Genomic DNA, 72,089 nt, shown 5'->3' with positions numbered 1-72,089 from the left:
TGAGCTTCAATAATGTTGGAAAAGATTCGCAAGTTTGCAATGCAACAAGTAGACCAAGCAATATAAGGTACACGGGAACACACACGCAAAGATGTAAGTGGGGTCGTGCAACCAAGGATGAGCCAAAATGTGGAATCCATGAAAATACTCTTGTTGCACAACAATAGAGAGACGCTAGCACGATTGCATAATAGGCAGATACGAAGACTTGTGCACAACCTACTAAGCAAAAATGCAACGACTTCTATCCCAAGTATGCTCTATGTATGGTGTTTCGATGATATGATCCAAGATGATCTAGTATGACAATCTTAATGTTGTATGATGCTATGGTTCTTGCTTAAAAGCTCTTTGCTTATCTTTCCCCTTTGCTTAAAAGCTTGTTTGGCTCTTTTCTCATGCAATGCTTCATGAACCAAGATAGCAATTGTGTATGCGATGACAACCTTGTGACACAAGAGATGATACCAAGATATGCACCAATGATGTATGTATGCTATGGGAAGTATGATCACTAATGTGCACAAGTCACGTTGCCGGCAATACTCAAAGGCTAGTCTCAATGTGTAAGTGACGCAAAGGAGTAAGGATATGATGGCTATCAATGTAATGGCAACAATGATATGTCCAATACCAAGATGAGGTTACCATTTCTTGGTTCCTTGTCCGTAAGAAAGAACCAATGACGGTGATCAAATGAGTGGTGCGAATAACAATATGATGTTGTCGAGATGGTCGTTGTTGATGACGCGTCCGTGGCAAAGATGAGCGGCGGTGATGTTGATGTCGAACCGTACCTAAATAGCCGAAGCACACTAGGACAGGGAACCACAACTCAAATTCTCAAAGCACAATGTGGAAAAAAATGTGTCGGAGTGCGAAACGGGTAAGCAATGGTGGTGGTATGCAGAAATGGTGACCGTGTAGAGGTGGTGGGAATGCGTATGCGGAGGTGTGGCGCTGGTGGAGACCAAACTGAACAAGATTCAGTTTTGTCAGGGAATGCCGGACGTCCGAGGGTTTACAGTTGTCTAGTCGTCGGACGTCCGGAGGCGGTCGGACAATCGGTGCCTGGCTGAAATTCGGGCACTTGAAGAACAACTATGGTTCGTCATTGGGATGGCGAAATTCGTCGAATCCGGGCAATTTCGTGGATGCGAAAGGTGGAGACGAAGGGGAAAAACTAGACCCACTCACGGCAAAGCAAATCCACGGATCAAATACAACAAAATTTCATCACACCAACAAATCACAAAAAAAAAATTGGGTCTATTTTTTGTGCAGAATCTTCGAATTAGGAACAAAATCAACAAAAAAAAGGCTAGAAACACAACGTGGAGGCTCCAAAATCATGATCAACGTGGCTCTAGATACCAAGATGATGTAGGGTAGGAACCCTAGGGGTCGATCTTTCACGAAAGGAGCGGATCCCACGAAGAACATGAGGGAAAACACGAGGTGAAACACAAGGGGAAACACGAGAGAATCACTAAACCAATAAGAAATAGTCACACATAAGCTAGATCCTCGAGTACATAAGAGATCACATGATGCACGGTCAACTAAGGACGATACAAAAGGTAACGGGTCTTCTCCGTGAGGAGGTCTTGATGGTCTTCTCTGCAAGGAGGTATTGAATCCAAAGGGATCTTCTCCGAAGAGGGGCCGCGGTCTCTCTCGTGGAGTAGATCCGATGTGGATGAGCAAAGCTCTATCTCAACTATGAGCTAAACCAATGCTGACCCTAGAAAACAGGAGGAGTAGGTCTATATATAGTCTTAGGAGTCGAAGGGGTACATGGGCTGCGGCCCAACACACAAACAACACACAGGCGTCGAACGTCCAGGAGTAACCTGTCGTCCGGAGTCTCGTGAGGGTCCGGACGTCCGGAGGCTCGCGAGGGTCCGGACATCCGGTGCTCGTCAAACGTCCGTAGATTCGGCTCGGGTGGGCTTCGGTCGGACGTCCGGTTGGGATCGGTCGTCCAGGGCGTCGTTCGTCCGAAGGGCCTCGAAAATCCATAGACTTGTGTCGGGTGTGGGTGTGCCGGTCGTCCGGAGAGGCCCGGTCTTCCGGAGCCTGGAGGTCGTCGGACGTCCGTAGCATGCCGGTCGTCCAGAGCCAGGGAGTTCCGAGTAGTCCTTCTCCTTGTCCATTGAGCTTGGCGTCCTCACCGTCTTGTCCGTTGAGTGTAGTTGGTCCGTGGCTTTCCTCCAAGCACCTGATCACACATAGGGTTTCCACTTGAGGTAGTAGCCAAGTCTCATGCATAGAAAGTGGAAGTTCAGAGAGGAGTGAGTTCACCTTATCTTCGATAGCCTTCGCTCGGGCTCTTGTCATTGGTCCAAGTGGTGTTGTTGGAGGTGAAGATGCGTCCATGGGGATGATCGTGGGATGCTCTGCATCAGAAGGGGATGACGCGGAGTCGGGGAAGACGCGGCAGTGGATGCCCACGCGGAAAGGAGTATGAGGGTTTGCTGGTTCGGCTGCGGTGTGAGGCTGCTGTCACCACAGAATAATAGGGGTTGTGGGTGAGTAGAGGGATGGCCTGGCTAGCGGTGGGAGTAGTAGGGGGCGGTGAGGCCTCCGCGGCAGCACAACCGGCCACAGGAGGAAGGAGCAGGCGGCATGATCGGCGCTGGTTTGGGCGGCTAGAGCAAGAAGACCAGAGGTGCAAGAAGCACTACGACCGTTGGATGGACATCCTACGGTCACTGGAGCTTGTATCTTCATATTTCCTAAGTTGACAAAGCCCTCCGTCCGCGTCAACTTAGTAGGCCCACAAGTCAGCCTCCCACTATGGTGGGTACTAGCTAGCAGGCTGAGTATTCATTTTTTTGTGTTGACCATGCCGCGCCGAGCGCATCCAAGGTGGTGGACGATGGCAAGGCCCTGGACAGCAATGGGACGGAGATGGGAAGATGCGGGAGTGGAGTCATAGATGGAGAGGTGTATCAGGGTTAACTGGTTCTGGTGTAGTGTGGTTCGGCAGTCGGTGGAGAAGAACATGAGGTGTGGAGGGGTGGAGGGATGGCTTGGCCGATGGTGGGGTAGCGCTTCACAGCGAAGCATGCTAAGCAGAGCTGCTAGCAGCAGGAGGCGGGAGCAGGTGGTCCTAGAGGCGCTGGAGGAAGAAGACGAGAGATTGAAGATGGATGTCGGTCGTTGGATGTAAATCCAATGGCTAGTGATGTCAGAATCATTTGTTGACTAAGTTGACAACGACTTGTGTGGCTTCGACCTATTGCCCACATTTCGGACTCCAAAAATGTGGCACATATTCAACCCATTTTTTCAGAATTCAGAGTCCATTTGATCTTTTTTTGAGAATTACGGTCCATTTGCTGGGTTGGATGAACAAATAATGTAGCGTCCATGCGACCCATTGTTGAAAAACTACAACCCATTTTCGCTTTCTCGAAATACACGAATTTGCTTGGCTGGCTGAACAAATAATGTTGCGTCCATGCGGCCCATTTATTTTTTTCCTAAAAAATTACAGCCCACTTGCACTTTCTCGAAATACATGATTTTGTTGGGCTGGTTCTAATTATAATGTTGGGTTGGGCGCATCAATGTTATCAAAAAAATAAACAGGGGCTTAGCATTTTTATAAATATATTTAAATAATAAGTGATTTATTATTACATTGGCCCTTAAATCTTACCAAGCTTTTGTACACAATCACCAGGATTTTCGTTGCCTTGATGTAAAAAATCTAGGATTTTATTGTTAAAAAATTGTTTTTGTTAGTTAATAAGACGTGGGATATTGTTTTCTTATATATGTAAGTATCTGTTAAATAATATATAATAATATATAAAATAATATAAATATGTATAATATAGTTAGAAGGGAAACATAAGTTGGACCTGGCGTTCCTATTCTTATATAGAAAAATAGAACAGACCTCTGCGTTTTCTTCGAAAAAATAGATAAGTTGGGTTGTGGATGTTTCAGGAAAAATAAAACCTAGGATGGGAGGTCCATAGGCCGGTCGATACCTGACGGCCCTCAAGAAAATACAAATCGGCATGTCGTGGGTTGCGCATGCTAAAAAAGAAAGCCTAGACGGGGCATCCCACAACCCAGCTAATACTTGCTGGCCCACTGATAATAAATGATACTTGCCAGCTCCCCGACTTCATTGTAAATTTATCTCTTTCTGTAACTACGTTGGAGCACCTGAAAAAAAATGTAACTATGTTGACAAACCCGTGGGCCCCAACATCAGTATAGCATTAGGAGGAAGTATTTTTTCAATGAGGCACTTGCTTGTGTACGTCCATAGACCTGGTGGGTCCCGATTGTCTGCCTCTCCTTGTATGGTCCTCTCCAGATTCCTCTCGTTTGTTCAGCATGTTCACAACGGCTGACAGCGGCGCCACGGCGAGCACACAAAGGCGGTGGACGAGAACAAACCACCGAAGCCGGCGAAGGCATACAAGGTGCAGTGCCTTATTTCTACCGAAACTACTGAACTAGCCCAGTGGCCAAGTGACACTACCCGGCCGCTGTTCCGCCCAGGTTCGATTCCACCTGATGCAGTGAAAATATCTCCAATTTTTTTGCCTCTGCCATTATTGAGATGTGGGTCCCCATTGTCATCTACGCACACCACGTCCAACACTTGCCAAAACTTCGTCCCTCGTTTTCACTGTTATTCGCACACTCAACATTATGTGAGCATTTTGAAAATAGCATATCTTTTTTACTGTGTATGATATGAAGACGTGCTATGCATGAATGTTGATCAGCATGATGTTAACTAGCTGGTAGTAACATTTTCGACCATGAATAAAACATCCAACATGATGTTATCCCTTTTTGAAAAGGGCGTGTTAATATAAATGCTCTGCCTCTGAAACTTGCAGTTTCTTCTCTAAGAATCACATTGTCTACACTTTTATATGAAACTACATTTTAAGTGCTAAAAATAGATCTCTAGAATTCATAAAATACTTCATATGCGCAATACTGCAAATCTGAAATTCAAAAGACATTCATATATGAAAGTACTCTCAAAATACACAACACAAAACACAAAACACAACCTGAAATACTGACAACCCTAAGCTCCTCCTGACAATACACAACCTGCCCGACTATTGGGTTGGGGCGGCAGTCCCGTCCTATTCCTCAGCGGCAGACAACCGCCCCGTGAGACGAGGTGAACAGCGAGGGAGAGGATGGCGGGGAAGCGTCGTCGAGCCACCCTGCTTTTCTCCTCTTGCAGTTGGGTTCGGTCGACGAAGACTCCACTGGCTCGCTCTGGCACAGCCCCCTCACAAACGGCACCCTATAGATGCTCGATCCTTCAATCTCTGGTGGATGCTCCATCTTGGATCGATACTCCCACCACCGCTACCTCACGATCAGATTTGGTGAATCTGTTTGCTCCATGGCCCAGAGGAGGAACTCTATGTACTCCCACGCGACTCCCTTCGGGAGTATCGCCGCCTTTTCGCTCTGTTGTAGATATTTGGCCATGGATGTCACTGTCGCCGCTAATTGGTCGACGTATGTGATCCTCACGTATCGGTTGTACTCCTCCATCGATCTACTTATCCACAACACCTTCACTCGCCGGCGGTGGTTTTTGAATGGAAGAGGAGTGGAGCGGCTCTGTTTTTGGATTAGAATGGGAGAGGAGCGGCGCTAATTCTGGATTGGAACAGGAGAGGAGGGGCGGTGGTTTTGAAATGGAAGAGGAGAGGATCGGTGCTGGATTTGGATTGGAACAGGAGAGGAGCAGTGGTGGTTTAAGATGAGAGGAGCGGCGCTGGTCTTGAAAGTATTTTTTTTGTTTTGCATATTTTGGGTCAAAGTTTGACCACGTACTGTATTTGACAAGAAAAATGTGAATGCATGCCACCAAAAATTGTATCATTTGGTTCGTACCTGAATGTACTTTCAAATTATATTATTTTTGCAACATATAACATATATTTTATTTGTGAAAATCATGGTCAAATATGACCCAGAATAAAAGGGAGACTAGTTAATGTGGGGTCGCTTTCTTAATTGAAGGGTAAATTGATTTTGATTTTGATCCAGTCACAGCGCACCGGCCATCTCGTCAAATCCTAAATCGCTGCCACACACTCCTCTCCCTCTTCTCCATTGCAAAACCACCTCCCCTCCTCTCCATCATCTCCATTCGAAAACCACCGTCTCACCTCTCCCTCTTCTCCATTGAAAAACCACCCCTCCCATCTCCTTCTTCTCCATCGCAAAACCACCGTCTCGCCTCTCCCTCTTCTCCATTGCAAGACCACCGTCTCTCCTCCCATCTTCCAAAGCTAGCACCGGAGCTCTTAGAAGGACATCCATGGAGAGGATGCAGCAGCGAATTGGGCAGATTGCCGACGGCGACCAAGCGAAGTTAGCCAGGTTGAAGGAGATCCTTACTTGGTTTGACAACGAGTGGGAGATTTCGAGGATGGTGACGGCCATGTGGCAATGTACGCGAAAGAACGAGACAATGGCGATGAGGGCGGCGATGTACTCCTTGGCGGCAGTCACGCCGCAGTCCTTAGAGTTCATCAAGTATCTCCTCTGGGTGATGGAGCAGACAGATTCGCCCGAGGCAAAAGTCAGGCGAAGGTGGTGGGCATACAGGTCGGAGGTCGAGCATCTAGAGGATAACGAATCGATCAAGTACTTTGTGCCGTTCGTGAAGGTGCAGACCAAGCCAGAGCCACAGGAGTATTCGTTCTCCCACTGCAAGAGGAGGCCGGATGGTGCGACGTCGCTTCCTCACCATTCTCCACGGTTCCCTCGATGCTCGCCTCATTTCAACGGCGGCGGTAGGGTTTAAGGTAAGATTTGCACTAACTTAATCTTCCATCTACTCATGCTTACAATCAGTGTGACGGCTAATGAAAATCATGCTTACAATCAGTCTCCAAGTAATACGCCAATCACCCTAAAATAGCTCTGGACCAAAAAAAAGTTGTGACATTGTGTACAAATTAAGAAAAATAGATTGGTGCTTCTTTTAGAAAAGAGTACTCCCTAGAAAACTGCCAATATAAGCTACTAGTATTTGGTTAGAGGATTTGCTGCCAAGAAAGATCCGTCCAGAAAGAGCGCCACACATTCTTGCATGGAGCCTGGTTGGTCTCGGTAATTTTTACTTGGCACACCTTGCACTCGGCATATATGCCGGTTCCATCCATACATTTGTGTAGTTCCACCAAAATGCAGTTGAATAACCCTGTTTGCACAGATAATGAAAAAGCATGATTACATTATAGTGGCACTAGTTGATGAAACATACACTAATAAATAGAAGAAAATATTGCGATAGTACCATAATATGCCATGCTGCGAGGGCGAGATGGGCCCTGTGACGCCTCATACGGTAGGCCTCATACTAGAAATCGACCCAATTCTCCCCAATACAGGTTCTGCCAATGATGAACATCAGTGTACAGCAGTAGTACAAGGAGGGGCCTTAAGAAATTCCAATCTCTATTTTTGTGCAGATCAACTAAAATTAAGCACCCCAGTTTGCAGAAACGCTTAAACATTAACAATGGGACTAGATGAAACATATACTAACAAAGAGAAGCACTTTCTTTATCTACATTGGAAATTACATGATAGAGAGGACACTCGCTCTATTTTAACTGAATTATTACTTCATTTTATCAGTGGCGCTAGGGTCGAGCAGGTGGCAAGCGAGGTGTACCGTGCGTCGCAAGGATGGAGGCTGGGGGTGCTTAGACTGGGATGCTAAAGCTGGCTCTTCAGTCCCTATCTCCCCCCCTGATGTTTCTATGGTAGCATTTGGGTTGTAATCCAAACTTGGTCGAGCTGGTGCTGTGTCCCCCTACCTACCTAGCTAATGTGGCGAACTTGTCTCCTACTAGTACTAAGTCTGTTCTAGTAGTCGTTGCATAACTGCCCATTTACATTGAGATGTTGTCGGATAATGGTTCTCTATGGTTGGGTTTCTTTAATGAAATCGGAGGAAACCCCCTCTTTCAATATATTAAAAAAACAGTGGCACTAGCAGTGCCAAAACATTGCCTCAAATAAATGGTGCCACTAGATTAAGGCGCAAAATAATAACATTACTGCTTTATCATGGCAGTGCTAAAATAGTAGCACAAGAGCAGACTCAACATGCATGATCTTTGCGAAACGGCCAGACCAAAAAGGACCATACCTCATGATGGAAACCATATCTACAGTCAATGCCATCATAGAAGGGATGACACTAGTCACCAACATAGATGATTCAATTCATGGGACCTTTTTGTGCAGTTCACCAAAAACGAAGCAATGTCCCATGAGCTAGTAGCTTCTTCTTCATTAGTTGCAATAAAATTGAGCAACATCAAGGTTTGTTGTGAATCTCATGGAATATTCAACTATAATTTGGATATCATTTGTGTAGTTCAACTAAGATCAAGCGTGAAATGTATATCTTTGTTTGCACAAAAAAGTGGACAACATCAAGGAGGGTGACTAACAAGTGATAAAACATACATCAAATGAAAAGAAGCATGTTCCTTATCTGAATGGCAATCCTACAAGGACAATATCAATTTCTAAAGCAGTAGCATTGCTAGATATTAGTGTCGGTATTAGCATTAACTATGACAACCGTTAAATACGACATTACTTTAACGGTGCCATTGCTTCATTTTACCAGCAACATTACATTAATAGCTGCTACAGAGTTGGTATTTGGGCATGGGAGAGTACGCGGACCCGGACAGTTGCATTTCTAATGAAAAGAAGCAACTTATCTTAATGGGAAATTTAGCAGGACATGAAAAACAGTGCCATTAATTCATATTACTGGAGGCATTACATTGGAAACAACATTGGCTTAACGTGTGCTTACACTTAATAGTGCGACTGCTACATTTACCACTTGCATTACATAAGAGGGGCTTGGGGCAACAAACATCAGAACAGGATATCTGGGTTGGTCCCATTTTTGTTTGGTATAGTCACCTTATACTGTGTGAGGCTAGCAAATCTAGTGCTGGACATACTCCGTTGATTTGTCCCCCACTGCCCACTTTCTTTCCTTTTTCGACCAATAGATCGGTTTATATTGAGATTGTACTGCATTTCCCTTTATTTCCCTATTAAACCAAGAGACCAGCTGGATAGCCAGTCTCTGCTACTTTTCGCCCCCATTATTTCCTCTTTCGACCAAGTCCTAGATTCAGGTAACAAATCTTCCCCCAGCCCTCCCCCTTTCTTCCCGGTTTTCAACCAAGTAGTACTAGATTCGACTGCCTGAACTAGTTTTACTTGTTAACAGTAAAAATTTAGGTGGCTTTCGAACAGCTGATCAATCCTATCTATGAGGGAGCATGAGAAATAGTAAAAGATACAAATGCAGTGATGTCAGGAGCTAGGGAAGTATATAGTAAGGACGGTTTGAAAGGAAGTTGTACCTGAGGGTCACATGGATGTTGCTAGGTGGGCGGCGTGAGGCCGGATCTGCCCACACTACGGCAACAAGTAAGAAGGGGTCGGAGGCCCTCAATAGCCGGCGGTGCGTGGGAGAGAACATCAAGGCACGCTGATCGGGACACGCCACCAGTGGGTAAGAGCCGTCGCTGAGGACGACCGCGTGAACATTACACCTTCTCACCTTCCCCAGAGAAGAGGATCCGGATGGATCTGTGACTAGCGGTGAGCACAGAGAGAGTGTGGCCACCGCTGTCGTGTTTTGATCTAGAGAGGACAAGACAGTGTGGAGAGAGCAACACTAGAAAGCAAGCGCGGAGGCTCCTGCCTATATAGTGGAGTAGTTTTCTTTTATCTACCGGAGCCGGCTTGACCTTGTCAATGGCTGTTGAGAAGTCTTCATGCACGTGCCTCGGAGGCACAGTTGTCGTCATTTTGATCTGAAGCACCGGATTACCATATAACACGAAAAAATGCGACATGACAAGAAACCATAACCTCACTGCCCCAAGGAGACAACATGAATCCCGACCGACAAATAGACGAGGATCAAAGCTCAAATTAAAGATAAACTCATAAAAAAGAGGTCCATTGATAGATGTCCTAATTAACATAGCCGACTTGACATAAATGGCAGCTGAGTAGTCTTCGTGCATGTGCCCCCAATGACCGCGCCTTGGAGGAACTCAGTTGTCACTGTTTAACCCTCGCAGTGATCTGAAGCATATGACACCTAATATTGCGAGATGACAAGAAACCTTTTTTTAGATTTCTCATCAGAACTACAGCCATGTACAACACATCCTGCACGATATGTAGATGATAGCCAATCCAGCCGTCTGCTAGAGTCTGGTCACATGCATGGACGAACTGATCTTCCGTGTCATGTAGGGATCCTCCAAGCACCGACGTCTGTACAACACTGCTCTGGTACTATCGCTCGTCTCTCTCTTCTATTAACTCACCCGACTTGTGGGGCTGGGGAGTGTGCCTATGGCCGGTTTTGAATTGGGTTCCCACATGTGTGTGCAAACACAATATGACGCTCGTTCCATTCGGAGAGCGGCGTACCAGACCGACCTACCGTCTGGGGTGCGATGTGAATGTGATGGGCGTGTTGTATACATGTGTACCACCATTTTCTTAAGGCTTTGCTCCATGGCGCAATCCATGGATACAAAATTATATTTAAAAGTCGAGGGCGGGGCTTTTCCCGCGCGGTAGGCGGGGCAGTTCCGCCTAGTCGGTTCAACAGAGAGGCGAGAAGATGAGGGAGTAGGCTCCTGCAAACGTAGGGCTGTGTGATTTGATGACGAGTTACTGGTGGACAGCTGGGACCTGTGATTTGATTTGCCATTATCATTTTAACTATGGCGCTACGACCGGCGTGAGTATCCCGATTCCTAACCACCTCCATGGTATACATGTGCCAAGTACTGGGCCCTTCCCAGTGCACCAAGGTGTACATGTGCTAAGGACACCACATAGGCAGAAAAGTGACGTGCCAAAGCAATTAAAGAGGAGAGAGAGCATTATGGTGACCCCAGGAAGAAACGCTGCTAAGCATGCAGACATATGTAAAATGACTACCAACCAATACATGAGGGAGTTTAATTATTAAACAATTCAATAAGGGAACCTTAGCTACAAAAGCTAAGCACCTTTGCATTTAGAAGACTTGTTGCTTAGATTTTTAATGCACTTAGCACCTCATGTAAGCACCCATGCATTGGAAGAGTACAAAGAAAGAGATAGAGAGAAGTAAACAAATACTCTTATAGCCAACTTTAGGCTAGTCATAGTGTGGAGTAACTTAGACTAGTGTCATGCATATGACACTAGTCTTTGTTACTATCTTCATAGTGCAAAGTAACATACAAGTAGTATCATAAATGATTGCATTTATTACATTATAGACTCATTTTGCTTTGGGTTGCATTATGTTATAGTAACATATTATGTTACTCCAAACACCTCTCTCCTCATTAACTATATGCCACCTAAGCAAAATTGTCTTGGAACGCGCTATGTTACCTGCTAAGTTACTCCCACTATGACCAGCCTTACAACTAATGTTGTTGTATGAGTGACTAAGTGATGACTATGCATGACGTGCCAACATCAGATAATCTAACGCACTTGGACGGAGGAAGTAGTTTCATGCATGTGAAGTAGGGAGAAAATGCTCATTTATAGCCATCTTAAATCTCCAAGGGCGCGACTGCTTGAGCGAAGCGACAGTCGTGGTAGGCGCGACCATGATATAGGCTGCTGGCAGCCCTTGGATCTGAGATCGAGCGGTCGCATGCTAAGTTCCTGAAAATTTGCAGAATAACCCTCCTGCATAGGATATTCACCCATAGGTCTGGAATCACGCCATGCAACCGTTTGATCTCAGATCCAAGGGCTCTCGGAAGCCCGTATCATGGGAGCATGGAAAGCTTCGTATCACCTGTAATTTTCCCGACGCTTGACGTGTGAACATGCAGATGCATGAAGCCATTTAATTGGGCGTCTAGTAGACATGACATCTAATTGGGCCCCCCATAGTACTGTGCATGAATCCACTTATCCACAGAGCAAGCCACTACCCTGCCGTTCGCATGCTCCACTCAGCATTTTTACAATCGGAAAACCGCTAGCAGTTCGCTCCTATTCGTCCCCAGTCGTCCTTTAACATTACGACAGTTCGCTCCTAGTCATGTTGTCGTTTCACATTACAACAGTTCTACTAATCCTAACCCTCCTCCCAAATCCATGGCGTCCTAAATCTCCATGATTGGCGGTGAGTACAAGGTTAGAACCATCACCGACGATGAGTTCGACGTCATCTACACCTGTTCTTCCATGACGGTGAAAGGGTGCCTTGCTCGCTTCAAATGCATGTTCAGAAAGTCAAATGATGAGTGGGTCGCTGGGCTAGATGTTGAGTACACCATAGTCCTTGGAAAAGAGAAGAATCTAAAGGAGGAAGAGAGGAAGAAGCCCGCCGTGATCCAAGTTTGCGTGCATAAATTGTGCTTGGTCTACCACATATGCCATGGCGATGTTGAGTGCAAGGACTTTAAGAACTTCCTCGGGGGCGGCAGAGTCAAATTCGTTTCTGTAGACTTTACAACCGACAAAGAAGTCCTGGGTCGGATAGGCCTCGTTGTAGGTGAGCCCTTCGACCTCTACAGGAATGTGTTGGTGTCCTCCCATCAGCCTTCAATGCTGACCCTAGCAGCAGCCATGGTTGATCCTTCATACGGTAAACTGACGAAACCTTCGCCCAAGTTTCATCATGCATGGCAGTGGAATGTACTAGATATACACCACATCAATTAAGCTGCAATGGATGCCTACCTTTGTTTCAATATCTACAAAGCTTGGACGAAGAGCAAGAGCCAAGTGTGCGGTTCAAGCAAAGAAGTATCGGCCAAGAGAAAGAGGGACAAGGACAAAGTCGAGCACTTGGATGAGGAGTACAAGTAAGGTGGAAGTGTCGTTGCTCATGGTGGTTGCAATGCAGTGTCTACCGGATTAGTTGCTTAGTTTAATTTGAGGGTGCTTAGTTTTATTTAAGGGGTGTGTTATGCTAAGCCCCCAGCAGAACTATGTTATGTTCCTTCTCGTTACTTTAACTCTTTAGTGCGTACATACTAGTATTTCTTATAGTTCATCATGTATTTGGTAGTACTGCCACTCGTTTCTTCACATTATATACATAAAACATATATGGCCAGCATCATATAGCCAGCAGTTTAGTTGTCGAAGAATTTAAGGGTTCTTAGTTTTATTTGAGGGTTGTGTGGTGCTAGACACCATTTATTGTGACTCAAATCTCTTTTGCCATGTTATAATGACATAAATACCTATGGACCAACATGCTAGCTCTGCCTCTACCTCACTACAGTACAATAAAGTGTGGGACCTACTTGATCCCAACAACGTTCTTATTTTCCTGGAAAATTATTCGCTTGGTTACTCCTGACAAGCGAGGCCACACTTATCATTGCAATATAGAGAGAATCGGCTTATTTTTTCATATAACATGGTCAATGGGTTTGACATGAAAATAACAATGTCTAATGGCATTTTTGAGCAAACATCTAACGAAACAATGGCATTTTTGAGATATCTAATTGCATTTTTGAGCAAGCATCACATGAATCGATGCCATTTTTGAGCAGTTGTAACTTCTAATGGAAAAACTGAGTAGTGATACACAACTAGTGGAATAAATAAAAAAACCAAGAATTGAATAGGTATGCTAATTTCTTTAATAGATTTAGCACCCCATTTAAGCACGTACTAGCTTTTTTAATAGTACTATATGCATAATTTGGCGACGAGCGCTCTTTATATATACCACCTTTTTTTCTTTAATTTCATCTTGTTAGTTTTGCTCCATGGCGCAATCCATCGATACTACTACTGTACAAAAGTATAAATTTAATAGGCTAGAGGGCGGGGCAGTCTCGCCTGGTCGATTTCACGAGAGGCGAGGGCCTTTGTGATTTGATGGCTCATTACTGCTGGAAGGCGGGGCCTTGTGATTTGATTCCTCGTATAAATGCTGCCGACGACCTGAGGATGAGCAAAGAAGCATGCAGTATACTCAAGTTTTCCACTTGAGTACTAGTACGACAGAGGAGCATGAAACACGATAGCCCAGTGCAATATGGCAATAAAAAATGATCTAATTTGCTAGTCATCGATCCCATGACACCGCTATTCATGCCTCATAGAGAATGCGACACGTGCAGCGGAACACCCGAAGCAAAAGAAGAAACATAGGAGCAAAATAAGAAGGAAGATTATCACCCCCAAAAAGAAGGAAGACACACAAACAAGTCTAGGGCGCTGCTCTCTACTACATGAAGGGTTGCTAGTCGCGGAGTCATAACTGCTTCTTCATCGCCTCCATGACCTCCATCTCCTTGCGCATCTCCTCCGCCATCTTCTTCATTTTGTCCATGACACAAGATTTCTCGACACGAGCCTTCATCATCTGTTCCACGGCCTCATTACGTACCTTGACAGCAGTCAGGTGCTCGATGCGGAGCTTCACCAACTCCTCCTTCTGTTCCATGATGAGGGCCTGCAGCATCTTCATCGAGGAACTATTCTTATCATGCACCTTCTTCTAGCTGGCATTCTCCTCCTTCAGCAGGTCAAGCTCGTGGCAGAGCTTTGCCTTGTCCTCCTGAAGTTGCAGGATTTCGCTGGTCGCTTTCTTATCCAAGGCAATGCTCTTCATTGAGCTCAGCGGGCATGTCGTCGAGGCTCTCCTCAGCAGCTCCACCAAGCCGTCGATGAACTCCTCCTGCTTATTGAGTTGAGCGGGCATGTCATCAAGGGATAATAACTCCAGCACGGCCAGCTCGGCATGTTAGCCTCGGCGGCTTGGGCACTCTTTGGAGCACTCGGCTCCATGGCTAGGGCGCTCCTGGGAGCCCTCGCCTGCCCATGAGAGATCTTTCGAGGTCTCTACCAGTCGGTGAGCCCTCTCTGTTTTCCACGGCCTTAGTTGCCGCTCCCTTGTTACGAGTAGTTGTCGAACTAGAGCTCTGCACATCGGCCATGGCAAGGAAGGACGAACAAGAAAGACTTATGAGGAGGAAGAGGTAGAGTGATTTTCGGCTAGGTACTAGTTCCCCTTTTTATAACCTAGTACTAGCACTAGTACTAAAACCTGCATAGTGGGGACACGATCAGGTTTGATACTTACTAGGTGTGAGCAGGTTTGCACTTAATTATACTATGCACTTTGGAATGTGATGGGAACAAGCTAAAGATTAATTGATGGTTTTGGTTTCGAGGCCCAAAACGGCTCCCGATCAGTTTCCTGGAACACAAATTTCAAGTACTACTGCTCAAATGCGGTCGCACAAGTTAGTGATGTAACTGGTCGTACATCTCAGACCAAGCCGATGCGTGTCGCAGGTCCGACCGACCATCTATTGGTGCGACCGACCATAAGTATCACATGATGGAGAATTCTGGTTGTGGCTTCGGGTGATTGTCACGAACAAGCATTCAAAAACTAATGATAAATGAATTATCATGTTCTTCCAAAGGACCAAGTATTTTCACAGGAATACAATACATATATATGGAGTGAATGTCACAGTTGCAAACCACCATGGCGCCGCAAGTTCACTACAGCAGCAACCAAGTAGGTCACTGCATCGCTGGCGGGGAAGGAAGGCAGCTCACCTCGCCTACGATGCATGCCCAGTGGTGCCGCCGCATGCGCATTCTTTCCTCCGCAGTTGACTCCATGAATATGATCTCTGCCATTAGCCCTAGCTCGAAATCAATGCGACACTGCTAGATGTTGACATCCCTCGGCATCTCTCCCCTGAGATCGACTTGCACCTCTGCCTTATGCTGCGCCAGGCACAGCTCCTTTTAACTTTTCTCCAATCGATGCAACGCTTCCTCAATCCGATTTGCCCTTGCTGCCCACCACCTGAACCGCAGCCCTGGCATGTCCTCCGGCACCACCGATCTGTGATTCCAGAGCAATGGATCCCCTCTAAAACACGTGTGGGTTTTGCTCAAAGGCGGTAGTGCTGCAGGCCGCAGCGAGAGGGCAGCCCACGGGATCCTGGGATCTAAGGGATTATCCATGGCGGGATCCTCCATGGTGGGATCCGGTGGGCAAGGCAGGGTGGCGAGCCTAGGCGCTGGGAGAGACCTACGAGGCTAAGATAAATATAGTACTACTCCACTCCGTCCATATTTAAATACAAAGGCCATCAACAGTACCCCTGGCAAAAATTGATCATGTCGCCTGCGTCCTGGTTTATTGGCCCCTTTTTTGTGCCAGTTTTTATGACATGCATAAATATTATGTTACTTAAAAATATGGTAAAAAATTGGTACAAAATACGAAGGAGACCAAGGGAAGTAGTAACCCATGTTTTAACTACTCGCATGCACGTAGTGGAGTAGTAATGTCTTTCTCAACTACTTCCTCCCTCACGTCCACTCAATTTGCATGCATTGTATTAATTGACCATCAGTGAAGTGAAGGACTTTACACGCGTCAAATTATCACATGGGGTGGATCTTCGTACAAAAATGCGTCCCACCGTGTACCCGCGGGTGCGTGCAAGGAAATGAGTGTGTGCGTGCACATCTTCGCTCCGTGCATGTACTGCCAGTGTGCATGATAGAGGACGTCACTGTGATAAATCCACACAAGGAGGTCGTGACAACGCATCCACATGTGCCACATGGCTTCATGAACTGAAAGAGATACACTGTGTAGCATGCCATTGGAATTCTAATTTACATGGCACATACTGGAAGTACTAGTAAGGTACACGTGCATTGCATGTATCAGATTTGGCAACCAAATTATGAATAAATACCACACTATAGCATGTAAGCTTTGTGTCATATATGCATGATGTATACATTTGTTTAATTCTTATAGTGCATCTCATTCAAAATCAATTAGTTCTTATAAAAAAGTTAATCTATTTTATGATTCATGGAATTGTACGTTGTAAAGCATAAAGTAAAAACAAATAATGGCAATTCAACTCAAAAAAAAGTTTGGGCAGTTATGATACAGAAGATTCTAGAACAATGTAGAAGCACTTGTGTTTTGAGGTTTGTGCATTATGCTTAAGTTCAGCCATGGAGTCTTCTAGATTGTACATGTGGCAAAATCTGGTGGGGGCTAGAGGATGGTGCAAGGGGCCAAGTGGAGGGAGACTGTGAAGGAGTGCACAAGTGAGAGATCGATATTTAAAGAGAGGGTGCGAGAACATGCACTGTTGCGCGTAGTGGCGGAGCCATGAAAAATAAATGAGCTAGGGGACAAGCATTGCTAATCCTTTACGAGGAAGGCCAATTCATCAACTTAAACCATTTACCAGCAATTGATCTACTTATCACATTCATATTAGCCTCAATATATAGTGATGTTAGGGGGGGCAGGGCCCTTGCTGCCCCCTGTCTTTGCCATTGTGCGCATCTCTAAGAGATGAAGCGGAAGGCATGGATGATGTGAGGGGGATGTTGGATATATAATTAATGTGGGTGTATTAGCTATGTAATCCTATATAGAGATGTATAGATTGATCGATGTGTACGTGGGAAATAGGATGAGACCTCACTAGATATAGAGATCGATCGGTTTGTGTGGAAAACTGGGAAAGACCTAGCTATATATACACACACATAGAGGACATCGATCGTTGCACAAGCACATGAGAGATAAAGAATGCTCGACATGATGAAGAGCGGGAGGTGTGTGTGTGTGCGTGCATGGGAGACCACCTGAAGAAAACGATTGCATGTGTGCGATGGATAATGCCGAGTGGTAGTGTGTGTGCATGCAAGCACGAGAGAAAGTTAGTGGTACAATTATAGGGAGAAGATGAATGTGTGGGTGTAAAAGACTAGGTGAGGACATAATCAATGTAAAGCTGAATTCAAATATTTAAATGAGAGATCATGATGTTTGAAACCCATGCATGCATGAATATAACTGAGATATGCGCAGTGTGGTTTGGAAACGAGCATGCTATACTATATACACATTGAACAAGGTCAGACCAATTTGAATTTGAGATACCGATGGCAGACATCATTTGGCTACATTGCATCCGTGCATGGACACACTATTCCGTGGCTTTCACATCACACACACACATATATATACCCATATATGTTATATTTTATATTTTTTATATAGTGTGCGAATAACTTCAACTTTGAAAGATGGTCATTGGATGAAGCTAATCCGATGGTGCAGAGATGGAAAATCCAAGCACTACTGGCCGTTGGATATCATCTACATTCCACCAGATTTTGCCACATGTACAATCTAAAAGACTCCATGGTTGAACTTAAGCATAATGCACAAACCTCAAAACACAAGCACTTCTCCTTTGTTCTAGAATCTTCCGTAGCATAATTGCCCAACTTTTTTCTACCTGAATTGCCATTATTTGTTTTTTTTACTTTATGCTTTACAACGCACAATTCCATGAGTCTTAAAATAGATTAGCTTTTTATAAAAACCAAATGATTTTGAATGAGCTAAACTATAAGAATTAAACGAACATCTACATCATGGATATATGACTCAAAGCTTACATCCTATAATGTGGTATTTATTCATAATTTGGTTGCCAAATCTCATGCGTGCAATGCACGTGTACCTTACTAATCTAAATGGTGTTTGTGTGTGTTGTGCGTGTTAAACACATTGTACATAGTATCATACACGGTTTAGATTCCGAACATCTAGCTAGAGCATACATGTACTATGATTTGAATTCAAAATAAAATGGATACATATATTTGAATTTGAGATCGTATGAACATGTAGTTCGTAATTATATAGGAATTTACTACTCCTATATTCATGTCATGTGTTGTGAAGATAATATTTAGATGGTTGTATAACTAACCCGAGTACAATCCCATTCAAATAGGGAAAATGTACTCAAATTTAGTCCATATGCTAGACAACACGAATTGTTTCTTATTGTTGAGGGAAGTGCAAATTGATTTGGTACTGTACACATTATGTTTGTTGTCCTGATTCTTTTAGTTTTTTTGTTGTTGTATTTCAAAGCATTTCTAGTAATATAGTAAAGCAGGACATGGTTCTCTCTATTGATGAGGTGAGAATTCTCTTTTTTTGAACATGTTAAGCTTGTTCTCCCGAAATTTCAAGCCGCACCTTGTTATGCTGAAATTTCAAGCTAGCATCTCTGTCTATCATGCTGCGAAACTCTGGCCTCTTCAACCCGCGCCCTGTTACCCCGAAATATTTAAGATATATCTTTGTCTCGTTATGCTCCAAAAACTCCCTCCATCTCAACCCGCGCCTTGCTATCCCAAAATTACAATGCGTGCGAAAACTCCCACCTCCTGCGAAATCCCGACATGTGAAATGCCTATGATACCCATGAATCGAAAGAACCGCCTAGCTCAAATCGGCGGGGGTACTTCCGTAACTTACCCCACATTTCAGACAAGCGCATCCCAAAGCCATGGTCCCATCCGCCCACCCATTCATACACCGAGGCCGTGAAAACCAGCGAAGTCCCACTCCCTCCTCCGTCCGCCACCCATCCGGAGCCTCTTCCCCGATGACGCCGTCCACAGCAACACCTCAATGTCCCTCATCCACCGCACCAGATGAGGATCCGCGTTGATCTTGTAGTCCCGCCGGTTCAGCCACCCCGCCCTCCACCTCCAAGGAGTTGCCTTGATGTTCCCCTCGTCTTTCGCGTCACCTCTGTTCCCACACTGCCGTCTTCACCTGCACCACCGGAAGAGCGGCATCATCACCGATTCTTCGGATGAAGCTGAGGCCTAATCAGCACCACCAAAGAGGTTCTACACTAATCGCCGCATTTTCTTCTTGATTCGATCTCACGGTGCTGCCGGTGGTCGGTCCCGAGCTGACATGGCGCGGCTTCATCCACGGCGGCATCGCCGGCCATTTCCTCCACGGCGTCGGTCCCTCAGCGGCGACGTCCACATCAGTAGGAGCTGCTGCTGCTGCTTTGGCTCTCGCTCGTGCTGCTGCTCTGCTCTTGCTCTCGGTCCCCTGCCTGGTCTGCTTCTGCTATTGCTCTTGCTTTGCGCTGCTCCTCTTGCTCTTGCTCTTGCTCTTGCTCTTGCTTGCACTGCTGCTCTACTCTTGCGTGCGCTGCTGCTGCTCTACTCTTGCGCGTGCTGCTGCTGCACGAGCAGCAGATCCTGCTCTCCCCTGAGCCCCTGCAGCTGCTACTCGAGATGCTGTGACACAACCAGCTGTGACGGATCTCTCACGCGCCGCTGCTCCTAGCGCTGCTGCTACTGCTTTTCAGCTACTAGTGCGTTCAGTTTCGACAGTAAAATTCAGTCTCGACAGCAAAATTTAGTTTCGGCAGTTAAATTCGGTTTCAAAAGTTAAGTTCAGAGATGAGCGGCTGATGTATTTTACATCTAGCAATTTGTGGTTATGTATTTTACATCATCTATTAGAGATGCTATTAGAATTCCACTTAGGTTAAGGTTGTCTCTCTTGTCCTTCTTCAGCCTCATAGTCGTACAACTCGCCGAAACAGCTCCAACGATGAAACCCTCCATCACAGCGGAGCAGTACCCCGGGCTCCATCTCCAAACGCCTAAGATCTTCTTCCTCTCCTCCGACAGCCAAATCAGCCGGAGCATCCTCACCGACAAACCCAATCACGCTGAGATTGACATGGCTTTGCCAAAGAGGTTGTACACTTGTTACATTGCTTTTTTTACTCTACATGTTATATATATATGTAGTAACGTGAAATACTATTAGTTTCTCCTACTATATGACAAGAAGTGAGGTACCATGCAACTTAGCTATCTGTGATGGACTCTCTTGAACACCATCATTATTTATTTCTCCGCGTTTGAGCTGTGAATTTGTAGATGGGCCTGAGAGTTGAGCTAGTAGGGCAGTGTCCTGCGTCCAAAGTAGTAGAAGTAGCACAAAAACATTTTTTGAGTGTAGGCTTTTCCCTACTCATGCCTGCCTACTAGAATCGCCCCTGCTTGAAAGGAAAACTTAAGGAAAAACACAGGAATTGGAAAGTTTCCTATGGTACTACTATTCATGCATTTGGTTCAAAGGAATGGAGCAGAGGAAAACTATTGGATTTGTTCCTTTAGTGTCTCCTTGAAAGAAAAACCGTAGGAATTTTAATATCCACTGTCCTCCTTTTCAAATTCCTATTCATGAAGCACAAGACTAAGAGATAGTAGCATAATAGCATTATAACCGTACATTTTCTTGTGGTTTGACTTAATCTCACCATGCTTCTTTGCATCCTGTGATCTTCCAATTCTTGTGAACCAAACACCTAGATTGGCAGAAATCCTGTGTTTTAAATTCTCTGTTTTTGCATGTGCATTCCTATCCTATTCCTGTGTATTTACTATCCCCGCATTGTTAGAATCCTCAAATTCAAACAAGCCCTTACATAATTACTTCTGTTACAGATATGTGTCAAAGAAAACCTTGTGTGGTTTGTCCCGCTCCTGCTGCGCTGTGTTCCACCCCAGCTCAGCTGCTCCAACGATGGAAGGGTTCACCACAGTAGGGATCCGCTCTCCAGACTGTCTTTCGCTGCCTCATATCTTCTTCCCCGCTGCCGGCAGCCATGACAACTACATTACCATCATCAACTAAGCAGATGACCTTGAGGACTACACAGGTCCACAAGAGAGGTCGCACTCTTTCATGTCTGCTTACGTTATGCATCGCTTAATATGATGACATGCTACTTTATCGTCCTGTTCACCTATTAGACTCCGAGTCAAGTCCAAACTAATGCTCAAACTTGAGTTTTTAAATGGTTGTGGGCTACATATTGGGGCAGCAATCAATACTATATGTCTACTATCTGGTTAAGCTCGGGTGTCTACTATGAGTTTCATGTTGGGTGGAAACAAACATTAAAGGAGCCATTATCTGTATTTTTTAACTAAAACTATTATCTGCCTGCTATCATTCGTTTTGGGTCTATCCACAGTTTGCTACCATCACTCAGGATTTGTGCATACACTCCTTACATAATATCACTATGTTTTATTCCTATGCATGTCAGTTATTGTACACAATGGAACTGAACATGCAGAGCAAAAGAGACGAGCCTTGTGTGACAATAAAATTTCATGTATACATCGCTCCATGGTGGGCACAAAGGCAGCCCCCTCCACCCATTTCGGATTGTAATCAATAGGAAGATAACTGTTCTAGGGGGATTCAAAAGGAGAAGACCACTCCTATTTACCCCCTGAGGTCTTCGCTCTAACTTGGCATGCTGATGTTGGTAATATCATGCATATGGTGCCTTACATTGCTTACTTTATACATCAAATATGTCATCTTCTTAGTTTAGACATGCTTTGTGTGAATGACATCTTTTTAGTTTCTTTATCATATATGTGAATCATGCAATGCCATTTTATTTAGCCAGACATCATATATGTGAATTTTGAAATGCCACCCTGGTTAGCTAGTCATCTTATATGTTAATTATATCATGCCATCATTTTTTATTACGCATCAAATTTGTCAACAATTTTAGTACATTCAATTAATCTTCCTGTGCATTAGCCATTCAACACGGTCATTGATACGTCTCCAACGTATCTATAATTTTTGATTGTTCCATGCTATTATATTATCTGTTTTGGATGTTTACGGGCTTTATTTTACACTTTATATTATTTTTGGGACTAACCTATTAACCCAGAGCCCAGTGCCAGTTCCTGTTTTTTCCCTTGTTTCAGTGTTTTGCAGAAAAGGAATATCAAATGGAGTCCAAACGGAATGAAACCTTTGGGAGCGTGATTTTTGGAACGAACGTGATCCATGAGACTTGGAGTTGATGTCAAGGAAGCTTCGAGGTGGCCACGAGGCAGGGAGGCGTGCCCCCACCCTTGTGGGCCCCTCGTGGCTCCCCTGACCGACTTCTTTCGCCTATATATATCCATATACCCTAAAAAATCGAGGAACAGAATAGATCGGGAGTTCCGCCGCCAGAAGCCTTTGTAGCCACCGAAAACCAATCTAGACCCGTTCCGGCATGCTGCCGGAGGGGGGAATCCCTCTCCGGTGGCCATCTTCATCATCCTAGTGCTCTCCATGACGAGGAGGGACTAGTTCACCCTCGGGGCTGAGGGTATGTACTAGTAGCTATGTGTTTGATCTCTCACTCTCTCTCTCTCATGTTCTTGAGGTGATACGATCTTGATGTATCGCGAGCTTTGCTATTATAGTTGGATCTTATGATGTTTCTCCCCCTCTACTCTCTTGTGATGAATTGAGTTTTCCCTTTGAAGTTATCTTATCTGATTGAGTCTTTAAGGATTTGAGAACACTTGATGTATGTCTTGCACGTGCTTATTTGTGGTGACAACGGGATATCATGTGATCCACTTGATGTATGTTTTGGTGATCAACTTGCGAGTTCCGTGACCTCATGAACTTATGCATAGGGGTTGGCGCACGTTTTCGTCTTGACTCTTCGGTAGAAACTTTGGGGCACTCTTTGAAGTTCTTTGTGTTGGTTTGAATAGATGAATCTGAGATTGTGTGATGCATATTGTATAATCATACCCACGGATACTTGAGGTGACATTGGAGTATCTAGGTGACATTAGGGTTTGGGTTAATTTATGTCTTAAGGTGTTATTCTAGTACGAACTCGATGATAGATTGAACGGAAAGAATAGCTTCGTGTTATTTTACTACGGACTCTTGAATAGATCGATCAGAAAGGATAACTGTGTGGTGGTTTCGTACCCTACCATAATCTCTTCGTTTGTTCTCCGCTATTAGTGACTTTGGAGTGACTCTTCGTTGCATGTTGAGGGATAGTTATATGATCCAATTATGTTATTATTGTTGAGGGAACTTGCACTAGTGAAAGTATGAACCCTAGGCCTTGTTTCAACACATTGCAATACTGTTTATGCTCACTTTATTCACTTGCTACCTTGCTGTTTTTATATTTTCATATTACAAAAACCTATATCTACTATCCATATTGCACTTGTATCACCATCTCTTCGCCGAAATAGTGCACCTATACAATTTACCATTGTATTGGGTGTGTTGGGGACACAAGAGACTATTTGTTATTTGGTTGCAGGATTGCTTGAGAGAGACCATCTTCATCCTACGCCTCCCACGGATTGATAAACCTTAGGTCATCCACTTGAGGGAAATTTGCTAGTGTCCTACAAACCTCTGCACTTGGAGGCCCAACAACGTCTACAAGAAGAAGGTTGTGTAGTAGACACCAGTCATGGTAAAATCTGGAGTGGAAACAAGGTCTTAAGAGTAGACAATGCTATCTGAAGAAGCACATGTCTTTCTGGTTACGGATAGCTCCTTAGAGGAGGATTCAGAGATAGATGACCAGTCCTATTCCCCCCCCCGAGGTGCATGATCTAACTTAGAAGGGTTATATTGCTCATATCGTGCATATGGTGTCTTGCATTGGCATGTCCTTTGCTGAGTTTAGACATGATTTATGTGAATGCCACCTGTTTCGTGTCTAATTACCATGTATGTGAATTTTCCAATGCCATCTTTTTCGGTGTACAAAAGTAGGGGCTCTCCTTTTGACCCCTTTACTTGTGCACGGGCAGTCAGAGCCACACGCCGCGGCCACATTTAGCAGGGCAGAGGAAGGAAGTTGGAGAGAAGCCAAAGCAGAAGACAACCATCGTGACGCCAAGACCAGAAGCGCAGGAGGGCAAGAGGACAAGGTGGACTCCCTCGGCAAGATCCTTGCCGAGGCGCCCCCCCATAGCCCCAGCAAGAGCCTTGCCAGGGCAACTTTCCCAACACCAGGAGGGCGAGCCACCCTTGAGCCCATAGGCTCCTACCCAATCAACTACATTGTAGCCAAGGCTCGTGAGGCGCCTCTGTAGTGGCATGCAAATCTTCATCAAGATCATAAACATGTGAGTTCAGATGAGGACCAGAAGACGGCGACCCTCAGCAGGATCCTAGCCGAGGAAATCCACAAGAGCCACGGCAAGACTCTTACCGGGGATGACAGCAACGCCATGGCAAGACCCTTTCCTGGCCCCAAGCAAGACCCTTGCCGAGGGCATCAGCAGGGCCACTGCCAAGCCTGCGCCAGCCAAAACTCCACCACCGTCCCCATGCAGCTGCTAGCTCAACCAGTTGAGCAGGCGCCTGTGTGGCGACGTGCGGCCTCTACACCAACCCAGCAAGCTCCTGCGTGGTGGCATGCAAGTGTTCCTGAAGGCTCCACCACCGCGCGAGCCTAGCAGCCAGCCAATGTGGCGCCACATCGCCCCGTTAGCTCGGACGCGTGTCAAGGCCAGGCGAGGCGGCGACAGCTGGGACATGCTTCCCCGGCATCCCCGATAAAGCAAGGGGGTCACATCGGCAGCGCATTAAATGCATTTGTCCGACTGTAGACCTTTCCACCTCCTGTGTGCCACTGTGGCGACCCGTTTTTGCCTATAAAAGGAAGCCCGAGGTGACCAGGAGGGGGATTCGACTCTTTTGGGCAAGTTGCACCCCATAGCTAGCTCAAGAACACTCAAATACATCCACCAAAGCAGGACTAGGGTATTACACACCTTCGTGGCCCGAACCTGGGTAAACGATCTATGTGCTTCCTGTCAGATCCGCTCTTCTCACAACCCCACTCCCACCTACCGTAAAAGGGATCCCAGTGACCCCATAGGTGTCGTTTCCACCGACATCTCTGGCGCTCCAGGTAGGGGGCGCGGTTGTGAAAATCTGGTCTGATCGGGGCAGCGGCTTCGTCGTGGTCGTCATTCCAAGGAAGAAGACGACCGAGCTTGGTGGCACCGTTTGCGGATGCAGTGGACGCCCGTGCGACGACATGAAAGCTAAGTCATGTGAAACTTCAAGCAATTTCTTTTTATATATATGGTTATTATCCTCGAGGGTCCTCCCATGTGTATGAAAAACCTGCACGCAAAGGGGCCCATCCGCAATTGGCAACGCCCTTGTTCTGTTTCAAGTCCGCTCAACAGCTCAAGCAGCCGCGTCGAGAGTGGCGGGGTAGCCTTCCGCAATTGGCAACGCTCTCGATTCTGACTCGAGTCAAGCTCGACAGTTCAAGCGGCCGCGTTGAGATTCGTAAGGTGGCTCGCCGGGCAGCAAGCACACCTGGCAGGCTATTGGGGATCCATCCCTAAGGTGCCACCCTAGGTTTACGCGCCGACGAGCCTACACGGTTAACGTAGGGCGGACATACAAGGAAAGATCAGACATGAGAATAGCATGCATTGTATCAAAAGTACTGCAGAGTTATAGTACATCAATTGTTGTTGCGGTTCTAGCTAAAGATATAAATTGTCTTGGCCATGGACCCGCAGCGGCAACGAGAAACGAGGTGCCTAATCCCGGTGCTGGCCCTCCACCCTCTCGATTCCACCGATGAGGCTGATGATGGGCTTGCGACACTCCTTGAGCGTCGCGAGGTCTGCATCCTCTGGCAAGCTCTCCAGCGCAGCGTCGAGGTTGGGGTTCCAGTGCGCCACCTTGGTGAGAACCTTGGTCATGGCACCCTTGCAAAGCCTCCGGGACTCATCGGCGAGGGAGGCCGCCCGATTGGAGTGGAGCTGCTCCAGGGCCCCGAGGACGCCCTCGAAGAAGATGGTCAGCCTGGTGTTGGGGCTCGCATTGCGCTCTGGGGTATACCTCACATTTGGCATCCCCATGGTAGCCAGCTGCGTGGTCATCCTGCCGGCGATGCCTTCGAGACGCCCGATCCAGCGGTTCTCGCCTTCCACATAATCCTTGTGGTTGGCGGCTTCATTCTTCCGCATCTGCTTCTCGGTCTCTAGGCCCTTGGCCAGGGCCTCCTCCCGGGCCTTGCCCACCGACAGCATCCCCTCGAGACCCTCCAGCTTCAGCTTGAGATCTTTGATGGAGTTGTTGGCTTCGGAGAGCTGCCCGGCCTTGTCGAGGACTGCGCCCTGCGCCTCAACCAGGGCACCGTTGAGCGTGTCCTTCTCCTTGGACAGCTTCAGGACCTGATCCTTGAGCGCGTCCCGCTCCACCTCCAGCTCCTTCACCTTGTCGGCGTGAACCAGAGCCTAGGCATCGAGTGCCTCCTTGTGCCTCTGCTCCAGCTCTTGGGTCCGCTGCACGACAAGCTTTTCCACCTGCTCGTCCTTGCCGCGGAGTGTTGCGGCCAACTTCTCCACACACGTGGCAAGGTCCTCCTCCTAGGAGTTCAGCGCAGCCTAATGCTGGGCTCGATCGGCCTCGGCTGCGGCGGCTAGGTTCTTTGCTGTCAATTGGGACTTCTCGATGTCGGCCTGCTCCATGGTGAGCTCCATCTCGCGCCTGGCCAGCTCACCCTGGGCGGCCTTCAGCTCCTCACAGGCTTGGCAGTACCAAGTCTGTGCCTCGGCGATGCGTCCCTTGAGGTCCGCCTCCGCCTTGTCCACCGTTGCCGTCCTAGAATTGGCCTTGTCCAGGCAGGCGCGGTGGAGCGCCTGGAGCTTTCAAAAGCTGGCACCCATGGCCTGGAGAAGCCGCTCCTCCTGAGAACCGTCACCGCCGATGCTTGGCTCGTCGACGACCTCGAGCCCGGCGGCAGCGAGCACCTCCTCGTAGAACACCTCTCCCTTGACGGGCGCCCTGGAGCTTGACGCCCCTGGGAGGTGGATGAAAAGGTCGTCGCTCACCCTCAGGTACCTGCCAGAGCCAGAGTCAGCGGAGGAGGAAGGCTGTTCATCAGCCACCTCCTCCCCGGCAGGTCCCTTGGAGGCCTCCTCGGCAGTAGACTTGTCGGGCTCCCCAGCAGGCCCCTTTGCGGCGTCCTCGGCAGTGCCCTTGGCAGCCTCCTCGGCGGCGATCTTCCCGGCCTCCGCCGTGGCATGGCGACATCCTTGATGATGGTGCCCAGGTCCTCCCGGTCTGCCGGGAGAGGATCTGGATATCGAAAGGGGGCGTGAAGTGAAGCCAAGACCGAGATTCAAGAAAAATAAAAGGGATGGAAGGCGAATGGCTTACCCATGCCAGGCTGGGAAGACGAGGCCCCCTCCCCGCCAACATCAGGCGCCGAGGTGTGGCCACCGGTGCCCAAGCTTGCCTCCTCCTCCTCCGTGTGCATGGGCTCGGTGCTTGGCGCCCTTGCCGGGGACGCCCCTCGGGGTGGCGTGGTTGGCAGAGGCGGCGTGTTGGGAGTAGCCCTCAGTGGCTCCTCCTGCTGCTGTCCTCCTCCTGCGATCACGGCAAGGTCAGCACCAAGGATCATGCCCTTGGCACACATCGACGAGGGGTGAGTGGCGAACTTACACTGGGGGCTGCTCTGGGGGCTGCTGTCCGGGCTACTCACCACCACTAGTGGCACCTTAGAGGTGCCCGCCGGGGGCTGGCCGCCCGCCAAAGACCTGGCCCTCTTCACCCTCTAGGTCAGCGTCTCCGCATCCCTGTCGAGATGAAAACAAGTAAAGATAAGAAGCACAGTTAGAGGAGCCGGAGATGACGAAAGCACTTACTCGTCCTCCACCTCCTCTTCTACTGCCTTCATCTTCCTCCTCGGGCTGAGAGACGTGAGGTCAAAGAAGACCTCCGTGTCATCGCTTGCGGGAGGAGGGTAAGCATGTGGAGGAGGGGAAGCAGGCGGAGTTGGGGAACACTTGGAGGAAGAAGAGGCAGATGCTTTCTTCTTCGCCACTGTGGACTTCACCAACTTCTTCGCCGCTGCGGACCTCGTTTGGCGCGCGGACATCTCCTGGGCATGCCGGGGTTTCGTGGCCCGCCACAGGACTCACCCTTTCCCCGCGGCTGGGAGCTCGACAACTTCGGCTTCCTCCTCGGACGACTCATCGTTGTCATCCTCGATGAGAAGGGCCCCGGTGCAGGCGCTGCTGGCCTCCATAGCGGCCTCCGCCCATTGGGCGAGTTCCTTCTCCTCTGCGGCTGCCATGGCCTTGTCCTCCACGCCGCCGGCGCTGCCGGCCACCTTGGCGAGCTCCGCCTCCGCCGCCCTGGCAACGATGTAGTCTAACTCCACCTGGGTGGTGTTCTTGACGAGCCGCGGCTCGTCGTGGACGTACATCTCCCCTAGACTGTCGAAGAACTCCTGCACCTGCTCCTCCGGCAGCTCGGCCCAATTCGGGACGGGGCCATGCACATTGCAGTCCGGCATCATAGCGATGATGTCATTCCGGCGCGAGTTATTGCTCAGTGGGACCACCCCCGCCGGCACCCCAAACAAGGGCCCCTTGGTGACCTTGCCGGCCTTCGCGGCCTTGCTGGACCTCTCGGCCTTGCAGTCGCGGCCCACGCCAAGCTGGAAGAGCCGCTGGCAGAAGTGAGCGTGCGCCAGCACCGTGAAGTTGTGGTCGAGGCGGGGGCGAAGCCTCATGATATCAGCCGCATTAGTGAAGAGCCAGGCCATCCTCCCCTTGTTATGCAGCGGAGCGATTCGGCGGCGGATGAAATCCACCCCAATCATCTCAAGGGTGAGCCCTGCCTCGATGAGGCGAAGAATCCGGGTGATGGCGATCTTGAGCTTGTCGTCCTGGGCGTCGACGTCGCCCCAGTCGGGCCTGCGAACTGGCGGCGCCTGGCGAACCCGACAGAACTCCTGTGGGTCGTCCTCCTCGATCCAGCACCATGGGCCCCGCCATTCTTCCCACCTCTCCTTCTGGGCACCCTCTGGGTACGTCCCTTTGGACCTCGGGATCCAGGCAACGCAACTAGAGATGGCGCCCCCTGGATGCGAGGGTAAAAGTAATGGCGGAAGAGCGCCGTCTTGGGGACGACTCCGGCGAAGCCCTCATAGAGGTGGGCAAAAAGAGCCATGCACGACACAACATTTGGAGTAAAATCCAGGAGGTGGAAGCTAAATGTGTGCATGACATCATTGAAGAAATCGGAGAAAGGGGGCAGAGGCCGCAAGAGAAGAGGCCGCAAGAGAAATAGTTGACAAAAAATGGGTACCGATTCGGGGTGGCCTCGGTGCAGTTGGTGGGGATGACGCGTGTGGCTAGATGCCTCGTCGCCTCCCCCCGTCTTGCACCCCCACAGGGGCCTGAAGCTGTCCCGAAGCTCGAACACATCGATCGTCGAGGGGAAGTAGGCGAGCTGCATCCGCCGCACCGCCAGCTCACTCTCCGGTGGCTCCGGCGCTACGACGTCCTTGGCCATCCCTTTGCCCTTGTTGGTTTTGGGGGCCATGGCGTCTGCGAGCTGCGAGGAGCGGAGGACAACAAAGATGCAGCGGCGACAAGAAGGGGTAAGGGAGTCCTGGACTAAGGGGTCCTTGGGCGTCCGGCCTGTTATCCATGGGCCGGACTGATGGGCTATGAAGACATGAAGGCCGAAGACTGTACCTGTGTCCGGATTGGACTCTGCTTGGCAGGGAAGGCAAGCTAGGCGACCGACTATGAAGACTCCTCCTTATGTAACCGACTCCATGTAAACCCTAGATCCCCTCTATGTCTATATAAACCGGAGGGGTTAGTCCAGAAAGGATATACTCATTACCATAGTCATACAGGCTAGGCTTCTAGGGTTTAGCCATTACGATCTTGCGGTAGATCAACTCTTGTAACACTCATATTCATCAAGATCAATCAAGCAGGACGTAGGGTATTACCTCCATAGAGAGGACCCGAACCTGGGTAAACATCGTGTCCCCCATCTCCTATTACCATCGATCCTAGATGCATAGTTCGGGACCCCCTACCCGAGATCCACCAGTTTTGACATCAACATTGGTGCTTTCATTGAGAGTTCCGCTATGGCCTCGACGAAAGGTTCGATGGCCCCTTCAATCGTCTATAGCGATGCTGTCCAAGGAGAAACCTTCCTCCCCGGACAAATTTTCGTGTTCGACGGCTTCGTACTGCGGGCCAACTCGGTTGGCCATCTGGAGCAGATCGATAGCTACGCCCCTGGCCACCAGGTCAGATTTGGAAGCTTGAACTGCGTCACGGATAACCGTGGAGACTTGATCTTCAATGGATTTGAGACCACAGCAATCGCTCCCCCTCGCCCCGATGAACATGACTTAAATCTGTCATCGGATCACATCCAGGAGATGGTCCCTGTTGCTGCAACGGCCTTCGAACCGGAGCAGACCGTGCCATCCGAGGCCACAGAGTCCGCGGCGTTAGAGCCGCACATAGACTCGGCACCCCGCAATATTTGCGTCGATAGAACTCTGGATTCGTCTCCGGCTATAAGTCCCGGACCAGGTACGCCTGCGGACACCAAGCTGGATCAGTTATCGAATTTCGAATTTAGTGCCGTAGACATCTTCCAGCACTCACCTTTGGGTGATGTGCTAAACTTTTTAAAGAACTTGTCCTTGGAGAAGGATTCACAGCTGAACTATGTTCGGTTCGAGCCAGAGGTTAATGATGGGGAATTTTGCTTCCCACCCACCATCCACTTCATAGCCACCATCGATGACTTAACCGACGTGCTCGATTACGGCTCCAAAGATATCGACGATATGCACAACGATGCCGACCAGGAGCAAGGCTAAAACCCGCCATTTACTAGACGTTGGATGGCCACCTCGTCGTACGATGTTCTCGGCGTTCTGGGAACGGGGGTGCCCAGACTTGCCTACTTGCGTCCCACGACGTGGCTGGGCTAGCAGGTCTGTATGGCCCATCTTCATTGACAAGGCATTCAAGACCCTCGCGAGGGGCCAAGCCTCACGAGGCAGACGATGCAAGACCTCACCAGGAGCGGCCTTGCCAGGCAGGCTCACGAGGGGCGGAGAGATCAAAGCGAGGCAAATCTCGTGAGGTCCTTGTGACGTGAGCCATGGCGATCGAGATCAGGCGGGCGCTAGGCGGGCGCCAGCGCTTGCAGTGTCCTTGTTTCCTCTTTGGTGCTAAGGGAGCAAGCGCAGGCGCAGAGTACCGAGGAATCAAGCAAAGGTTTCCATATTGGTGCAACGAGACCAAGACCAGAGGGACGGCAAGACGGAGGTCACTGTGGAGCCCAAGACAGCGTCATCACCAGAGCCTTTTGCACGCGAAGACCACCTTTTGTCAGGATAGCTTGTACTAGCTGTCCCCTTTCAAATCGGCCATTGTTGGTTCTCTTCCCGCTCAATATTTGGGAGAGGACCAGGGCCTATATAAGTAGAACTAGCCACCATAGTAAGGGGGATCGGATCAAGATCAGATCGAGAGGAATCCCACCCACACAAGTTCACCAAGCACAAGAACACCTCAACCTCAGGAGGCTGTTCTTCCCCTTGTACTGTTCATCATCAGCCCAAGAGGCAATCAACCACCACCACACTGGAGTAGGGTATTACACCACAATGGTGGCCCAAACCAGTATAAATCTTGTGTCTTTCTGTGTTGTGAGTTCGTCGAGTTCGTCCGCAAGATCTTAGAGAGCTAGGGCGTGGATCGATAGGGAGAAAACCTTCGCATGCACCCCAGTGTTCAAACCTTGAGGGTTTGTCGGAACCCGTGATTCGACATTTGGCGCCCCAGGTAGGGGTGCACCGTAGCTTCTCTTTCCTTGATCTGTGCTCCGTCGCCACCACGCTTCACCCACATGGCAGGCGCCCTGCCACCAACTCTGACAGCCAGCATTGACGACGGGGCCAGGGGCTTCGAGCCCTGGCCCCCACCCTGTGGCGGGTGTAGTGGCCGCCCAAGTTCAAGACGGAGAAGTCGCCGCACTATGACGACACGACGGACCCGTCAGCTTTCCTGCCCTCGCCGGTGCCACATCAAGGTCACGGCAAACTGGCTTCCCATGGCCCTCGCCGGCGACCCGCGCGCCTGGCTGGTTAACCTTCCCGGATCCACGATGGCGTCTTGGGAGCAGCTCTGTGACCTCTTCACTGCGCGCTACGCGGCGCCGGCGCACCACGTGGTCGCGGCCCTGCTAGGCGGCTCACAAGCGCCGCCTTCAGAGCGCCACATTAAGTCGGTCCTCCGCCAGATTGGTGCCACTTTCGCGCGCTCGGGGGCTGCAATGGGCTGGGTCGCGCCTGAGGCCGACCTCATCACCAGCTTAGAAGACCACCCCATAACCAGCACCGGCTCGGGCCTACTTCCGATGCTCTGCACGCCCACCATCTACAACGTGGCCATCACCAAGACCCTCATCGACGGTGGCGCTAGCCTCAACTTGATCTCCATGGAGGCCTTCAGCCCTCTTCACGTGCCACTCGAGCGACTCAGCCTCAGCAAGCCTTTCTCAGGAGTTGGTGGCGGCGTTGCCCGCTCCCTGGGGCAGATCCGCCTTCCCGTTATCTTCGGCACGCGTGACAACTACCGCACCGAGCTGGTTGACTTCGACATCGCCCGCGTCGGCCTCCCGTACAATGCCATCTCGGGTACCCAGCTCTGGCCCAGTTCATGGCGGCGACCCATCCAGCCTACAACCACATGAAGATGCCTGGAAGAAAAGGTGTCCTCACCGTCAGGAGGGACACCAAGGAGTCCTTGACGGGGCTCAAACTTGCCTTCAAGACCGCTGTGGTGGCGCAGCCCGTCGGCACTGGTGCCCCCGAGGCCAAGGAGGCCATGCCAACCAAGAAGAAGCAGCTATTCACCCAAGACAAGGCAGAAACAAAGCAGGTGCCGGTCGACGAGAACGGCTCCTCAGGAGCCACCTTCACCATAGGTGCCGGCCTCAACCCCAGCCAAGAGGAAGCATTGGTGAACTTCTTGCACGCAAACAAGGACATATTCACATGGGAGCCCAATCAGCTGGTGGGGGTTCCGAGAGAGGTGATTCAGCACCACTTAAGGGTGTGCCCCAATGTGCGCCCTGTGAAGCAGCAAGCAAGGCGGCTGTCCACGGAGAAGCAGGCCTTCATCATCCAAGAGACCCGCAAGTTGGAGGCAGCAGGTGCTATTCGCAAGGTCAAGTACCCCGAATGGCTCGCGAACCCAGTCGTGGTGCCGAAGAAAGGCGGGAAGGAGCGAACGTGTGTCGACTTCACCAATCTTAGCAAGGGATGCCCTCAAGATCCGTTCCCTCTCCCGCGCATCGACCAGATCGTCGACTCCACCGCCGAGTGCGACCCACTGTGCTTCCTGGATGCGTTCTCAGGTATCACCAAATCAAGATGGTGGTGGAAGATGTAGAGAAGACAGCCTTCCTGACCCCGTGTGGGGTGTACTACTACACCTGTATGCCCTTCGGACTGCGCAACGCGGGCGCGACCTTTCAGCGGCTGATGCACATCGCTTTAGGGCGGCAACTCGTGAGGAACACGGAGGCCTACGTCGACGACATTGTGGTGAAGTCTCGGGAGGCGAGAAGCTTGATCCAAGATGTGGAGGAGACCTTCGAAAGCCTGTGCCAGGTGAACATGCAGCTTAACCCGGAAAAGTGTGTGTTTGGTGTTCCTTCCGGCAAGCTGCTGGGATTCCTCGTGTCGCATAGAGGGATCGAGGCGAACCCGGAGAAGATCAAGGCCATTGAGGGCATGAGCCCGCCGCAGACCCTCAAGGAAATGCAGAAGCTGGCTGGTCGGGTGACTGCATTGGGGCTCTTCATCTCCAAGCTGGGAGAGCGCCTTGCTCTTCTTCAAGCTGATGAAGAAGAAGGGCCCATTCGAGTGGACTCCGGAGGCCTACCGAGCCTTCCAAGACCTCAAGAGATACCTGACCAACCCTCCGGTGATGGTGGCGGCACAGCCCCTCGAGCCTCTAGTACTTTATCTTGCCGCCACCCCATACTCCGCCAGCGCCGCGCTAGTGGCGGTTCGGGAGGAGCACTAGGACAAGAGTGCGGCGCGACAAGCTACATCGCCAGCCGAGGTGACACAACATCAGGAAGGCGCAGCAAGAGCCGTAGCGGCAGTAATAGAAGAGCAAGCTCGGCAGGATGACACCATAGAGATCCCCGCAAGCGATCAGGCGCCAGGGATCCCACCACCTCAGGAGGCACCCCATCTTGCACAAGACGCGAGCGTCACCAACGCACCAGTCCTCGTCGAACACCTGGTGTACTTTGTCAGCACGGTGTTAAGGGATGCAAGGGCACGATACGCCATGCCTCAGAAGCTCCTCCTTGCGCTCCTGTTGGCCTCCCGCAAGTTGCCGCACTACTTCCAGGGCCACCATATGAAGGTCGTCTCGACCTACCCATTGGAGAGGCTGCTCAGGAGCCCCAACTCCGCTGGAAGGGTCGCTGAGTGGAATATCGAGCTGCAGGCGTTCCAGTTGGAGTTCAGCACCACCAGGGTCATCAAGGGAGCTGCCCTCGCTGATTTTGTGGTGAAATGGAAGGATGCCCTGGCACTAGCAGTGGGCGAGGACCGGTCTACCTCGCCAGGAAGTGAGGCGCCTGATGGGTGGGTCATGTACTTTGATGGTGCCTTCGCGCATCAGGGTGCGGGGGCTGGAGCAGTACTCATCTCGCCCACGCATGACAAGCTCTACTACATTGTGAGCTCTGCTTTCAGCAGGGCGAGAAGGTCTCCAACAACATCGCAGAATACGAAGGTCTCATAGCTGGCTTGAAGTCCGCGGCAGCTCTAAGAGTAAAGCGCCTCACCGTTAGGGGCGACTCATAGCTCATAGTCAACTTCTCCAACAAAGTATATGAGCCAAAGGACGAGCACCTAGAGGCATACCTCGCAGAGGTACGGAAGATGGAAAAGCAGTTCCTGGGCCTGGAGGTAGAGAATGTGCCCCGTGGCACCAACAAGGAAGTCGATGACATCTCTAGGAGGGCATCCAAGCGGCAGCCCCAAGAGCCTGGTGTCTTTGAGGAGCGGCTCTTCAAGCCGTCAGTGACGCCGCCACTTTCAAGCACGGCACGGCCTCGGGAGGAGCTCCCACAACCACCTGCCACGGGAGCCCCAGCTTGTGGACCAACCTCAGGAGCTTGCTTGCTCTTGGCGCTCGAGCCCCAAGAGGGATGTTGGACCAAGGAACTCAAGGAATATCTGATGCAAGGGGCACTACTAGAAAACGAAGAGGATGCAGAGCGTGTGGCCCGACAAGCCATGGCATACTGCATTCAGGACGGTCAGTTGTACAGGAAGCGACCAAATGATGATTCGACGTGTTGCATTTCCAGGGACCAGGGGAAGGAGTTGCTGACCGACATACACGGCAGGGACTGCGGACACCACTCGTCGTCGCAGACTCTTGTCGGCAAGGTGTTTCGCAGTGGTTTCTACTGGCCCACGGCGCTCAATGACGTGGCTGAGCTGGTGAAGTCCTGCGAAGCTTGCTAGTTCCACGCCAAGCAGATCCATCAGCCAGCTCAGGGCCTCCAGACTATACCACTCACATGGCCGTTCATGGTCTCGGGGCTGGATATATTGGGCCCGTTCCCTCGAGCGCCAGGGGGCTACCGCTACCTCTACATCTACATCGACAAGTTTACCCAGTGGGCGGAAGTGGAAGCCGTTCGCACCATCCCAGTTGGTTCCGTAGTCAAGTTCGTCAAGGGCCTCGTGAGCCATTTCGGGGTCCCCAACCGCATCATCACTGACAATGGCTCGCAGTTCACCAGTAACCTCTTCAAAACATACTGTGCTAACTTTAGAACGTAGATCTTCTACGATTCGGTGGCGCACCCCAGGAGCAATGCCTAAGCTGAACGCACCAACGTGGAGGTCCTGAGAGGCCTCAAGACCAGGAACTTCAAGAAGAAGCTCGAGGCCAGCGGCAGGGGCTGGCACGACGAGCTTTAGTCCATGGTGTGGTCCATCCGTACCGACGCCCCTAAGCCGACGGGCGAGACCCCGTTCTTCCTTGTCTACGGAGCCGAAGCCGTCCTACCTCATGAGGTCAAGCATCGCTCCGCACGGGTCCTGGCGTTTGATGAAATGCAGCAGGACGCCATGCGGGGGATGGACCTCGTGCTGGGGGAGGAACGTCGCCACGAAGCTGCACTAAGGGCGGCAAGGTACGAGCAGGCACTATGGCGATACCACTGTCGCAACATCTGCTCGAGGACGCTCGAGGCAGGCGACCTCGTCCTGAGGTGGGTCCTCTCTAGGGAAGGGTTGCACAAGCTCTCGCCCATGTGGGAGGGCCCGTTCAGGGTTGTCCATATCTCTAGGCCTAGCGCCGCACGCCTAGAGACACAGGACGGGGTGCCCATCCAGAACGCCTGGAATATCCAGCACCTCCGGAAGTTCTACCCATGAAGCCAGGCCTAGTGCCTGTGAGGCAAGGCCCAGTGCCTGTGAAGAAAGGACCAGTGCCTGTGAAGAAGGCCCGGTGTCTGTGAAGAATCACCGCCCATGACACTCCCACGTAATAATGAGTGGGGCTGTACACGCCCCGGAGTCTCAGGAGTGCCGCCCTAGGGCCTCGGGGGCTCCCTCCCACGCCTAGTGGCAGCACTTAGCTCCGCGCTGGTGAGAAGACGTCGAAGACTAGACTAGGTGCCAGACGCGGCTTTTCATTTGCTTTCCGTAGTTGGCTCGCCTTCTCTTAATTAAAGTTTGCTTCTAGTGTTCCTTGCTGATTTGGTTCCATCACCTATTGCCGCCTTTTCTGAATCTAGTTCGCTTATGTTCTCTCTCTCGCATACCTCATGAGGGTTTCTCCCTCTTGTGTACCTTCGTGAGGGTTTCTTCCCCTTGCGTTGGTCCTTCTTTCTGCCTTCGGTCTGCTTTCTCGCGAGGCACCCTTGTTCGAGCCCACAAGCCAGCACATCTCTCCTAATCCGTGCCCCTCGGGTACCACGATATGAAGCGCTGGGTCAAGGCTCGGGTGAGCGGTAAGTCTCCTAGCGAGACCCCTAATAAATTTTTTGTAGTTCCTGAGCAACCACTAAGCCAAGATGGGCACAAGGAAACAAGTGCCTCGCGAATAAGAGGTTTCCCCGAGCGCGCCAGGCTAAGTTACCTCCGCACAAAATAACGACACAGCGTGGAAATAACAAGCATAGTGTAATGGTTGAGGAATCACATTTCGATACACGCCCATCTGGGCCCATACTGGTTTCGTTATGATGCAGGAAAGAAAAGAGGAACAAAGAAAAAGCGGTGTTGCAGCAACCGCGGGGGCAGGCCTCCAGTGACGTCCCGAGCCTAGGCGGATCCCTCCTCACGCGGCGACGGGACGACCCGCGACCACCTTCGAAGCGAGCGCGGCGGCTGGTCGTAGCCACCGCTACTGGAGCTTTTGCCAAGAGAAGAGCCGCCGTAGCTGGACGAGGCGCGACCGGTGGGCTCGCCCTCGTCGCAGCCATCACCGAGACCGAGCACCTCCTCGCCGTCGTTCGTCTCGGGGCAGCACCCGGCGCGGCGACCATCTTCCCCAAACACCCTCACATAGAGGGTCACATCACCTTCATACTTGAAATGGAGGGTGCACCGCTTGCCCAGACCGCGCGCGCGGGCTAACGTCTGCCAACCGCGTGCCAGAGCTATGTTGCCCGCGGAGGAGACTTCAACCGCGACCCAGGAAGCCCTGCTGCAACAACCGTCTGCCTGCAGCCAGAGCCCACCTGGACCAGGGGCCGACAGCTCGTCTACGAAGAAGTGCGGAAGCTGGAGCCAGTTGCCAGCTAGATCCATCGACCAGACAACGAACTCCGGCAGCACCTCTGTCGAGTGGAAGCGTGGCCGGGGAGGCCGTGCAACCACGGCACGTCTCCCCTCATCGACGGGGCTGCCACGACCGGATCGACCCCCGCCACGCGCAGCGATGCCACCCCAGGAGCAGGGGCCACGGCGGGAGTCGTGGTGTGCTTGCGGGGACAGCCGCATCCCCGTTTAGGCGCCGGGGAGCCGGGCCCCTCGCTAGGGGCCTTTCCTTTCTCCGCGGCAGAGAACCTCTTCGACAACGCCATTGGAGCCGGTGGTGGAGCAGAGGACGAAGAAGCAGACGGAATGGGAAGGAGTGGGGGATGGGGGCTCTGCCCCCCTTCCTCATTTATAGCAGGAGAATGCCAACCAGCACCCCCCATGATCACAGGTAATGATGGTTTTCCTTGCATGTCGTAGGGACTTGTCAAGTCGGGCAGTTGCCGAGGCAGCGGGAGGAAGCGGACATGCCCACGTCCAATCAACCGCCACATGTTGACCGAGGCCGCCGACTTTTGGGGCCTGCGGAGCTCTGCGCTTGAACCTTTGGCTTCGCCTCGAAGCCAAGCCCGAGCGCGCCTTGGGCCCGGGGACTACTGTCGGCGTTCTGGGAACAGGGGCCCCCAGACTTGCCTGCCTGCGGCCCACGGCGTGGCTGGGCTGGCAGGTCTGTACGGCCCAGCTTCATCGACAAGGCATTCAAGATCCTCGCGAGGGGCCAAGCCTCGTGAGGCGGACGACACAAGACCTCCCCAGGAGCGGCCTCGCCAGGCAGGCTCGTGAGGGGCGGAGAGATCAAGGCGAGGCAAACCTCATGAGGCCCTTGTGACGTGAGCCATGACGATCGAGACCAAGCGGGCGCCAGCGCGTGCAGCATCCTTGTGTCCTCTTTTGTGCTATGGGAGCAAGCACAGGCGGGGAGTACCGAGGCATCAAGCAAAGGTTTCCATATTGGTGCAACGAGACCAAGACCAGAGGGACGGCAAGACGGAGGTCACCGTGGAGCCCGAGACGGGGTATAGCTTTCCATCCTCAAACTAGCGGTCAAGTCGAGCGTTTCAACCAGATTCTTGAAGATATGCTCAGGGCTTGTGTGATCTCCTTCGGCATGAAGTGGGAGCATTGTCTTCCTTATGCTGAATTCTCCTACAACAATAGTTTTCAAGCAAGTTCGGGCAAGGCCCCATTTGAAATTCTGTATGGCAGGAAGTGTCGTACCCCTCTCAACTGGTCCGAAACCGGTGAACGTCAGCTTCTCGGTAATGACTTAATCACAGAGGCAGAGGAAATGTGCAAAGTCATTCGAGATAACCTCAAAGCAGCCCAATCCCACCAGAAGAGCTACTATGATAGTAAGCACCGTGATTTGGCTTTCGAGATCAGAGATCATGTTTACCCCCGCGTCTCTCCAATGAAAGGTACTCGTCGCTTCGGTATCAAAGGGAAGCTTGCCCCTAGATACGTGGGACCTTTCAAGATTGTCAGCAAGAGAGGGGATCTCGCCTACCAACTCGAACTTCCTTCAAACTTTGCAAATGTTCATGATGTGTTCCATGTCTGTCAGCTCCGAAAGTGCTTCAAGACTCCTGACCGCAACATCAACTTCGAGGACATTGAGCTCCAAGAAGATATCTCTTACCGTGAGCACCCCGTTGCTATTCTTGAAGAGACTGAACGCAAGACTCGCAACAAGTCAATCAAATTCCTCAAAGTCAAGTGGTCACACCATTCCGACCGTGAAGCTACCTGGGAACGCGAGGATCACCTCCGTTCTGAGTACCCGGCATTCTTTCAGTCCTAGATCTCGGGACGAGATCCTTTCGTAGTGGTGGAGTGTTGTAACACCCCGGGTGTGATTTACCCAATATGTATTTCAACTCTTGCCATTTCCGGCCTTAAGTTATTTTATTTTTTCGGATTCGGGTTTTTGTCTCCGTGTGTTGTTATCATTGTCATGCATCTCATATCATGTCATCATGTGCATTGCATTTGCATACGTGTTCATCTCATGCATTCAAGCATTTTCCCCGTTGTCCGTTTTGCATTCCGGCGCTTCATTCTCCTCCGGTGCTCATTTCTACCTTTCTTTCGTGTGTGGGGATTAAACATTTCCGGATTGGACCAGACTTGCCAAGCGGCCTTGGTTTACTACCGATAGACCGCCTGTCAAGTTTTGTATCATTTGGACTTCGTTTGATACTCCAACGGTTAACCGAGGGACCGAAAAGGCCTCGTGTGTGTTGCAGCCCAACACCCCTCCAAGTTGGCCCAAAACCCACCAAAACCCTCTCCATCATCTAGAGCGTTCGATCACGATCGCGTGGCCGAAAACCGCACGTCATTTGGACTCTCCTAGCTCCCTCTATGCCTATATATATACCCCCCCATTCCAAATCTCGGATCCCCTCGTTCTAACCCTAAAAATACCACCTCGCGCCGGCCGGACACGTCCGTCCCCGGTCGGACAGATCGCCGCCGCCGCCGCCCGCAGCCAGTGGCGTGCCGCCACATGGCCGCCGCCGTCCCTCACCCGCCGCGGCCCGCTCGGCCCGGGGAGAGCCCCCGAGGTCCCGAGCCGCCCGCCGCCCGATCCGCGGGATCCGCCGCCGCCCGAGCGCCTCTCCCTCGCCGCGCCACCCGCCTCCTCCTCGCCGGCGCCGGCCACCGCCGCCCCGCTCCGCCTCGCTCCTCACCGGACAGCCCCGCGCCGTAGCTCCTCGCCGCGAGCTCGGCCGACCGCCGCCCCTCGCCGCAGCTCCGCCGCCTTCGACCACCGCCGCCTCGTCGCCCGCCATGTCCGGCGACCTCCATCTCCGGTGACCCTCATCTCCGGCGTCGACGACCTTCGTTTTCCGCGTCCTGCTACAATGCGCCGATCCGGATCTCAGATCTGGAAAACCCTAATCTCGGGGTTGACTTTTCCCTCTCCTCCCAGTATTTTTTATGCAACTTCATCATGCCGTAACTCCGCATCCGTAGCACCATTTTGGGCATATAGCATATCAAAATGTTCATCTCAGAGAGTAAATCATTTCATCTCATTGCATCATTTTCATTTGAGTTCATCTTGATGCCCGAAATGTTGTTAGAAGAGTGCTACTTGAGTTAATTGTCAGATCTGCTGCTCCATTTAGATATTTGTCATTTTTGCCATGATTAATGTGTGCATGATATGCCCCTGAGCTCTACATATGTTTTGTTAAGGGTTTTGCCATCTTTCCAGAGGTGCAACCCATGTATTTTTGTGATGTGTGTGGTGACTAGCACAAGCTTGCAAAGTGAGGCATTTGCTAATGCTGATTTCAGGGACTTAGCATTTCCACTAAGTCCTTGAGCTGTTTATCTCATATGGTCATATGTTCATGTTGTTTCCTAGTGATCCATGACTCTTTTGAGGATGATCAGTAAGGATGTTTTGTTAATCTTGTAGTTCTATATCCATCTATGTCTTTGTTCGCAATTATGGAGCACCCTAGCTTGAGTCAATCGAGCTATACTTTTGTCATTTCGTGAATCTGGGCAGATTGTCTACTTGTTAGCGATTTTGCCGATGATGTTGTAGTTGATCCGTGCATGCTATGTTGTTGTTCTTGCCATGTCTAGCTTGCATTTTGTGTATTCTTTCTAGGTGTATGCTTAGATGGTCATGACTTGCTCTGTAGTGAGTGCATCGAGCTCGTAAACATGCCTACTTGATATCTGTTTTCAGCATGCTCCAGTTTTCACTAAGTCTGTGATCTGATTATGTTTTTGCCATGTTTACGTGCTTGCAATTGTATTTTCTGATCCCTTTTGGCTCAAGGTCACTAAGGGACTTTTCTTAAGATCTTTGAGTAGCTCCATGCCATTTTTTACTTTGCCATGTTCAGGTCCTGTAGCATATAGTTTTCATGCTCCGAAGAGTGCTATCTGATCTGAAATTCCAGACAAGTGTAAATTTCACTAAGTCTGAGATCTGTTTGCCAAATGCATTTTTGCGATGCTTGTTTGAACCTGTTAATTGATGAATTGGTCGTAGCTCAGTGCTAGACTTTTGTTAAGCATCATGAATGGTTTCCTGCAATGTATTTTGATGCCATATTTGGGTGCTGTAGCATGTTCATCTTGTTGCATTTAGATGGCTACTTGCTGTAAATCGCAGAACGTGGTCATATTTGAATTGCTTGCCATTTCCAAACCGTAACTCCGATTCCGGCGTTCTTTATATCGTTTTCAAGCGATTTCATCTCATCTTTCCAGTGGAACACTTGCATTTCCAAGTTGAGGCCAGGTTCATGCATCCCTTGTCAAATCTTGCATATGCATCCCGCATCGCATCCCGCATAGCATATCATCCTTGCATCATATTGTTCGAGCTTTGCACGTGGTTGATCGTGTCCTTGTTGCTTGTTTGTCTTGTTTGGGTAGAGCCGGGAGACGAGTTCGCTAACGAGGAGCCCATTGAGTTTGCTTTCGAGGATCCAGTCAACTCTGGCAACTGTGCAGGCAAGATGATCATACCCTCGAAATCACTACTATCTTTGCTTTGCTAGATGCTCGCTCTTTTGCTATGCCATGCTACGATGCCTACCACTTGCTTTCAAGCCTCCCAAATTGCCATGTCAAACCTCTAACCCACCATGTCCTAGCAAACCGTTGATTGGCTATGTTACCGCTTTGCTCAGCCCCTCTTATGGTGTTCCTAGTTGCAGGTGAAGATTGGAGACCGTTCCTTGTTGGAACTTTTATTTACTTGTTGGGATATCATTATATTGCCTTGTTATCTTAATGCATCTATATACTTGGTTAAGGGTGGAAGGCTCGGCCTCTCGCCTAGTGTTTTGTTCCACTCTTGCCGCCCTAGTTTCCGTCATATCGGTGTTATGTTCCCGGATTTTTGCGTTCCTTACGCGGTTGGGTTATAATGGGAACCCCTTGATAGTTCGCCTTGATTAAAGCTTTTCCAGCAATGCCCAACCTTGGTTTTACCATTTGCCACCTAGCCTCTTTTTCCCTTGGGTTTCCGGAGCCCGAGGGTCATCTTATATAACCCCCCCCCCCCCGGGCCAGTGCTCCTCTGAGTGTTGGTCCAACTCGTGAGCCGCCGGTGGCTACCAAGGGCAACTCTGGGCTGGCCTACCAGAAGTTTAGACAATCTGAGTGTGCCCTGAGAACGAGATATGTGCAGCTCCTATCGGGATTTGTCGGCACATTTGGGCGGTGTTGCTGGATTTGTTTTAACCTGTCGAAGTGTCTTGAAGAACCGAGATACCGAGTCTGATCGGAACGTCTCGGGAGGAGGTCTATTCCTTCGTTGACCGTGAGAGCTTGTCATGGGCTAAGTTGGGACTCCCCTGTAGGGATTTGAACTTTCGAAAGCCGTTCCCGCGGTTATGGGCAGATGGGAATTTTTTAATGTCCGGTTGTAGATAACTTGAACCTTAACTAAATTAAAAATGAATCAACAGTGTGAGTTACCGTGATGGTCTCTTCTCGGCGAAGTCCAGGAAGTGAACACGGTGTTGGAGTAATGCTTGCGCAGGTTATCCTCTAGTTTCTCATTCGTGCTTTGCCTCCTCTTCTCGCTCTCTTTTGCGAACAGGTTAGCCACCATATATGCTAGTCGCTTGCTGCAGCTCCACATATTTTACCTTGCCTTACCTATAAGCTTAAATAGTCTTGATCGCGAGGGTGCGAGATTGCTGAGTCCCTGTGGCTCACAGATTACTTCCAAACCAGATGCAGGGCCTGATGATTCTGCTCCAGGTGACGCGCTCGAGCTCAAGTGGGAGTTCGACGAGGACTCTCAACGATACTACGTGTCTTTCCCTGATGATCAGTAGTGGTGCCCAGTTGGGGGTGATCGGGACCGTGTCGCATGTTGGGTTATCTTTTATTTTGGCGCCGTAGTCGGGCCATGAGTGTTTGAATGTTGTAATGCTATTTATGTACTTTGTGTGACGTGGCGAGTGTAAGCCAACTATGTTTCTCCCCTTTATTATCTATGTTACATGGGATGTTGTGATGATTACCTAACTTGCGATATTGCTTTCAATGCGGTTATGCCTCTAAGTCGTGCCTCAACACGTGGGAGATATAGCCGCATCAAGGGCGTTACAGTCATCACCAGAGCCTTTTGCAGGCGAAGACCACCTTTTGTCAGGATAGCTTCTACTAGTTGTCCCCTTTCGAATCGGCCATTGTTGGCTCCCTTCCTGCTCAATATTTGGGGAGAGGACAAGGGCCTATATAAGTAGAACTAGCCACCATAGTAAGGAGGATCGGATCAAGACCAGATCGAGAGGAATCCCACCCACACAAGTTCACCAAGCACAAGAACACCTCAACCTCAGGAGGCTGTTCTTCCCCTTGTACTATTCATCATTGGCCCAAGAGGCAATCCACCACCACCACACTTGAGTAGGGTATTACACCACAACGGTGGCCCGAACCAGTATAAATCTTGTGTGTTTCTGTGTTATGAGTTCATCGAGTTCGTCTGCAAGATCTTAGAGAGCTAGGGCATGGATCAATAGGGAGAAAACCTTCGCGCGTACCCCGGTGTTCGAACCTTGAGGGTTTGCCGGAACCCTTGATCCAACAGATGTGTACATGGTCGACACACCTAAAAAAGCTAGCGACGATGACAAAGGAGATCCAGTTGCAAATAAACCTTCTGAGACGTAGTCCAAGCGTTGGCACACTGAACACCGCTCTAAGCCTTGTCGCTCAAACGATGGCAGCACTGGCACCGGAGAAAATAGTACTCCGGGCGACGCCGAATATAATGAAGACCCTGTAGGGGCCGCATCTGAATAGGAGGAACAAGACAACGGGCAAGATAACCCTGATAAACGGGCCATGCCCAATGACCCAGATGATGATAGTCATCATCCAGTCTCCAAGGATGATGAGAGCCTCGGCAATGAGGACTTCATCATGCCTGAGGCACCGCTCGAGCAGGAGCGCTTCAAGCGCCAGCTAATAGCCACTGCAAGAGGCCTGAAGAAGAAGAAGCAGTAGCTCCAAGCTGATCAACACCTGCTCATTAATAGGTGGACTGATGTCCTGGCAGCCGAAGAATATGGCCTCAAGCGCCCAGCCAAGAGTTACGCAAAGCGCAGACTGCTACCTCAGTTCGATGAGGAGGCACCAGATCACATACCTCCCTCACGCAATGCGGACCGACCACCACGCAGTTGGGATAGTGCGGCGAACCGACCACCCCGCGGTCGGGATAAAACGGCAACTCAGGCCGAACAACAGCCCGCCCCACCACCTCACAAAAACAGGGACATAATATCTCGGGACCATACATACGACCTTCGGCAGGAGCTGGACAGTAGAGCAGAACACACCAGATCAATCTACAGATCGCGAGGAGGCTTCCCGACTCAGGATGACGGCTACCTATTCGGATGTGACAAACCTAGTCACATCCGGGCTGATAACCACAGACGGACTCCATCGGAAGTGCGCCATGATGTGACCCGATATAGAGGCGCCGCACACCCTCTCTACTTCATAGATGAGGTGCTGGATCACGAATTCCCCAAGGGGTTCAAGCCCGTCAATATTGAATCATACGACGGAACAACCGATCCCGCAGTATGGATTGAGGACTTTATTCTCCACATCCACATGGCCCGTGGAGATGACCTCCCCGCCACCAAATACCTCCCACTGAAACTCAAAGGGCCAGCTAGCCACTAGCTGAATAGCCTGCCCGAGAATTCCATCGGCAGCTGGGAGGACTTGGAAGAGGCCTTCCTTGACAACTTTCTAGGCATATGTCCGGCCACCCGTTGCCGACGACTTAAGCCACATAGTTCAACAACCTGGAGAATTAGCCAGAAAATTCTAGACTAGGCTCCTAACCAAAAAGAACCAGATCGTTGACTGTCCGGATGCCGAAACCTTAGCGGCCTTTAAACACATCATCCATGACGAATGGCTAGCACGCCACCTCGGCCAAGAAAAGCCGAAGTCCATGGCAGCCCTTACGACACTCATGACCCGCTTTTGCGTGGGTGAGGATAGCTAGCTAGCTCGTAGCAAAAACACAGCCAGCGAGACAGGCCCCTCCGAGGCCAAGAACAGCTCCGGGAAGCTCTGGCGCAATAGACACAAATGTCGAAGCAATGGGGACAACATCGATGACACCACCGTTAACACCAGATTTAGCGGCTCCAAGTCCGGTAGCGAAAGAAGCCCTACAAAAGGAACAGTGAGGGACCATCCAGCCTGGATCGCATACTCGATCATCCGTGCCAGATACATGGTACCCCAGATAAACAAGCCAATCACACCAACAAAGACTATTGGGTTTTCAAACAAGCTGGCAAGTTAAATGCCGAAAACAAAGAACAGGGATCACAAAGTGAGGACGAGGAAGAAGATCCCCGGCAGCCGAACACTGGAGGGCAAAGGAAATCCCCCCTTCAAATCAAAATGGTGAACATGATATACGCTACACACATCCCCAAAAGGGAGTGCAAGCGAGCACTTAGGGACGTCTACGCGGTAGAGTCAGTCGCCCCAAAATTCAATCCATGGTCGTCATTCCCGATCACCTTCGATCGTCGAGATCACCCAACCAGTATCCGGCATGGCGGTTCAGCCGCACTAGTCTTCAACCCAGTCATCGACGGATTTCACCTAACACGAGTCCTAATGGATGGTGGTAGTAGCCTCAACCTGCTCTATCAGGATACAGTGCGGAAGATGGGCATTAATCCCTCACGAATCAAACCCGCAAAGACTACCTTTAAAGGAGTCATACCAGGCGTTGAGGCCCGCTGCACGGGCTCAATCATGCTGGAGGTGGTCTTTGGTTCTCCGGACAACTTCCGACGCGAGGAATTAATCTTCGATATCGTCCCCTTCTGCAGCGGCTACCACGCACTGCTCAGACGAACTACGTTTGCTAGATTCAACGCGGTGCCACACTATGCTTATCTCAAGCTGAAGATGCCCGGTCCGCGCGGCGTCATAATAGTCAACGGAAACACAGAACGCTCCCTCCGTACAAAGGAGCACACCGCCGCCCTAGCAGCAGAGGTACAAAGCGGCCTTCTCAAGTAGCATCATAGTCTGGCTGCCGAGCCCCTGGACATCATTAGGAGGGTATGGACTACACTGCAATAAGACAGCACGGCTCGTCAAGAGCTCGATTAGCAATGCGGCCTCTGTCCCAATCCCGATGAGGTAGTGGCATTCATACCACGCGTCCATAACTATGCACTCAAAATTCCATGGGCATCGATGGAGGCACAAGCTATCCCAGGATCCAAGGTTCGGCTAGACCGATCTCGGACACACATATAACTTTACTATCTCCTTTTCCCTTGTTTCAGGTTTCTCCTATGGGGCCTCCTTCGACTGCCTGATTAATGATCCCGTCAAAGGACAAACGCACCGGATTGACACGGAGCACAGGCGTAGATGGGAAGCCCTAGAGCTTCTTACGGAGCACAGGCGTACTTTGACCCGGGCCTTGAGCTTCTTACGGGCGGCTTGCTGCTGGACAGCCTTCTCCTCGGTCTTGCCTAGGGCCTTCTTCAGGGCCTCGACCTTGGTCGCGGATCCTGCACATATTACGACACCGCGGTCAATATATAGCGCCTACTCCTTCCGAACACACATCAAGTCGTCACTCACCTTGCTTCTCCTGGAGCCGAACCTTAACCTCGCCGAGCTCGTTCTCGGTCCGCTCTAGCCTTTGCCTCAGTTCAGAGACATCGGCAGCATGTGAGGTTGTGGCCAACAACGATGCCTGCTTATTCATACATATTATGTTAGTCTCCCATCACAAAAGATTGATCCTCTGTCCGGTTCTTCTTGCCAAACATCGGACAGTGTCTCAGGGGCTACTGTCTACATGGGGTTTTTTCTCTGCTTACCTCGAAACCCGTCAACAGGCTGTTGTAGGCTTCATTCAGTCCACTCTTGACGGACTGAATCTTCCCGATCACCGCACCCATAAGTACACCATGCTCGTCCATGACGGAGGCGCCTCGAAGCGCCTCCATCAAGTTATCCAGCGCCCCTGCATGGACAGGGGCCACTGGTGGAAGTGGCACACCCCCCTCCTGCAATGGGGGCTGCTTGCCCGACTTTGGAGCCATATGGATCTCCGGAATCGTATTCGCCCGAGGGCTGAACTGAATGCGGCCCTCTTCGCCGGTCTCCATGGGGATCGGTTCCCCCATGTGTCCGGCAGTGGAGGTCTCTCCTTGTGGCGCCTCCCGGACAGCGTCCTAGGCTCCTGCCCGGTTCGGAGCGGTCCTTCAGGATAATACTTCGGTGTCGTCCCTGGCCCCGAGGGAATAAGCAGGCGGCGGCGACATGCTCGTCTTCTCCAACGGAGCCAACGAACCTCCAGATGGGGATCGCTGGATAAGGTCGTGGGTCGGACTGCAATAGTACAATTAACTATGTCAAGATAATGAAGAGAAAGGGCCGGATGGGCGCATGAGCGAGCCATGTCACTTACGATGTGGCCTGGGGCTTAGTGCGGGGGCGTCTTCCCAGACTGCTATCAACGTCCCACGCGGTGTTGACCGCTGGGACGCTCTTCCCCTTCTTGGGCGTTTCCGCCTCCGGATGCGCTGAAGCCGCCCTCTTCTTCTTCCTCTCCTCGGGGGGAGGGTTTTTTTCCTCCTCCTCCTCCTCTTCCTCGCCATTGTCCTCTGGGACAGAGGAATGAGCTTCGTCATCTTTGGATGTCACGTCCGAAGTGTCCTTGAGACGGGGGGCCACTCTTGCCCCCCTTGGCCTTCTTCTTGGCCTTCTTCTCCGGTGCCTTATAAGGCGCCGGCGCCAGCATCTTCGCTAGACGCGGGATGACCAGTTCTTCAGGCAGCGGAGCCGAAAACTGGATCCGCTTCGCCCTCTCCATCCAGTCCTGAAAAAGCAACAATAAAAGCTCAGGCATCATCCTTGAAACAAACAAGTGGAGAATGCATCAAAAAAGACATACCTCGCTAGCGAGGTGTTTAGCATTGTGCCCGCGATCTGAATCTGTGGTCAGCGGTTTCTCGTTGCCCTTAAAGAGAAACTTCCATGCACCTTCGTGAGTAGTCTCGAAGAGCCTCACCAATGTTTGGTGCTTCTTCGGGTTGAACTCCAACAAAGGATGGCTTCGGCGTTGGCACGGAAGGATCCGGCGAACTAGCATCACCTGGATCACATCAACGAGCTTGACGTTCTTGGTTACCATGCTTTGAACGCGCGTCTGCAGTGCTATCACCTCATCAGGGGAACCCCAGTCCGGACTCTTCTCGACCCAGGAGGTGAGTCGCATGGGAGCGCTGGAGCGGAATTCGGCAGTTGCGGCCCAGGTGGTGCCGCGAGGTTCTGTGATGTAGAACCACTGCTTTTGCCACTCCTTTACCATGTCCACAAAAGTACCTTTGGGCCAGGAGACGTTGGATAGCTTTCTCACCATGGCTCCTATGCACTCCGCATGCTGGCCATCCACCACCTTCGGCTACACGTTAAAGACTTTGAGCCACAGCCCGAAGTGGGGTTGGATGTGGAGGAAGGCCTCACACACGATGATAAACGCCGAGATGTTGAAGAAGGAATTTGGGGACAGATCATGGAAATCGATACCGTAATAATACATCAGCCCGCAGACGAAAGGGTGGAGTGGAAACCCTAGATCGCGGAAGAAATGGGGGATGAACACTACCCTCTCGGTGGGCTTCGGCGTGGCGACGAATTGTCCCTCGGTCGGCAGGCGGTGAGTGATCTCCTTCGCCAAGTATCCGGTCGACCGAAGCTCCATAATGTTCTGCTCCTTCACGGAGGAGACCATCCACTTGCCTTGATCTCCGGATTCGGACATGGTTGCTTGAATGGAAAGGAGATGAGAACTTGGGCACTGGAGCTCGAGATTGGAAGGGCGGAGACAGAGAGAGGGCGTGAGAGAGGAAGAGGGAATCCTTATCCCCTTATAAAGGCAACGTATATTAAATGCCTCCTCACTCGCCTTAAGATTCGACTATTCCCAAGGGTTGTATAAACGGCACAGTTGGGTTACCCATGCCTGCATTGATGAGAATCCTGCGATAAGGGGACACGATCTCTTCTTTGAAAAGACGTGCCAATGGCAACCACCTCTCGGGACGTGGGGCGTTGAAACAAGAAAGCGGTTTGGAATTGTGACCGGGAAGACGTGATGTCATATTGTAAAAAGCTGTCAGCAGATTAGACTCGTGTAAAAATATATTCTCTCTGCGGTTATGTATGGTGTGTGTGACAGGTCCGGATACTATCATCGCATCCTAAGACTATCTTGAAGTTCGGATAGAAGGGCACCCACCTTGCAATGCCGAAGACAATCTGCGCACCGGACTCCTCGTCATTGAAGGCAGGTTCAGGGGCTACTGAGGGAGTCCTGGACTAAGGGGTCCTCGGGCGTCCGGCCTATTATCCATGGGTCGGACTGATGGGCTGTGAAGACATGAAGGCCGAACACTGTACCTGTGCCTGGATTGGACTCTCCTTGGCATGGAAGGCAAGCTTGGCGACCGACTATGAAGATTCCTTCTTATGTAACCGACTCTATGTAAACCCTAGATCCCCTCGGTGTCTATATAAACTAGAGGGGTTAGTCCGGAAAGGATATACTCATTACCATAGTCATACAGGCTAGGCTTTTAGGGTTTATCCATTACGATCTCGCGGTAGATCAACTCTTGTAACACTCATATTCATCAAGATCAATCAAGCATGACGTAGGGTATTACCTCCATAGAGAGGGCCCGAACCTGGGTAAACATCGTGTCCCCTGTCTCCTGTTACCCTCGATCCAAGATGCACTATTCGGGACCCCCTACCCGAGATCCACCGGTTTTGACACCAACAAGGGGCAGAAGCTTCAGAAGGAACGAGAAAGGGATGGCGGTTCCGAGATTGGAAAAGGCGCAGGGGGGGTAAAGTGAGCAGCGTGCCCGTGGTTATTCCTCTTTTTATGGGGAAGGCGCGGGCCGCCTCCTCTCCCATTAACCACGATGTGACGCATGCATGCGGGAACTGCCCCACGCATGACCCACACGTCACGCATGACCCTCCATGTCACGTGTTCAACGCGGGTCGTGGGGAAGAGCAACGGACGAGAAGTTACTGAGGTAAAATCCGCCCCACCTGCCCACGCACCGTTCTGGGCCTAGCCCAACAACACATCGCACTTATGTGTGGCCCAGGCTGGAGGGCTCCTGTCGGTGTACAAAAGTAGGGGCTCTCCTTTTGACCCCTTTACTTGTGCACAGGCAGTCAGAGCCACGCGCAATGGCCACACTTAGCAAGGCAGAGGAGGGAAGCTGGAGAGAAGCCGAAGCACAAGACAACCAAGGCAATGCCAAGACCAGAAGCGCGGGAGGGCAAGAGGGTGAGGTGGACTCCCTCGACAAGATCCTTGCTAAGGCAGCCCCCCGCAGCCCCGGCAAGAGCCTTGCCGGGGAAACTTGCCCAACACCAGCAGAGCGAGCCACCCTTGAGCCCACAGGCTCCAACACAATCAACTACATTGGAGCCAAGTCTCGGGAGGCGCCTCTGTGGTGGCATGCAAATCTTCGTCAAGATCATAAACATATGAGTTCAGATGAGGACCAGAAGACGGTGAACCTCGGCAGGATCCTAGCCAAGGAAATCCACAAGACCCCCGGCAAGACTCTTGCCGGGGATGATAGCAACGCCACCGCAAGACCCTTTCGAGGCCCCCAGCAAGACCCTTGCCGAGGGCATCAGCAGGGCCACTGCCAGGCCTACGCCAGCGAAAACTCCACCGCCGTCCCCATGCAGCTTCCAGCTCAACCAGTTGAGCAGGCGCCTGTGTGGCGACGTGCGGCCTCTACTCCAACCCAGCAAGCTCCTGCGTGGTGGCATGCAAGTCTTCCTAAAGGTTCCACCACCGCGCCAGCCCAGTAGCCAGCCAACGTGGTGCCACGACGCCCCGTCAGCTCGGACACGTGTCAAGGCCAGGCCAGGCGGCGACAGCTGGGACGTCCTTCCCTGGAGTCCCTGATAAAGCAAGGGGGCACGTCGGCACCGCATTAGACACGTTTGTCCGACGGTCCCAAAGGATAGGCTCATTGACTGTAGACCTTTCCACCTCTTGTGTGCCACTGTGACGACCCATTTTTGCCTATAAAAGGAGGCTCTAGGTGACCAGGAGGGTGATTCGGCTCTTTTGGGCAAGTTGCACACCGTAGCTAGCTCAAGAACACAAGAACACTCAAATACATCCACCAAAGCAGGACTAGGGTATTACGCACCTTTGCGGCCCGAACCTGGGTAAACGATCTATGTGCTTCCTGTCAGACCCGCTCTTCTCACAACCCCATGCCTGCCTACCGTAGAAGGGATCCCAGTGACCCCATAGGTGTCGTTTCCATCGACAATCTTGTTGCAAGACATTATATATGTGAATTATGCAATGCTATCTTGTTGCAAGGCATTATGTATGTGAATTATGCAATGCCATGTTGTTTAGCCAAGCATCATATATGTGAATTATATCATGCCGTCCTTTTTTGTATTACTCATTGCATTTGTCGACAATGTTTGTATATTCAATTGCTCTTCCTGTGCTTCAGCCATTTGAATTGGTGATGCAGAAATCTGGAGTGAAAACAAGGTCTTTAGAGCAGACAATGCTACTTGTTGAAGCAGATATCTTGCTGGTTACAGATAGCTCCTCAGAGGAGGATTCAGAGGCACATGACCAGTCCTATTATCCCCCTAAGGTGTATGCTCAAACTTGGCAGGGTTATATTACTCATATCATGCATATGTTGTCTTAAAATTCTTAGTTTTTACATCATATACACAGTATTCTATGCCATCTCCTTAGTTCACACATCATATATGCGATTGCCCTCTGCTCACTTGCTTAGTATATAAATCATATATTTGAATTATATCATGCCATGATGTTTACATAGATAGCATGTATCTGAATTATGGCATGCCAACCCATTTTCTAAAGACATAATATAGTCATATTATGAATTTTGTCATTCTATTTGTGAATTGTATCATGCCATCATGTTTCCATTGACGACATGTTTTTGAATTATGGCATGCTAACCACTTTAATAGACACATCGTATAGCTATATCATGTCATCCTGTTTACATAGTCATCATATTTTGCACTATGTCATTCTATCCTATTTAGTTAGACATCATACATGTGAAATTGTGTCATGCTATATTGTTTAATTAGCCATCATATATTTGAAATTACGTCTTGCTATTCTGTTTGGTTAGACAACATAAATGTGAATTATTTCATGCCCGTTTTTTTCCCTACTATCCATTGCACCTGTCTGTCTTACAATATCTGTACATTCAATTACTTCTCTTGTTTATCAACCATTTGAATTGGATGGGGTGATGGCAGTATCTGTGGGAGTAAAAACATGGTCTTCAGAAAAGATTGTGCTACCTGTCGATGCAGATAGAAACACGGTTGTACTTGCCCAAGAACGAGCCCGACCATACATAACCCAGACTCAAGCAGATTGTACCCCTAACCAGTTGGACACAGAACCAGCTACACCCCTTCTAACCCCTACCCCAGCAGATAGTAACCCAGTTCCAGTTGACACAGCACCGTCTCCACCACAGAGCACCAGAACACGAGCAGTTAGTAAGGAAACTGCAATGCCCAAAGCACGAGGACCACCTATCCAAACCCCAAGTCAACGCTTAAAGCAGAAGAAGAATTGTTGTCAAGTCAGATTCCGTAGCTATGGTTCATACTCCTTTGCTCTTGCATCACTGTGTTTACTCATACCAACTAATTTCAAATTTGAAGGATGCAATTGAAACTCCAATGGTGCAACATGTATGTTTTAAAGTTGTTTCTTTAACGTGTTTGCTATTGTAACTTGCTCTATGTTGATTTTAGTTTCAATTGAATAAACATTTATGTTCTCATGCCATGCACATTACAAGTGTTGTTATTGTTGTGTAGTTTCCCACTCTTATATTCTTCTATGCAGCTTTGTCTTAAATAGATATGATTCGAACTGTCTCTATCTTGATTTGGCAACATAAACTAGAATGGTATAGACCATACAGTGCCATACTACATAGATATATGTTTGTTTCATGCTGTTATCCTGTCCACCTTACTACTGAACTGGTTTCCCAAAATGAGTTTCATATACAACATGGTAAACCTTTGATGTGTCTATTTGTTTCTCTTTTAGAATGCAGATGAAATATTGGAGAAGAGTACCACGTTATGCAATGGTAAAGGAAGTAATGGAGATAAGGTTCAAGATAGTGAGACATCCCTATTGGTCTCCAAGAAAGCTAATAAAAACTATATTGAAGACACTGAGATAACCTCAAAGTCCTGTCTTGATGTAGTGTTGGAGTTACTAGCCACTACTGCTGGCTCCAGCTCTTCGAACTCGCTGCCTGAATCAGTTCGGCTTCTTGAGTCTCAACTTCAAGTTGAAAGACATCGATTAGATGTTCTGCGATAGGAAGCCGAAGGGCTGAGGAAGTCCCTACAGAATTCAGATGCCTACTTTCTGGTGCAACAGCAAGCGCTGGAGGATTTAAGCGCAAAACAAGAGAAAGTTAATAAGCTTTCTAAGCATCTTGCCAGCATTATGGGTGCCTAGGATATTGTTTCTTGAGCTCCTCTGAAGTGGTATCAGTTTTGCACTTGTTTTGCTGCGGTGTTTATTTGCACTAGTCGCCAACTTTGATAACCAGCGTATGTGATATGCTGCTTTGTTCCCTATATTTGCACTGGTGGTGAACTTTGATGCCCAGTGGATGTAATATGTGTAATAGCCGTGATAGCCTAGCATAAGTTGCTTGCTTATTTATTTCCATCTTGTCTTGTTTATTTCTTTACTTGTAGTCAGTACAGTTCTTTTTCTGCGGTTTGCTAGTGGCCGCAATAACCTATTTTTTGAAACTAGAACACAATAACCATGGGCTGCATATTTACTGTAGTGACCCCGGGCCTCCTGTGGGCCGTAGAAACAATGGGCCTTCTATAGGCCATAGAAACAATGGGCCTTCTACGGGTCGTATGATCGAGTGGCCAAACATGGGTCAATAACGGACCACATTATGGGCCGTAAATGGGATAGAGTTGGAATCACAAGTTCATGGGCCGACCATAATGAGCTGTCTTTAATCGGCCGTATTTGATGACGCTATGAAAACTCCCCAACGGATTAACAAGCCACAAATGGGCCGATTGTAACCACAGGCTGAATTTGGCCGACAAGCAGAAAGGCCAGTAACGGGCCGTAAGTAACCGAATGCTGGAAATGAGCCCAAGAATAACTGGGCCCTAGGAAGGCCGAAAGATAACACGGGCTGGAAACGGCACAATGGAATAATGGGTCGTTAATGGGTATAAAGCTATGCACTATTCATTACGGGCCAGTTTCACCACGGGCCCTTAATGGGCCAAGAGTTACAAAGGGCCCCATATGGGCCGAAAGACGTCATGGGCCATACATGGGCCGGAAGTTACAATGGGATGGAATCATATTGGACGGCCTAGATGACGCTACTGGTCCTAATTCGGATAGGCCGTAACGGGCCCTGAGTTAGCGGGCTATAAATGGGCTATATGCGAACACGCCATTAAGAGACTTTCCGTGGGCCGACCCTCTAGTGTCTTCAAAATCTTGTGGGTCTTTAGCTGGGCCGTCCCTTTATGGTCTGCAAAATCTTACGGGGCTTTAGTTGGGACGGCCCATTATGGTCTGCAAAATCTTGTGGGCCTTTAGTTGGGTCGGCCCATTTAATTTTTATGGGGCACTTTTGGGCCGGTCCACGTGTCAACATATCATAGATGCATATTGCCCATTAGATGGGTGGCATCTATGCCAACATGGAGCTGACACATGTTTCCGTCGGGCAATGAGAATTTTACACGTGAAAAAATGACATTGGTCGTGGCTGTTAGCGGGTTATCGGATTCAAAACCGGACCGGATAGCTTAACGGTGACCCGTAACAGTGGATGCCATGTGTCGGTTACCCTTGACGAAAGCACTTCCATGACATGCCATTTATCATCATGGAAGTGGACACTTTCGTGACGATAATTTTGCTAATGTCATGGAACACTTGTACGACAACATAGGTATGACTATCTTGATTCTGTCATAAAATCGCCATGGATGTGCATGCATGACAGAAAACGTGACCTACTGTGACAAACACGTATCATCACAGAAGTCTATTTTTTGTAGTGGTAATCACTAGCATCACACATAATTTGAAAAGGCAAGTTCCATTCAGGTGGTTGAACAATAGGTGTAGAAATTAAGGTTTTTTCTAAGTGTTTCAAAGGCTTCTACACAATCATCATCAAAAAAAATGGAATATCCTTTTGTAAAAGATTAGTGAGAGGCCTAGAAATTTTAGATAAGTCTTTAATAACTTTCCTATAGAAACCAGCATGACCAAGGAAGCTTCAAATACCTATAATATCTTTAGGATACGCCATTTTATCAATTGCATATACTTTAGCTTTATCAACCTCAATACCTTGTTCAGAAATTTTATGCCGCAAGACAATGCCTTTTAACCATAAAGTGACAGTTCCCCCAATTCAAGGCAAGATTAGTTTGCTCACATCTCTGCAAAACTCGATCAAGGTTGCTTAAGGAATCATGAAAAGAATTTCCGTAAACGGAAAAATCAACCATGAAAACCTCAACAATCTTTTCACAAAAATCAGAGAATATAGCAGTCATACATCTTTATAAGGTAGCAGGTGCATTGCATAAACGAAAAGGCATACGTCTATAATAATAGGTTCCAAAAGGGCAAGTAAAAGTGGTTTCTCTTGATTAGGTTGTGAAACAGGTATTTGAGAGAAACTAGAATATCCATCAAGAAAACAAAAGTGTGTGTGCTTAGATAATCTTTCTAGCATTTGATCAATAAAGGCAGAGGGTAATTATCTTCTCTAGTAGCTTTATTTAATTTTCTAAAATCATTTACCATTCTATAGCCAGTAACAATTCTTTGTGGGATAAGTTCATTTTTATCATTAGGAACAATAGTAATACCTCTTTTCTTAGGGACACAATGAATACCCATCTACTATCAGCTATGGGATAGATTATACCTGCTTCCAGTAGTTTTAGTATTTCAGTTCTTACCACTTCTTTCATCTTAGGATTTAGACGTCCTTGGTGACCAACAACGGGTTTAGCATTAGGCTCCATATTAATCTTATGCTGACATAGAGTGGGACTAATGCCCTAAAGATCATCAAGAGTATATCCAATAGCAGCACAATCTTTCTTATTCATGTTCTGAAAGGTTAGCACTAATGATAACATGATATATCTTCTTCTCATCAAGATAAGCATATTTCAGAGTGTCGGGCAATTGTTTTAATTCAAACACAGGATCACCTTTTGGTGGAAGAGGACCTCCTAGATTTTGAATAGGAAAATTGAGTTTAAGGAGATGTCATTGTTCAAAGAAAATTTTATCTATCTCATTTCTTTCACACAAGTGCATATCATTTTCATGGTCTAGCAAATATTGTTCTAATGGATTAGTAGGAGGCACGACAATAGAAGCAAGACCAACTATTTCATCCTTACAAGGCAATTCTTTATCACAATCTATCTTAGCATTAACAGTGTTCAAGAAAGGTCTACCAAAGATAATGGGACAAAAGTCATCTTGTGGGGAACCAAGGTCTACCACTTCAACATCTCTAACAATCCCAAGTGGTGTGATGGTGTCTCTATTAGCAAGTTGAATACAAACATCTATGTCTTCTATTTCAGCAGGTGCTATATCATTCATAATTTCTTGGTATAAGGTAAAAGGAATAGCACTCACGCTAGCATCTACATCACATAAACCATGGTAGCAATTATCCACTATTTTAACTGAGACAACAGGCATGCCAACTACGGGTCTATGTTTATCTTTTTCTTCGGGTTGGACAATTCTAGCAGGTTCATCACAGAAGTAAATTAGATGCCCATCAATATTTTCTACCAAGAGATCTTTAACCATAGTAACACTAGGTTGTACTTTTATTTGTTCAGAGGGTTTAGGTACTTTAATATTACTTTTGCAAACCATAGTTGATACCTTAGCATGTTCCTTTATCCTAACAGGGAAAGTTGGTTTCTCAATAAAAGCAATAGGCACAACTGGATCAACATTGTAAATGTTGTTTCATCTTTAGCTATTACTGGTTCTTTGATTTCTTCTTTAATAGGGGGATGATATTTAAACCACTTCTCATTTGGGAGATTAACATGAGTAGCAAATGATTCACAAAAAGAGGCTACTATCTCAGAATCAAGTCCACGTTTAGTGCTAAACTTGTGAAAAGCATCAGTCTTCATAAAAGATTTAACACAACCAAACTCAAGCTTAATACCTGACTCTTTACCTTCATCGAGTTCCCAATCTTCAGAGTTTCATTTAATTCTTTCTAAGAGATCCCACTTGAATTCAGTAGTCTTCATCATGAAAGAACTAGTACAAGAAGTATCGAGCATGGATTGATCATTATGAGAAAGGGGAGCATAAAAATTCGGAATGATGATTTCTCTTGAGAGCTCATGATTAGGGCATTGACTTAAGCCTCCCCAAGATAGAGTGATACTTTTTCCTTCACAAGGCCAAAAATTATATATGTAATTCCGATCACGATTAACTACATGCATAGTATAAATTTTTGGTGAAATTCCAATTTCAATCGATTGCAGTTCCAAGATCCAATATCATCGCATAGCCTATACCATGTCAATGATTTTCCCTTCAAAGATAAAGAGAAAACCTTATCCTTGACTTCATCTCTGGGTAAACCGACCAGCTTAAACAATCCACAAATTTCATCCACAAGTATAAGATGCATGTCGGGGTGCTCAGATCCGTCTCTTGCATAAGGATTAGCTAGCAGTGGTTCTATCATACCCGAAGGAATTTCATAACCAAAATTGTCAGTAGGTGCAGTAGGTTGAGGCAAAACTAATTGTGCTTCCGGTCGAGGTGAACATACCCCAAACAAGCCACTCAAAGGATGAATTTCCATAGTAACAACTGACAATAAATTTCAGCATGTACTATAAATTTTTCCTTACCGATTTCCAATTACCAAGAGCGCTTCTCTCCCCGGCAACGGCACCAGAAAAGAGTCTTGATGACCCAAAAGTATAGGGCATCAATTGTAGTCCTTTCGATAAGTAAGAGTGTTGAACCCAACGAGGAGCAGAAGGAAATGACAAGTGGTTTTCAGCAAGGTAATTTCTGCAAGCACTAAAATTGTTTGTAACAAGTAGTTTGATAGCAACATAATTTGTAGTGGACAAGTAACGGTAATAGTAAATAAAGCACAACAAGGTAGCCAATCCTTTTTGTGGCAAAGGATAGGCCAAAACAGTTTCCTATAATAGACAAGGCGTTCTTGAGGGCACATGGGAATTTCATGTAGTCACTTTCATCATGTTGGTTTGATTCGCATTCGCTACTTTGATTATTTAATATGTGGGTGGACCGGTGGTTGGGTGCCGTTCTTACTTGAAAAATCCTCCCACTTATGATTAACCCTCTCGCAAGCATCCACAACTATAAGAAAAGTTTTAAGTTAAAATCTAACCATAACATTAAACATATGGATCCAAATCGGTCCCTTACAAAGTAGCGCATAAACTAGGGTTTAATCTTCTGTCACTCTAGCAACCCATCATCAAATAACTACTCCACAATGCATTCCTTAGGCCCAAAGATGGTGAAGTGCCATGTAGTCAACGTTCACATGACACCACTAAGGGAATCACAACATACATATCATCAAAATATCGAACACCTATCAAATTCACATGATTACTTGCTATGTGATTTCTCCCGTGGCCTCACGAACAAAAGTAACCACTCACAAAAGATATTCATGCTCAAGATTAGAGGGGTATTAAATTGCATAATTGATCTGAACATATAATCTTCCACCAAATAAACCATATAGTAATCGACTACAAGATGTAATCAACACTACTAGTCACCCAAATGTACCAATCTGAGGTTCCGGTACAAAGATTGAACACAAGGGATGAACTAGGGTTTGAGAGGAGACAGTTCTGTTGAAGATGTTGATGGATATAGGCTTCCCAATGATGAGAGGCTTGTTGGTGATGACGATGGCTTCGATTTCCCCCTTCGGGAGGGAAGTACCCCTAGCGGAATCGCTTTGCCAGCGGGTAAAAGTGCTCCTGCCCAAGTTCCTCCTCGAGATGGCGGAGCTCCATCATGAAAGTCCTATCCTTATTTTTTCTAGGTCAAAAGATCTTAAACACCAGAAGATGGGCACCGGAGGTGGGCTGGGCTGATCACAACCCACCAGGGAACGCTTGGGGGGCCTGGCATGCCATGGTGTCTTGTAGTCACCAGGTGGTCCCCCTCCGGTAGTTATTTGCTCCAGTATTTTTTTATATTCTAAAATAATTCTCCGTGAAGTTTCAGCTTATTTTAGATGTGCAGAATTGGTCTCTCTGACATAGCTTTTTCAGGTACAGAATTCCAGCTGCCGATATTCTCCCTCTTTGTGTAAACCTTGCATGTTATGAGAGAAAAGGCATTAGAATTACTCTATAAAGCATTATAATGCATAAAAACATTATAAATAACAGTAAGAAAAGATGATGCAAAATGGACGTATCACTCTTCTACAACGGCGAAGCTTTTCAAAGCCACCCACATCTCCTCTAGCCACCCCAGGGAGACCTGCCATAGAGAAGGTGGGTCTGGCGGAGTCACCTTGGCTCCACCCCCATAGAGGTGGGGATGGAAGTCTTCGGCCTTTGTGATGGCACCGTGGCAACCGAGGCCAAGGATTCGGGATGGCCAAGCTCGGCTCCTTGTTTGACAAAAGGGATTCCTTCCCTTTGGTCCTCGACAACCAAGGTTTGGACCTCGGCCATAGGAGCACCATTACCGGCCTCTGTGTTATCAATAGAGGGGCCTGGTGTGATATCACCTCCCCTAGCTCGTCATGAGCGGGGGAGTCTGGGGTGTTCATGGCGGTTCTGCTTTACACCATAAAGGATGGAGGGAGCTCGATTTCCGAGGTCCTGTCGCCAATAAAGGCGCGTTGTGCGCTGTAAAAGCAAGCATATGGTCACGTATCGAGAACAAATATCCGAGAACATGTTGCGTATAATGTATCAAGCTACGTACCTCCTATGCGCATGCCTCTTCCTACATGGCTGAAGGAGGTCGTCCTCTGAAGAGCAGAGAGCATGACCTTGGCAGGGACGGACGGCTTGCGTGGCTGGGCTACTGAGGCCTTTAAGAGGCGCCTGCGATCCTAAGGAGGGTTGCCCTCCTCGGTGTCTTCAGGCGCCGCCCTTTTCCTTTTGGTGGGAGGATATTCCCTCCCCCTCACCATCTTCCTCTTCCTCCTCGTTGTTGGATTGCGGGTTCCGGCAAACCCTTGAGGTTCGAACACTGGGGTGCGAACGAAGATCTCTCTCCCCCTAGCTCATGCTCTCGCAACGATCTCGAAGCCTAGCTCGCCCAACCGAGCGGACAAAGGACACAAGAGTTATACTGGTTCAGGCCACCGTTGCGGTGTAATACCCTACTCCAGTGTGGTGTGGTGGATAGCCTTGTGGGATGGGGATGAACAAGTACAAGGGAAGAACAACCTCCTGAGGAGAGGTGTTCTTGAGCTCGATGAGTTTGCGTGGTTGGGGATGATCTGAATGATCCGTCCCCTCGCTACAGTGGTGGCTAACCCTATTTATAGAGGCTTGGGTCCTCTCCCCAAACATTAGGCGGGAAGGGTGATACGTCTCCAACGCATCTATAATTTTTTATTGTTCCATGGTATTATATTATCTGTTTTGGATGTTAATGGGCTTTATTTTACACTTTTATATTATTTTTGGGACTAAACTACTAACCCAAGGCCCAGTGCAAATTGCTGTTTTTTTGCCTATTTCAGTGTTTCGAAGAAAAGGAATATCAAACGGAATCCAAACGGAATGAAACCTTTGGGAGCGTGATTTTTGTAACAAACGTGATCCAGAGGACTTGGAGTGGATGTCAAGAATCAAACGAGGAGTCCACGAGGCAGGGGGCGCGCCCTCCCCCCTCGTGGGCCCCTCATGGCTCAATCGGCCTACTTCTTCCTCCTATATATACTCATATACCATGAAAACATCGAGGAGCACCACGAAACCCTATTTCCACCGCCACAACCTTCTGTACCCAAGAGATTCCATCTTGGGGCCTTTTCCGGAGCTCCGCCGGAGGGGGCAACGATCACGGAGGGCCTCTACATCAACTCGATGGCCCTTCCGATGATGTGTGAGTAGTTCACTTCAGACCTTCGGGTCCATAGTTATTAGCTAGATGGCTTCTTCTCTCTCTTTGGATCTCAATACAAAGTTCTCCTCGATCTTCCTGGAGATCTATTTGATGTAACTCTTTTTGCGGTGTGTTTGTCGAGATCCGATGAATTGTGGGTTTATGATCAAGTCTATCTATGAACAATATTTGATTCTTCTCTGAAATCTTTTATGCATGATTGGTTATCTTTGCAAGTCTCTTCGAATTATCAGTTTCGTTTGGCCTACTAGATTGATCTTTCTTGCAATGGGAGAAGTGCTTAGCTTTGGGTTCAATCTTGCGGTGCTCGATACCAGTGACAGAAAGGGAAACGACACGTTTTGTATTGTTTCCATCGAGGATAAAAATATGGGGATTATATCATGTTGCTTGAGTTTATCCCTCTACATCATGTCATCTTACCTAATGTGTTACTCGGTTCTTATGAACTTAATACTCTATATGCATGCTGGATAGCGGTAGATGTGTGGAGTAATAGTAGTAGATGTAGGCAGGAGTCAGTCTACTTGTCACGGATGTGATGCCTATATACATGATCCTGCCTAGATATTCTCATAATTATTCGCTTTTCTATCAATTGCTCGAAATTAATTTGTTCACCCACCTTAATACTTATGCTATCTTGAGGGAAGCCACTAGTGAAACCTATGGCCCCCGGGTCTATTGTCCATCATATAAGTTTCCAATCTATTTTCTTTTGCAATCTTTACTTTCAATCTATATCATAATAATACCAAAAATATTTATCTTATTATTATTATCTCTATGAGATCTCACTCTCATAAGTGATCGTGAAGGGATTGGCAACCCCTTTATCGCGTTGGTTGCGAGGTTCTTATCTTTTTGTGTAGGTACGAGGGACTTGTGTGTGGCCTCCTACTGGATTGATACCTTGGTCCTCAAAAACTGAGGGAAATACTTACGCTACTTTGTTGTCCTCTTCAAGGGAAAACCAACGCAGTGCTCAAGAGGTAGCAAGAAGGATTTCTCGCGCCGTTGCCAGGGAGTGTACGCACAAGTCAAGACATACCAAGTACCCATCACAAACTATTATCCCTCGCATTATATTATTTTGCCATTTGCCTCTCCTTTTCCTCTCCCCCACTTCACCCTTGCCATTTTATTAGCCCTCTTTTTCTGTTCCCCGTCTCTTCTCCAATTCGCCTCTTTTTGCTTGTTTCTTGTTTGCTTGTGTGTTGGATTGCTTTCTTTCCGCGATGGCCTTACCAAAAAGTTTTGATCCTCACCTTAGAAGTTTGGAAGAAATTAAAAACAGAGTTAGAAGTTTTATGTCCTTGTAGTTTGAGCATAATAATTTCTTCAGAAATGAGCTTAAAGAACAAAAAAGTTTTATAGGGTACATGAATAAAGAGCTCGATGATATGTCTAAAGAGTTTTATGGTTTGAAATCTCAGTTCACTCATCTTGAAAACATAATAGCCCAAATTTCGGATAAGCAGGCCACCTTAGTTAATAAGATGGCCGCCAAACCGGAAGAACTTGATGGTAATAAGGATGAAGATATAAAATTTATTGATGTGTCCCCTATTAAATCTTTGTTTTGCAATATGAATCTTGATAATGATGGGACTGTAGATGAGTCAACTTTAGTTAGAAGGCGTCCCAATGATTCAGAGTTTTTAGATCTTGATGCAAAAATTGATAAAAGTGGGATTGGAGAGGTCAAAACTTTATATAGAAATGAACCTACTATCTTGGATTTCAGGGAATTTAATTATGATAATTGCTCTTTGATAGATAGTATTTCCTTGTTGCAATCCGTGCTAAATTCTCTGCATGCTTATAGTCAAAATAAAGCTGTTACTAAACATATCGTAGATGCTTTAATACAATCTTATGAAGAAAAGCTTGAATTGGAAGTTTCTACTAGAAAACTACATGATGAGTTGGAACCCACTATTAAAATTAAAATTAAAGATCATGAATGATTTGCTTTATGTGATTTGGGTGCTAGTGTTTCCATGATTCCTAAAACTTTGTGTGATTTGCTAGGTTTCTGTGAATTTGATGGTTGTTCTTTAAACTTGCATCTTGCAGATTCCACCATTAATAAACCTATGGGAAGAATTAATGATGTTCTTGTTGTTGCTAATAGGAATTATGTGCCTGTAGATTTCATTGTTCTTTATATTGATTGCAATCCTTCATGTCCTATTATTCTTGGTAGACCTTTCCTTAGAACGATTGGTGCAATTATTGATATGGAAGAAGGGAATATTAGATTCAAAATTCCGTTAAGGAGGGGCATGGAACACTTTCCTAGAAATAAAATTAAATTACCTTATGAATCTATTATGAGAGCACTTATGGATTGCATACCAAAGATGATAATACCTAGATCTATCCTTGCTTTTATGCCTAGCTAGGGGCGTTAAACGATAGCGCTTGTTGGGAGGAAACCCAATTTTATTTTTGTTCTTTGATTTTTGGTTCTGTTTAGTAATAAATAATACGTCTAGCCTCTGTTTATATGTGGTTTTATGATTTTAATTAATGTTTGTGCCAAGTAGAACCTTTGGGAAGACTTGGGGAAAGTCTTTGTGATCTTGCTGTAAAAAGCAGAAACTTTAGCGCTCACGAGATTTGCTGCCATTTGTTTACGGGAGAGTTATATTTAGTTAATTCTTTTTGAAGATGATTAATAGATAAAGTCCTCACGTCCAGAAATTTATTTTAGAATTTTTGGGGTTCCAGAAGTATTCGAAACCTACAGATTACTACAGACCGTTCTGTTTTTGACAGATTCTGTTTTTCGTGTGTTGTTTGCTTATTTTGATGAATCTATGGCTAGTAATAGAGTTTATGAACCATAGAGAAGTTGGAATACAGTAGGTTTAACACCAATATAAATAAATAATGAGTTCATTACAGTACCTTGATGTGGTGGTTTGTTTTGTTTTACTAATGGAGCTCATGAGATTTTCTTTTTATGTTTTGTGTTGTGAAGTTTTCAAGTTTTGGGTAAATATTTGATGGATTATGGAACCAGGAGTGGAAAGAGACTAATCTTGGGGATTACCAAGGCACCCCAATGTAAAATCCAAGGACAACCAAAAGCCTAAGCTTGGGGATGCCCCGGAAGGCATCCCCTCTTTCGTCTTCGTCTATCGGTAACTTTACTTGGAGCTATATTTTTATTCACCACATGATATGTGTTTTGCTTGGAGCGTCTTGTATGATTTGAGTCTTTTATTTTTAGTTTACCACAATCATCCTTGCTGTACACACCTTTTTGGAGAGACACACATGAATCGGAATTTATTAGAATACTCTATGTGCTTCACTTATACCTTTTAAGCTAGATAATTTTGCTCTAGTGCTTCGCTTATATCTTTTAGAGCATGGTGGTGATTTTATTTTATAGAAATTATTGATCTATCATGCTTCAATTATATTATTTTGAGAGTCTCGTAGAACAGCATGGTAATTTGCTTTGGTTATGAATTTAGTCCTAATATGATAGGCATCCAAGATCGGTATAATAAATACTTTCATAAAAGGTGCATTGAGTACTAGGAGAAGTTTGATACTTGATAATTGTTTTGAGATATAAAGGTGGTAATATTAGAGTGTGCTAGTTGAGTAGTTGTGAATTTCAGAAATACTTGTGTTGAAGTTCGGAAGTCTCGTAGCATGCACGTATGGTGACCGTTGTGTAACAAATTTGAAACATGAGGTGTTATTTGATTGTCTTCCTTATGAGTGGCGGTCGGGGACGAGCGATGGTATTTTCCTACAAATCTACCCCCTAGGAGCATGCGCGTAATGCTTGGTTTTTGATGACTTGTAGATTTTTGCAATAAGTTTGTGAGTTCTTTATGACTAATGTTGAGTCCATGGATTATACGCACTCTCACCCTTCCATCATTGCTAGCCTCTTCGGTACCGTGCATTGCCCTTTCTCACCTTGAGAGTTGGTGCAAACTTCACCGGTGCATCCAAACCCCATGATATGATACGCTCTGTCACACATAAACCTCCCTATATCTTCCTCAAAACAGCCACCATACCTACCTATTATGGCATTTCCATAACCATTCCGAGATATATTGCCATGCAACTTTCCATCGTTCCATTTATCATGAAACACATCATCATTGTCATATTGCCTTGCATGATCATGTAGTTGACATCGTATTTGTGGAAAATCCACCGTTCATAATTTTTCATACATGTCACTCTTGATTCATTGCCCTTCCCGGTACACCGCCGGAGGCATTCATATAGAGTCATACTTTGTTCTAGTATCGAGTTGTAATCATTAAGTTGTAAATAAATAGAATTCTGATGATCATCATTAATAGAGCATTGTCCCAAATAAAAAAAGAGAAAGGCCAAATAAAAAAAGGAAGGCCCAAAAAATATAAATAAAAAGTGGCAATGCTACTATCCTTTTTTTCCACACTTGTGCTTCAAAGTAGCACCATGATCTTTTTGATAGAGAGTCTCTTGTTTTGTCACTTTCATATACTAGTGGAATTTTTCATTATAGAACTTGGCTTGTATATTCCAACAATGGGCTTCCTCAAATGCCCTAGGTCTTCGTGAGAAAGCAAGTTGGATGCACACCCACTTAGTTTCTTTTATTGAGCTTTCATACATTTATAGCTCTAGTGCATCCATTGCATGGCAATCCCTACTCCTTGCATTGACATCAATTGATGGGCATCTCCCTAGCCCATTGATTAGCTGCGTCGATGTGAGACTTTCTCCTTTTTTGTCTTCTCCACATAACCTCCATCATCATATTCTATTCCACCTATAGTGCTATATCCATGGCTCACGCTCATGTATTGTTTGAAAGTTGAAAAAAGTTTGAGATTACTAAAGTGTGAAACAATCGCTTGGCTTGTCATCAGGGTTGTGCATGATGAGAGAATTCTTGTATGACGAAAGTGGAGCATGACCAAACTATATGATTTTGTAGGGATGAACATTCTATTGCCATGTTATTTTGAGAAGACATAATTGCTTAGTTAGTATGCTTGAAGTATTATTATTTTTATGTCAACATTTAACTTTTGTCTTGAATCTTTCAGATCTGAATATTCATGCCACAATAAAGAGAATTACATTGAGAATTATGTTAGGTAGCATTGCACATCAAAAATTCTGTTTTTATCATTTACCTACTTGAGGACGAGCAGGAATTAAGCTTGGGGATGCTTGATACGTCTCCAATGTATCTGTAATTTTTTATTGTTCCATGCTATTATATTATCTGTTTTGGATGTTAATGGGCTTTATTTTACACTTTTATATTATTTTTGGGACTAACCTACTAACCTAAGGCCCAGTGCAAATTGCTGTTTTTTGCCAATTTCAGTGTTTCGCAGAAAAGAAATATCAAACGGAATCCAAACGGAATGAAACCATCGGGAACGTGATTTTTGGAACAAACGTGATCCAGAGTACTTGGAATGGATGTCAAGAAATGAACGAGAAGTCCACGAGGCAGGAGGGCGCGCCTACCCCCCTGGGCGCGCCGTCCCCCTCATGGGCCCGTCGTGGCTCAACGGACCTACTTCTTCCTCCTATATATACTCTTATGCCCTGAAAACATTGAGGAGCACCATGAAACCCTATTTCCACTGCCGCAACCTTCTGTACCCAAGAAATCCCATCTTGGGGCCTTTTCCGGAGCTCCGCCGGAGGGGGCAACGATCACGGAGGGCCTCTACATCAACTCCATGGTCCTTTTGATGATGTGTCAGTAGTTTACTTCAGACCCTTGGGTCCATAGTTATTAGCTAGATGGCTTCTTCTCTCTCTTTGGATCTCAATACAAAGTTCTCCTCGATCTTCTTGGAGATCTATTTCCTTCAAAAACTGAAGGAAATACTTACGCTACTTTGCTGCATCGCCCTTTCCTCTTCAAGGGAAAACCAATGCAGTGCTCAAGAGGTAGCAAAGGGATCCCACAATGGCCAATTTGAAGGGGGACAACGAGTACAATTTATCCTGCCAAAAGGTGGTCTTCACTTGCCAAAGGCTCTGGAGGTGACACTGTCGTGGGCTCCATGATGACATCTGTCTTGATGTCCTGCTGGTCTTGGTCTCGTTGCACCGATATGAAAACCTTTTCCTGACGCCTCGGGACTCCTCGCCTACGCCTGCCACTTTTGCACCAAAGAGAAAACTGGCACTCTGCGCCCACTGGAGCTCGCCTAGCCTTGGTCGTCATGGCTCACGTCACGGAAACCTCACGAGGTGCCCCTCGCCTTGACCTCTCTGCTCCTTGTGAGCCAGCCTAGTGAGGCTGCCCCTGAGGAGGTCTTGTGTCATCTGCCTCGCGAGGCTTGGCCCCTCGCGAGGGTCTTGAGCGTTGGTTAATGAAGATGGGCCGTACCAGGATGCTGGTGGAGCCACGCCCTAGGCCGCAGGCAGGCAAGTCTGGGTACCCCCGTTCCCATGACGCCGACACTCATGGGTATAGGAAACGTGAGTATCCTCGGATCTGGCATTCGATGAACCTCTAAGGCGAAGACCTCCTCATTTCTTCATCTCTTTCTTGCCCCTGCTGGGACTACTTAAGGGGCGTTGGCTAGGAGAGCCTCAAGCTAAGGAGTCCGGACCTCCTCAGGCGATGGTGCTGGGAACTTGATCTTCTGCACCCTGGCAAGCGATTTCTGAAATAACAAGGCAAGCATTGTCAGTATGGATGAGGAAACTAAGAATAGACACGCAAGAGTAAATTTGCTATTACCTTGCTTGGACCATTCTTGGCCCCTCTTCGTGGTATTCATTCTAGGACGGTTTGAAAAATGACGTCCACATTCCATCTAAGTTAGCGTGGAAATAGTTTCGCACTATTGCCACATCCTTGGGCTTATAAAGGCACATCGGATTTGCCCCGAGTTTGAGGGGAGGATGCGGCGATAGAGCATCACATCAATTACATCCACTAACTTGATGCCCTTGTCCTCCACGGACTTGATCTTCTTCTGGAGTACCTATGCCTCTTCCTAATGGCCCCAATCTAAGCCTTTCTTCAACCAGGAGACTAGTCTCCTCGAAGGCCCGGCCAAGAAGGCTGGAATTCCCACCTAGCCTTTGGTAACCGACTCGGTGATGTAGAACCACTCGTGCTGCCATATCTTGATCGTCCCCATGAAGGTGCCTTATATCCATGTCACCTGTTGGAGCTTGCTGATCATGGACCTGCCACGTTCAGCTAATTATGTGCCGCTGCTCTTCGGCTTGATGCTAAACATTTTTAGCCATAGGCAAAGTGTGGCTCAACGCACAGAAAGGCCTCATAGATGACGATGAACATCGCGACATGAAGAGTGGAGTTCAGGGCTAGATGATGGAAATCTGGATTTTGTGGGTCAAAATGATGGGGGAAGAAAATTTTGGAGGGATTTCATGGTGGGGAATGCTAGATCCACTTGCAACACAACGAATCCATGGATCAAAATCAATAAAACGTCATCCAAACCAACAAATCAAAAAAAATTGGTATGGCTCTTTTTGTGGGGATTTTCGAAATTGGACAAAAACACACAAATTAGGGTGGAAAGTGGGGGTAGGGACTGCAAATTCATGATCAACCATGGCTCATGATACCAAGACGATGTAGGGTAGAACCCTAATGGTTCATCTTTCATGAAATGGAGGGGATTTCGGAAAGAACAAGTTCAACACACGAAGAACACAAGAGAGGAAAACACTCAAATAGACAAGATCCAATCACACATATGCTAAATCCACATACACGAAGAGGGGTACAAGGGTCCAAATTCAACATATGAAGATACAAAGGTAACTAGTCCATCCCAATCCTTGGAAGAGCTGAGGTCTTGAAACTTTGGAGGATCTTCCCTAAAAGGGGTCCTGAATCCACTAAGGGATCTTCTCACATGGAGGCCTTGATATCCATGGGAGTAGGTAGTGGATGAGCAAAGCTCTCTAAAATGAGATCTAACCTTTTCTAACCCTAAAAGAGGGGAGGGCGTCATCTATATATAGTACTAGTACCAGTGGGTGAATGATTACTTACATGTGCAATGTTTTTATTTTCCGCTGCTATACTCTTAAACTTACATGTGTAGGGTGTTTCTTGACTTGTCATAGTTGCTAAAATCTTCCTGCAACAAAAATTAGGAAAAGGTTAGGTTTTATTTGGTTCCTGATGTTGAACGTTTTCAGCCATAGGCCGAAGTGCGGCTCGACGCGCAGAAAATCCTCACAAATGTTGATGAAAATCGCGAGGTGAAGAGTGGAGTTTGGGGCTAGATGATGGAAAGCTAGCCCGTGGTAAAAAAGAATCCCTCGCACAAAGGGGTCTAGGGGGAACCGTAGACCTCGGATGAGGTCGGGAACGAAGATTACCCTCTCCCCTTCTTGGGAGTGGGGACGTGCTGGTTGGGCTCTAGAGCCCGGCAGGCAGCATTGGCAGGGATGTACCCTGCGGTCCGGAGCTCCTGGATGGTGGCCTCCGTGATGGAGGAGACCACCGACTTTACTTTCAAGGTGGCGCCCGCCATCGCTGGTGGGTGATAAGTCTCCGTTGTATCTATAATGTTCTATTGTTTCATGCCAATATTATACAACTTTCATATACTTTTGGCAACATTTTGTATTATTTTTGTGACTAACATATTGATCCAGTGCCTAGTGTCAATTCCTGTTTGTTGCATGTTTTTGTTCCTAAGAATATCCATATCAAACGAAGTCCAAACATGATAAAAATTTATAGAGATTTATTTAGAAATATATGTGATTTTTGGGAAAAAATAATCAAAGTGAGACGAAGCTCGAGGGGGGCACAAGCTCAGATGGCGGATCCCTACCCTAGGTGCGCCGGGATGGATTTTGGATCCCATGTAAGGTGATTGGTGCCCTTCTTTGGCTGCAAGAAAGCAAACATCCAAAAAAATCATCTCAAAACTTCATCCCAGTCGGAGTTACGGATCTCCGGGAATTTAAGAAATGATGGAAGGCCAGAATACATGAACGTGAGACAGAAGAGAACAAAGAGAGAGATCCAATCTCAGAGGAGCTCCTGCCCCTCCGCCGCTATGGAGGCCATGGACCAGAGGGTAAACCCTCCTACCATCTAGGGGGTAGGCCAAGGAAGAATAAGAAGGAGGGGGCTCTCTCTCCCTCTCTTCCGGTGGCGCTGGAACGCCACTGGGGCAACCATCGTGATGGCGATCTACACCAACAACTTCACCACCGTCATCACCAACTCTCTCCCCCTCTATGCAGTGGTGTAACACCTATTCTCCCTGCTGTAA

At 48.2% G+C, this 72,089-nt stretch overlaps 1 protein-coding gene across 1 annotated transcript; it reads left to right on the top strand.

Moving 5' to 3' along the window:
• Positions 1-35,561: 35,561 nt before the first annotated feature.
• Positions 35,562-37,954, top strand: LOC147959833 (uncharacterized). The gene is made up of 2 exons (XM_087532940.1): positions 35,562-36,128; positions 37,892-37,954. The coding sequence occupies exons 1-2, from the start codon at positions 35,562-35,564 to the stop codon at positions 37,952-37,954; spliced, it is 630 nt and encodes a 209-aa protein (XP_087389066.1).
• Positions 37,955-72,089: the final 34,135 nt, after the last annotated feature.

The sequence above is a fragment of the Triticum urartu genome, chromosome 7A, assembly GCF_056163025.1.
Source record: "Triticum urartu cultivar PI428250 chromosome 7A, HENAU_Tu73, whole genome shotgun sequence".
Lineage (NCBI taxonomy): Eukaryota > Viridiplantae > Streptophyta > Magnoliopsida > Poales > Poaceae > Triticum > Triticum urartu.
Note: the sequence above shows the minus strand (reverse complement) of the source record. Positions and strands in the feature narration are given on the sequence as shown.

Excerpts from the sequence above, each read along its gene's own strand:
- LOC147959833 (XM_087532940.1), top strand. The coding sequence starts at position 35,562 with ATGGAAAAGCAGTTCCTGGGCCTGGAGGTAGAGAATGTGCCCCGTGGC. Across the intron at positions 36,129-37,891 it reads TCAATGACGTGGCTGAGCTG|GAAAGAAAAGAGGAACAAAG; the intron begins GTGAAGTCCTGC and ends GTTATGATGCAG.